We start from the raw sequence: 72,089 nt of genomic DNA on the forward strand, positions 1-72,089 counted from the left end.
CCATGCTTTTCTCACCTAGAGTCCCAATAGTTACCATGTTTTATTTTCTAGGTATAGCCAGCCTCCAATTTCCCCATGCACAGACCCAGAGTGGGGACTGCACCTGCACAGAACAGCCAGCCCTCCAGTGTAACGGAGCTATTTATGTTTGGGTAGTGTGCCTTTTAGAGATAGTTTAAAGTGTACTGAAGGATGTGTTTAGGTTCTGTGGAAATACGATGCTGTTTTCCAGAAGAAACTCAGGTCTCTGTGGGTTCAGGTGTCTGAGGTCCTGGATACTGTCCCCTGTGGATAATGAGGGACTGTTGGTTCATGAATTTAGTCTTCCTGGTACCTTTTATGTCATTTCCTGCCACAGATCTGAGCACATCCTGTGCTTGTAGGATGTGGGGTAAAGTGCACAGCTAAGCCCTGAAAGGTGAGCCCCACGTGGGGGTGGCTTGCAGATGTAAGGCTCTCTACCAACACTGGCTCTCCCTAAGCCTGCCCATTTGTGCAGCCACAGCAGGTTTCAAGCACAGTTCCCATCCTGTCTGCAAGGCCAAGGAGGGCCCTGGAGGGCAGGGCCCAGGCTGCACCTCAGGTGTCTGAGCCTTCTCCTTCTGTGGCCCCAGGCTGGGCTCTCATGTGAGAAGGTCAGGAAGTGGTTGTCTCTTGCCGGGCTGTCTTAAATTATTTCAGCTGCACCGAGGTATTTCAAAGTCAGACCAAATAAACATTTGCATCTAAAAAAGGAGAAAACAGGGTCATTTGAAATGGAGAAGAAAGCCTTTCCCATGTCCCATGTCCGGAGGGTGTGGCCACACTTTCCAGAGAAGTGGGTTTGCTCTTTATACTTGCGCCAGGGCCAGTAACTCAGCTGCTGTTTCTGGAGCAAAGGGTTTGCTTTTAAGTAGAATGCGAGCTGACCCGTGTTTCTTTAAACCATCTGCTCCAGAGTCAACCAGGACTTCTCTGCTGTTGGGATAGCATTTTTCCAGTCTTGGCCACATTCACGAGAAAACAACTGTATCCAATGTGATGCTCTCAAGTCTCGGAGGGAGGGCAGTTTTCCTCGAGCAGAAAGAACAGGACAGCATCGTCCACATGCGCTCTGGTGCTGTGTGAACGAGGGCTTCTCACATAGGCTCCTGTTTGGACGACGGGTTCCCAGCTGTTGGTTCTCTCTTAGAACGTGGTGGAACCCTTAAGGACAAGGCTTCAGGTTTCACAGCCTGGCCCTACTTCCTGCCTGCAAAAAACAATGTGACCAGTCACCTGACACCCCATCTGGCACTCCTTCCCGATGGCTGTGTTCCCTCCAACTTTAAGCCAAAATGAACTCCTCTCTTAAGCAGGTTTTTGGCCAGGTTTTGGTTACAAGGAAAAGAGCTAGCACAGTCCCTACGGCCACCTCTTCTTCTGTCCCGATGCTTCCTAGAGACCTGCGTGTAGACGTTTGGCCCAGTGCCCAAGAAGCAGGAGCTGTGCCTTTCTGAAGTCTCAGGACGGGCATGCAGGGTGGGCACATGCCTCCTTCCTTCTAGATTTTTGTCCCTTTGCCTTAATGTCCCACAATGAAATTGCGCCCAAAGAAAGGAAAGTCTGATGCACCATCTGCGTAATATGCTCTTTGTGCAAGTACCCAGTGCTGAGGCCCTCTGCTGTAACCACTGTGGCCCTCACCATACAAGCTTAAGAGGATTGCACACTGGTAAGGCCCACGTGTGTGTGTGTGTGTGTGTGTGTGTGTGTGTGTGTGAGAGAGAGAGAGAGAGAGAGAGAGAGAGAGAGAGAGAGAGAGAGAGGAGAGAGAGAGGTGCTGCCTAACCCTTTGAGACAAGTCTGACCTCACAACTAAAAGGTATATTTCCTAGCCAAGCAACCCTTCTTTCTCCTTTTTAGTCAGTAGATGAATCAATTAAAAATCACATCGGTAGGCACCCCTGAGAACGAGGAGATTTGGCCTTTCAAGCAATGCTGGAGGATTTCCTAAAGAAGCGGGGTCTGGGCAGGTGAGGTCAGATAATTGGCAAAAAATCAGCAGCAGCTGAGAGCCCAGTGTTCATGTCTTAAAGCTTTGTAAGCTGGGGCCTGCGGAGTTCTGGAGGACAGGGGATGATGGGTCATGGGGCCCAGATAGGAACTTCCAAGTGCCCTAGAGGATGTTCTATTTGCTCTCAGCGTAGGGTCAGTATTCACACTGCCAGAGCCCTCCAGAACCAACACCGGCCCCATCCAAGTTACGGTCAGGTCACAGGAGCTGACGCTCAGAGGCTCTGCGAAGACACCCTTCACCTTCACACATCCTTCCTTGTTCCATAACCCTAAGCACCCAGTGGTGCAGAGGCTCTCCAGCAGCACAGGCTACCTGGGAGGCTTACCAGTTCTCAAGAAGTTCCCCCCATACCTGGGGTGGCTCTGATGGGAGACAGTGGGGGCCTAGTGGGATATCTTCAGGTTATTGGGTGTCTTCGCCCGAGACCCTTCCTCTCCTCTTATTTGCATCCTGTCTGTGGGGTGAGTGGCTCTGGTCTGCCCTGGGCTCCTTGACATCATAATGTGTTTCTCACCATGGCTGTGCTGGGTAGTTCATGACACCTTGACACAAGTCAGAGTCATCTGGGAAGAGGGAACCTTAAGTGAGAAAAATGTCCTCAATCAGACTGCCTGTAGGAAAGTCTGTGCCATTCCTGGGCTAGTGTCCTAGGTGCTATAAGAAAGCAGGCTGAGTAAGCCCTGGGGAGCAAGCCAGTAAGCAGCACTCCACCATGGCCTCTGCATCAGCTCCTACCTTGACTTATCTTCCCGATGGACTGTAAGGTATAAGCTGAAATGACCCTCTCCTGCCTAAGGTCCTGGTGTTTGTCACAGAAGCAGAAATCGAACTAGGACCAAAGGTCCAAAGGCAGCAGGGCTAACCAGGGACTGGTACCTCTGAAGCCACGAGCTGATGTCATCCTGTTCTCTCCTTAAACAACAGCAACAACACAAATCCCACAACACTTTATTAAAAAAAACTTTAAAATAAATAAAAATATTACACACCAAAATTAACATGGCCCGAACTACTACTTCTGCTTCTTCTCTTCCTCCTCCTCCTCTTCCTCCTCCTTTTTGATTTTTTGAGACAGGGTCTCTCTGTGTAGCCTTTGCTGTCCTAGACTCGCTTTGTAGACCAGGCTGGCCTTGAATTCAGTGATCTGCCTCACTGAGCCGGCTCAATGAACTTCTATTCATTTAGAACTGGCATTCAGAATGGAAACTAGGAAGCTTCACAATAAAACGTACACTTTCAGTGTCCAATATGTTCTATGCATGTATCTGCCACATAAACAACAAAAAACATGAAAGAATTAGAACTAGAAAAACAATTAGCTTTAAATGTATTTTTTCTCCTTTGTGTGCATGCATGCACGCGCACGCGCGCGCGCGCGCGCGCGCGCGCGCGTGTGTGTGTGTGTGTGTGTGTGTGTGTGTGTATGTGTAGAGGCCAGAGGTTAACATCAAGCGTCTCCCTCAGTCACTCTCCACTTTAGTTTTTAGGACAGGATCTCTCTCTGAACCTGGTGCTCACTGGTTCAGCCAGGCTGATTGGCCAATCAGCTCCAGGAATTCTCCTCCCAATCCCACCTACCTAGTGCTGGGAAGATAGGCACTCACTGCTACACCTGTGCAATGGGTGCTGGGAGTCCAAATCCAAATTTTATAAGCATTTTACTAACAGAGCCATCTCCCCAAGCCCAACCTTTTCTTTCTATAAGTTGGTATCTTAAGTATTTAATATAGTTATGGAAGCTGACTATGGAAACACAGTTAAGGCTGACTAGCCCATTTTCTTAGAAATGAAGTGTGATTCTGGAGCACTTTATTTAAACCTTTTAACATTTGCTGTGGTAGAAGCTCCAATGAATAACCCCCCCAAACCACAATATGTCTATTTTTAAATAGTAGTAACAATGACATTAATTAGAATATTATTTATGAAAATAGCTGTTTTTAATAAAAAAGAGTGACAATGTTCTATATTTTTGAGAAGCCCTCCAGTGCCTGGCTTAGCAGACAGCTGGATTTCCATATCTTAATTCCCCGGCAAGCTGTTGTGATATTACACATCGTGTAGGCTTTGGAAAACTCCTCTCAACACCCATGAGAGAAAAAAAATCTTCTATTTCCACTGGATCATCCTGACTTTTCAGATGCCCTTGAAGAGTCTCCGGAATCCAATAGGGGCACTTGGGGAGCCACTGCTCAGGTGCTCACCGTTAGGGTGAGGCAGGACACCGCACATGGAAGAAAATCAACACAGCGCAGAAGAAACAGACTCCAGGAGAACACAGGATAACACAAGAGCTAGATGATGACGTCAACATTATGTAATCCTTGAGAGGCCCAATGGGCTCTAAGAGCCATCGGCAGTCAGACACCACACACGCGCTGTGTGGGTCACGGTGTATTAGTCACCTTCTTTGTTACTGTGACAAAACCCGGGACCAAAGTGGCCTAAGGAAGGAAGAAGTGTTTCATTTTTGTTTTTTTTGTTTTGTTTTGTTTTTTCGACAGAGTTTCTCTGTGTAGCCTTGGCTGTCCTGGACTCACTTTGTAGACCAGGCTGGCCTTGAACTCACAGCGATCTGCCTGCCTCTGCTGGGATTAAAGGTGTGAGCCACCACGCCTGGCCTAAAAATAAAAAAATATTAAAAAAAAAATAAATAAATTATTGAGGCACAATTTTATTGAAAAATCAAGAAGCATCTTCTTTAGAAGATAAAGAATTCTCTTTCTCATTTGCTTTTGTGCATTTAACTTATTATTGTGTGTGTATAATCCACCTCTCTCTCTCTCTCTCTCCCTCTCTCTCCCCTCCCTCTCTCTCTCTCTCTCTCTCTCTCTCTCGTGTGTGTGTGTGTGTCTGTGTGTGTGTGTGTCTCTGTGTGTGTCTGTGTGTGTGTGTCTGTGTGTGTGTGTGTGTGTGTGTGTGTCTGTGTGTGTGTGTCTGTGTGTGTGTGTGTGTGTGTGTGTGTGTTGCACCTGCCATGGTATACACGTGAAGGTCAGAGGACAACTGTGGAGTTGGTTCTCTCATCATTCCAACTGTGAGCTCCAGGGATTGAACTCAGGTCATGAGGCTTGCCTCAGCAAGTGTCCGACCTACTGAGCCTTCTTGCTGCCCCTCTCATAGAACCCCATGAAATGCTTGGTCATCAAAACCACAAGCTGAGATGGAGTCTTTGAGGGTGAGCTTAATAAACAAACCTTGAATCTTCAGCCCTCCCATAGGGTCCTAAGCAGTATAGAGCCACCACACATGGACCCTAGGTCCCTGTCACCATCAGACTTGATATCATAGATGGACAAAGCCACACTCAGGCCACATTTTATTCTGCTTCCAATTGGGACGCCCAGAGCATGTAGGGCTGGGGTGGGAGTGTCTCAGCCCCAAAGTCACCTGGCCCATTTCCAAGATCTGTGTGGGTCTCTGCCGTTGGCTCTTCCCCACCCCTGACCTGAGGGGAATGTGAGTCCTGGTTTGTAGGCAGGGTCAAGTATGGCGCAGGAGGGCTGCCGGCCTCCCACTCTTCTTAAAACCTATAGAAGCTTCAGCTGTGCAAGGCTGCCACTTCTTCCTTAGCTGTCTAAGCAAAGTGGCAGAAAACAACACTCTTAGTGAGAAAACAGTTCATATAACATATGCACAGAAACTAGTCTGTATCTTATAGACTCCGGAGCCAGACAGACTCCGGTCCTGGCTGTCTCACTTGTGTGAACCAGGCAAACAATTCACCTTCTCCCTGCCCCAGGCTCCTCTTCTGAAAAATTCGGAGGGCAGTAACGAATCTTTATGAGGTCTATGAGGCTAAAGTGAGGTGTGGCCAGACCCAGACCATGGCGTGGCATTTGGCGAATACTTAATTGCTTTCAGCTCTAGAACACCCTGCTCCAGTTTCTGGGGGAGAGTGTGTTAACATGCATCCCTGTACTTGGTGGAGGTCTTTCTGTGGAAGGGCGACTTGTAAACTAACTTTCTTTGGCAAGCGTTAACACACGTAGAATCCCTGAGCCAGGCAAGAGACTTTCTCAGGTGTGATGTCAGGGCAAGCCCGCTGAGGCCACAGAAGGAGGTCACAGGACCAGTGCTTCCCAGTGCCAGGCTGACGTCATCAGCAGCAGCCACTTTCCTCATTCTTGTACCATGGGCCCGCAACTCCCGAAGCTCAGAGTTAACGAATAAGGGGGTCCTGTACGAAAATGCCCGAGCCTGGGGAATACTGGCCCAGGGCACGAGTGTGCAGAAAGGGGCACACGGAGTCTGGAGCCTCTAGGGCACGAGTTTGGGGCTGGAGTTCTAGAATCCTTAGCCTGGGGCTGATGTGCGCTTCAGGCTTTCAAGGTTTCCTCCGTGGCTGGCAGAGGGCACTGGTGGGGCCTCCCTCTTCGTCCTTCCCATCTCCTTTTTCCTTCTGTCGTCCCTCCTCTCTCTCTCTCTTCCCTTAACCTCCCTTCACTTCCTTCCTCAAGCTTGTTGCTCGAGGTGCGGGCCTGGGGGCGGGGCGGAGCGAGTGGCACCCACTCTGTTGGGCAGCTGCGTTTATTCTGGGCTCCAAGAGGCAGGAGAGAAAGTGGGGTCAGCTCTGGCAAGGATAGGTCTATGTAGGGGACAGGGCTATTGCCCGCTGCCTCCCGTGTGGCAGCAGGTGGCGTCCGCGGGTGTGGCACGCAGGCGCGGGTGGGCGGGGCGGGGCCGCCCACAGCGGGAATGGGGGCTTGAATGGCTGACAGGACCTAATTGTCCTTGACCCAAAGCACAGGCCCGCACCTTTATCTGGGAGACTTCGCTTGTCTGGCTGCCCTGCTCTGGGGTTCTGAGAGCCGCGGACGACACGTGTGTAGCATGCCCGAGTATCGCCCCCATGACCTGTCTCCTGGCTTCCTCTGGGCAGCTCGCATTCCTAGTGCTCTCATCCACCCTGCCCACTGGTGTTAGCCACAAGCCTCCGCACCCTGAGCCCCGGCTTCCTGGGGGGGGGGGGGGCGGGGCGGGGTAGGTTGCCATGAGCCCCATCCCCCATCTCCAGGCACAGATGTCTAGATGACTTTTATCCCTGGCTGTGGCCACGCTTAAGGCTATTCCACCTTGCACCTGTGACCACATTTTGCCCTAGCAGTCCTGAGATGCCTGCCTCTGTGGAGTAGCTTGGAGCAAGAACTTGTCACCAAAGCAGTATGGGTTCTGAACCTTCTGGTAGTCCAGTGACTAAGAGACTAGGGGTCTGGGCCAGTCTTTGAACGACTCAAGTTGTCCTTAGCACCCTGTGATGGCAGACAATGTCCCAAGCACTCTGAACGCTCCCGCGTGGGGGTCTCTGTAGTAAGAGGTAAGGCTCTATGAATATTTCCCTGGCCCCTGGTTCCCTAGCACAGTCTGCAGCCTTTGGTGACTAGCCTGCCACTTTCTTCCTTGCTTATTGACGGAGGCTGGCCTTAGGCCTTTTGCCTGGACTGAGTCTCTCTGAAAAGGGAGGCCTTGAGGGATTCCTCTCCCTCCAGGACTGCCAGGCTTGAGAAGTTATTTCCTGGCCAAGAGAAGTATGTGTTTACTGCACCGCCACAGGAACGCCCTTTGTGTATTCAGCACGGTTAGCCTGCTCACGCAGACAGCCCGTGTCTGCTCCTCCTCCTCCTCCATCCCCTGCCCCCCTTTGTCTGTATCTAGGCTGGTTGTGGGGGGGGGGGAGTGAGGGAAGAGGGAAGGGGGCATTAGTTGTCCCCCAGGACTGCCATTAGCCTGTGAGTTTTCCTCCTGTGCGTTCATGCAGCAAAAGGCCAGGACAGAGAAGTGGGACAGGAAGTGAAGTGGAGAAAGGAAATAGGTGAAAAGTGACAAATTTCAGTGTCTGGGGCTGCGGACACTCTGGGGAAGTAACTCTGGCTCAGCTCTCCTGGGCAGGAGGCTGCAGTCAGACAGAACTGCTGACCAGGGGGACACCTCAAGCCTCTCCCTAGGGTGGGAAGGAAGGGTCCCATCTGCCATTCCTGGGGGCACTCAGGTCAGTTAAGCCTCGGTGCTACAGAGTGCAAGAAACCTTACCCCCCCACTGAGGCCAGAACCCTCAACTTCCCTTGCATGGACCCAGTGACCCCTTTATCATGAAACCTTTCTTGTTAAGAAAATGGCAAATAGACACGCCTTTAATCCTAGCACTCGGGAGGCAGAGGCAGGTGGGTCTCTGTGAGTTCGAAGCCAGCCTGGTCTACAAAGTGAGTCTAGAACAGCTAGGGCTGTTAGACAGAGAAACCCTGTCTTGAAAAACAACACAAAACACAAAACACAAAACAAACAAACAACAACAAAGCAAAACAAAAGAAAATGGCAAATGGTCAGGACAAAGTAATATGACTTTTGAATGTGACCAAAATTCAGAACTTTTGAAGATTCAGTTTCTGGATCCTGCAGGCCCTAAAGGGGGGAGAACTTGGGCCCCCGTCTCTGCCCACCCAGGATTCTTTCACCTATCATGGTGACCTGTAGGACTGGCTTGAGCTGCGGCCAGTGCAGCTGACTCTGCCTTTGGCGACACACGGGCCGCGCCAGGCCCTGCCAGCTGGCTCCAAGGCTCTAGGATTTCAGACCAGTCATCAAACATAAGTGCAGAGCCCTGTGGGCCTCTTGACCAGCACTCCCAAGAAGAGCAAGGCAGGGGCCCTGCCAATTCAGTTATGAGGAAGACGGCAGCTCAGTGTAACTTCACTGCATTTGGCATCTTAGTCTAGTTATTACTCCATAGAATCTTCCTTCCTCTTCCTAAACTCCAGCCACGTTCTAAGGTTCAGAAGTTCTCAGGGATACCAACACTGGGAATAAAGACTGAGAAGAATTTTTTTTTTTTACTTTTTATTTTTTATGAAGCAACTCTCTTTAATGTCTGTTTATGGTCAGGAGCAGTCTGCAGCCTCCCATAGCAACGTCTGATTAAATGGTGCCCAACGTATCCCGGGGCAATAGACAGATAATTGCACTGCTTAATTTCCCCATTTGATGAATAATGAAAGCCTTGCTCATTTTGAATGTGTGGGAAAGAGACAACTTCAATATATTTGGACTTGCGGATGAATTTTTAGTCTTGCTATCCTGGCACGCAGTACTGTAGCCCTGCTTATCTCTGTCGTAGTTGGTTACACACACTTGAAAACAGAACATACTGCTGGTGCCAAACAGCAGCAGAGCAGGGCGTGGCCGAGAGACATCTTTGTCTGTCTTTTCTGAAACACAATGCTTGCACATGGCAGAACATGCTTTTCCTCAAATAATAGGTGAAAATCATTTGTCATCAACAGTTTCGCCATTTCCTGTTGTGTTAGACCAGCTACGCGGTTTTCTCAAGCAAGCAGCAATTATCCTATCTGTTCCTCTTCTGTGTACGTGTTGCTAACAGAGAGGCAGCAACGAGCTCGGCTGGAACTTGGCTGTGCTACTCCGGGAATTTTCCTTTGCTTTTCTTCGTCTTGTTTTATCTGTTAAAAGATTGAAGGCTCACTCTCCTTTCTTTTTCCTCTATGCCTTTATTATTTTGTCTCATGTGTGTTCCTGCATTTGTGTGCCACTTCCTCTTTTAATTCTTCCTTCTTTCTTTCTGGAAACTGCAATTTCAAATATATATATATATATATATATATATATATATATATATATATATATATATATACACATACATACATATATGTATATATGTGTGTGTGTGTGTAACAGGATGGAACCCTCACCTGCTTCACTGTCAGCATAGAACAAATTTTGTTTCATCAACACCTGCATTCACCACCCACCTTCAGAAGCAAATCCCCAGACATCTGGAAGTTTACCCACGCATGGGAACTGTAGAACTATTGGGTCCTGACAGTGGGGTCTCACGGCTTCAACTATTCTGCCGGTTTTGTCTAGGCTCTCAAATGCGGATGCAGTCAGCTCACGGTTTGACTGGCATTGAGGAGCCCTTGGATAGCCTTCCTCACACCGGCCTGGCAAGGTGGCTCAGTCCTCCACACGGCCTCTGCAGCAGGCTAGCTGGGGCTTGCTCCAACAGTGGCGGCATTCCAAGAGTTGCCAGAGGCAAGAGAAGGCAAGCCCCGGTTTGCTGGGACTTTTCAAGCCCCTGCTTGCATTATGTTGGCTAATGTCTCATTAGCCAAAACAAGTCTTGCAGCCAAACTCAGAATTCACGTAGGAGGAGATATGCAAATAAGCTCAAAGCGAGGGGGGGGGCGGGGGGACGGGGGGCGGGGTGGGACGGGGACTAATACCTTGGAGGCCGTTATTGTAGCAATTGTATGGCACGGACATATTTCTGAAAGATAATGACTCCTCTCACTTTTTCACGTAACCGGGGTCCATTATCACAGCCTACAAGATTAGCTACACATCTTTACAATCGACATCCACTCAGTACTTAAAGAGTTTCCTAATTGACACACTACAATCGTTTTTAAATGACCGGGGCGGTGGTTTCGGGTTCACGTGTGAACACCCCGTCCTAGCCGGCGGCACTATTTTGGATGTGGGGCCCACTCTCCAGTTACGCCTAAGAGTGTGTCTTTGAAGGTTACGCACGCTCCATCTTCCTTTCTCCACTTCCGGTACTCCGTGAGGAGAACGGCCAGCCTCTTCCTTCACGGCTGTTCTCTCACCACCATGCTGCCCTGTCCTAAGGCACAAGGCCAGGCAACCACAGGCCCAGAGCACCGAAGAGTGACGCCAGGAAAACCTTTCTTCCCTGAAGCTGTTTGTGTGGGACATTTTGTCATAACGATGAGTAAACTAACATAGCTGCTTTAGGTCAAAGGAGTCTAAATGAATGCCCGTTTCATTTGCATATATCCCATAAGTCTCCCCGACACCATGGAGATGGCGCGGAAAGGCAGACCGCGGACTCAGCTTCTCCTGGTACACACCCATAGGGCCGATCACCTCTGAAACCAGCCACCTCTTACTTTCTCCCCACCCACCGGCAAATAGCCATGCAGTGACAGACACCAACTGGGTGTCCTTTAACCTAATTTAACTATGACACGACCTAGATAAAGGGTCATATGCCACAGATTGAGACCTATCACCACCTGTCTCCCCGTCACCGCTTGTCTCCGATAGGGCTTTTATTGATGCTTTAAAACGCCTTGACCGAAAAGCAAGTTGGGAAGGAAAGGGTTTAATTCGGCTTACACTTCCACATTGTAGTTCATCACTGAAGGAAGCCAGGGCAGGAACTCACACAGGACAGGAACCTGGAGGCAGGAGCTGAGGCAGAGGCCGTGGAGGGGTGCTGCTTACTGGCTTGCTCCCCATGGCTTGCCCAGCCTGCTTTCTTACAGAATCCATGACCGCCAGCCCAGGGATGGCGCCACCCACAATGGGCTGGGCCCTTCCCCTCCCCCATCAATCACTAATCAAGAAAATGTCTTACAGGCTTGCCTCCAGCCTGATCTTATGGAAGCACTTTCTTGTTCTTGTTTTTGTTTTTTTCCAAGAGAGGGTTTCTCTGTCTAACAGAGCCCTGGATGTCCTGGGCTCTCGTTGTAAACCAGGCTGGCCTCAGACTCACAGAGATCCACCTGCCTCGAGGCCTCCCAAGTGCTGGGATTAAAGGTGTGCGCCATCATTGCCCAACGGAAGTGTTTTGTTAACTGAGGTTTCCTCCTCTCAAATGACTTCAGCTGTGTCAAGTAGCCATGAAACTATCCAGTTCACCACTTTAGATGCCCCTTGAAAGGCCCAGGCTCTTTCATCAGCGCAGCTGATCTCTGTGGCGTCATCCCACAAGCTCACACTATCTGAAGATTTAGATGAAGACAGGAATATGATGGCGTGTGCAGAACAGCATGGACCCGCTTCCAGCCCACACCATCCAGGACCTTCCATATGCTCTGAGCTCAGGAAGCTGTGTGAACCCCATCCTGTGTTTTCATGGAAGCCACGAAGTCGTGATCGATTAATGCGAGGACCACTGACGATCAGCCCAACGGGGCGCCTTCTCCCACCTGCCTTGGGCGCTGAGGACAAGAAGTCAGGTGCCGTGCTCAGTTGCTTTTCTCCCTAGCATTTTGAGTAGGGTTTCTCACTGCACGCGGAGCTCCTTGTGGGCTAGGCTAGCTGGCCCGTAGACTCCAACGACCTGAATGTCTACCTCCCCAGGGCTGGGAGCACAGAAGTGTCAATTCACCTGCCTTTTACATAGGTGTTGGGGATCCGAACTCTAGTCCTCATGCTTGTAGTTTTCCAACTGAGGCGTCATTTTCTTTATAGGTAGTTAAAGGACAATTCAAAATTTATCTGGTACAGGAGTCAGCAAGCATGTCTGTTAAGGGCCATACAACCAACCACTTGGTCTCTGTCACTACTCACCTGACACTGGAGGGAAGGCTGCTATAGATAGATAAAATGATGGCTACCACTAAAATTATTTAGGAAAATAAGTGATCGCCTGTGGGCCAGAACTTTCTGGGAGGTATGGCACCAAACAGATTTATTTATTTATTTATTATTACTATTATTTTTCAGACAGAGTTTCTTTGTGTAATAGCCTTGGAAGTCCTGAACTCACTTTGTAAACCAGACTGGCCTCAAACTCACAGAGATCTGCCTGCCTCTCCCTCTCCAGTACTGGGATTACAGAAGTGTGCCACAGTGCCCGGTTCCACCAAACAAATTTTAATGGAGTTTAGAGAGCTCTCAACTTCACAAGTTATTGTTAGCAGCATCACATAACATTCTAAAATGCCAACTTGGAGATCCTTTGCTAGGTTTCTTCCCAGTATGAACTATAATGTTTTGGGGTTTTTCAACTCTTTCTTAAAGATGACTTATCTTAAACACTGTTCAGATAGCACTTATTTATTTATTTTTAAACAACCAGCTTTCCTTGTCTCTACTGGCACCTCTGTGTGCTGCTTCAACTGGAGTCATTAGATACTGTTGGGGTGTGGCCATCTGACAGTAAAATGTACTCAGATGATCACATCTGTGCCTACGCCACATTGTCCCTGATGTTTGAGGTGATGCTATAAGTTTTTTGCCCATGGACACAAATTCTGATGTCTCACAGAGACACCGTGGCCTCTGGTCACTGTAACCAGGACCTCTCCTCTCCTTATCCCCTCTGGCCTGGGGCTTGGTCAGGCAGTGCACAGCTCCTGCTCATGTTACCTTTCGCCTTGGATATGTGTCAGCCTGGGACATCCCCCACCCCTGCTCTGTCCTGGACTGGCAGGCCAGGAGTCTTCTGCCACAGCTACTGGCCCCTGTGGTCCACTTCCTCTTTGCTTAGGTGGGAAATAGTTGCCACAGCTATGTGCTGCCCCTCAAAGGTTATTATGTCCTCTCCCGCCTCTTCCCCTTGGGGGGCAGTTCTGATCTATCCTAAGTTTATTTAGCCTTCTTAGTGGGTAACACAGACAACCAGACACTGCCAGGGCAAGGCCACCTGTCCTTGGCCAGGCTTGGTTCTCTGGAGACATACGGTGAAGTTGGGAAGCACATGTGCCATGTGATCTTGGCCTCAGTTTTTCTGAGCACAGTGGGGTGGCCTGTCTTCTGCTCCCTGGATCTGAGTTTCCTGCATTCTCGCAGGGCTCTTCTGGCCTCTAGCAGAGACCCTTGAGAAGTTCTTTGTCACCACATCCACTGACTCCCGCTGAATCTGCTGACACTCTGTCCCTTGGTGGATGGAGAGGAGAGACAGGCTGCTCTTTCCCCATTAAGCCTAGCAGGTATTTTTTTTTGGAGGAAAAATATGTGTCCTACTTTTTACTTTCCTTGTTATGATAAAAATCCCTGACCAAAAGGAACCTACAAGACAAAAGGGTTTATTTGGTTTACAATCCCAGGTTATTGTCTTTCAATTGAGGGGAAGTCAAGGCAGGAGCTCAGAGCAAGAGTAGAGAGAAAGAAACACACCGCTGCTGCTGCTGCTTGCTAAGTTGTTTGTACTCAGCTAGCTCTCTTCACTTACACTCTTCGAGGTTACCTGCCCAGGGAGTGGCGCCACCCATAATGGACTGGGTAAATCAATTTACAATGAAGACACACTTTCCCCCCTCCCCCTAACTGAGGCATGGCCACAGGCTAACCTGATCTAGGCAATTCCTCAATTAGGGCTCTTTCCAAAGGATCCTAGGCCGTAGTGAGCAGACATTTAAACTGACTGGTAGAGCTGAGTTCCTCTCCCAGCGTGTGTTTTGGAGGAAGGTGGGGTCCATCTTCTTGTGTTCAGACTTGGGACTCAGTTCATGGGCTCAGTCTGAGGTACAAGTGGCGACTGTACACAGGAAGCAGTGTTGGCACCAGTGCTAGTAGCTTGAGCAACTGCCAGCTAGTCTCACATCTGTCAGGCCGAGTGGCCTTTGCCACACTAAGCAAGACCGTAAACCAGGTATAACTTGGACAGATCGGCAGGCGGGAGAACATTCCTGCTCCAGACAAGGCTAGGATCCAAATTTCAGACTGTCAGATCTGAGGCAGCGAGGGAGAGAAGTGTATCTCCTAGCCACTCTTCTAGAAGGTTCCATCTTACATCAGCAAGGGGCATCTGTGAAGTCACACTCGGCCACAGTCGCTGTTATTTCTGGTCTAGTCAGTCATTTGGGAAGTTCCCTGCTGGCTGGTCTTGGCTCCCAGATTGGAAGATAGAAGACGTAAAAAGCTGGCTGCTGGAGGATGCCAGGAGCTCAGAGGGAGTTGGTTCAGACAGCCACCAAACAGCAAACCTATGTAGGTAAGGGAGGCTCAGGGGGTAAGGTAAGGTCCAGAGATGAGAGTGGGAGGAAAACAAAGACTAGGGAAGGCACGAGAGAAGGGTCAGAGTCCAGACGGGGATGGCGGTGGGAGGGAGGTGGCAGTGAGCAGAGATGGCAGTTTCTCTAGCTACTTTGAATCATTGAGCCCTGCATGAGGCAGAATCTCCTCACCTTAGCCCCTGCTCTTCAGGCCCTCCTAGAGACAAACAGCCCGTAGAGAAGCAGCAGGAAGTCAGAGCAGCCAGGCAGGCCTGGGCTGAGTGCTTCCGGGACACAGCAGTGTAGGATGATAGTGAGGGCAGCCAGGCCTCAGAGCAGGTCTCCAGCTGGACTCAGGAAGCTTCTGCTCCTGGTGATAAGACCTAGTGTGTAAGTCCTGAAGTCAGAAGGTGCAAGCAGCACTCCAGTAGCTAGAAGCTGACGCTAGGCAGGCGCACCCGGTGGGGCAGAGTTGCAGGCCTGGGCCAAGGTAGGGCCACTCCTGTGTACACAGGGCTCTCTTCCCTCTGGAGAGCCGGTTCTTAGCTCCATTCCCATCAGGCTCTGGGCAGAAGTTTCTCTGGGACAAATACTAGTCTCTCTAGACAAGAAACTCCCAGCACTGCTTTGCTAATATTTGACAGAAAGTGGCTGAAGTCCCCACCGGCTGGTGACATGGTAACAAGGATGGGCCCACCTGCTGGTGACAGCCTGGGAAGGTGAGAAGCCCTCTGTCAGAAGGGCCTAGGACCCATATCCCCACCTCTTCCAGAGTTATAGGGTGCTCATTCCCAGTCCTCCCGTAACTTCCTTTGTGTTTGGGATTACACAGAGACACATAGACACACACAAGCATGTGTCAGTGCACAGACACAACAGACAGACAGACACACACACACACACACACACACACACAGAGAAAGACAGACAGACAGACAGACGGACACACACACACACACAGAGACAGACAGACAGACAGACAGACAGACAGACAGACAGACACACACACACACACACACACACACACAGAAAGACAGACAGACAGACAGACAGACAGACAGACAGACAGACACACACACACACACACACACACACACACAGAGGAAAAGCTATGCAATCTGTTTAATTTTAGCTCAGAACCCCACAGGAAGCGTGATCTTAGGATTTTCTTCACACACCAAGGGCCAAGGACCAGCGGAGGATGGCTCTGCAGCTGCAGCCCTTCAGAGTCTCTGAGATAACTGTGTGGTTGGTCAGGTGGGGAGGGTTCTGTGCTGTCAGATGAAGCTTCCATGGGGCTAGCTCCGCCATCCTTCCTCTTCCCTCTCCCCGGCCCCCTTCTTCTCCTGCTCCTTCTCCTCCTCTCCATGTTCAGTGTCAGACTCTTGAAGTTATGTCCCAAGAGGCTGCTAAAGGGTAGCTTCTGGTGAGAGGTGTTCAGGCACCCACTCTAAGGAGACTGAAGAAAGCAGGGCTGGGAGAGAGGAGACGCAGGGGTGCAGGAGAGGGTCAGGAGGAGTGAGGCAGAAGAGGCACAGAGGTATGGGCTGGGTGTTGGTGGGAGGGATGGGGACAAGAGGCGGGAGGGGAGGACCAAGAAGGGCGGGGCAGGAAGGGGTGGGGAAGGAAGATTGCAGAGGGCTGTGGAGCTTCAGGGCAAGGCCAAGTACCTCTGCTTTTATTTCACTCTTAACCCCCAAAAAATGTTCATTAGTATGATTTTTAAAGATTTTCTGAATAATAACAGAAAGTTTGCCTAGACACAAAAGAACACCTGTGGCCATTGTCTGTTTTCGCCTAAAGCTGCAGCCTGAGCCCACTTGCTCACAGGTGGAGATCTGGAGGGTCACAGCAACCAAAACGTGTGTGTTGTAGAATAACTAAACAAAGTTGTGTTCTTGAGGGAGGGGCCGGGCACAGGGACATGGAGGGCCCATGAGGGTGGCCTTCGGAAACAGAAGAAGCTGAGGGCCCCACAGGAAGGACACACATCCTTCCACAGTCTTATTTCATGTTCCTGTTGATTCTGGGCCATCAGATGCCAGATACTCAAGGACAAAAGTGAAGCTCAGAGCACCTGGCCAAGAAGGGAAAGCCCGGGACAGGCACTGTGAGGGGCTTGGAGGAGTGAGGGACTTCCATGCTCTTGGGGGCTGGCATCTTGATTCGCTACCTTGTTCCCTGGCAGGAGAGGAAGAGGAGGGGGGAAGAAAAAGAAGGGAGGAAGGAGAGAGGGGGGAGGGAGAAGAGCTGTACCATCCAGCCCTTACCTAGTGCCAGCATCCAGGCCAAGCTTGGCTCAGAGTCCCTGGGACATTCAAGTTACCTGCATTTCGCATGAGAAAACAGGCTTGGAGGTACCCAGACCATGTGCAAAATATCACAGCCTAAACCTGCACTCCACCCCAAGTCTGGTCCAGATTTTAGGGTTCAGTCTCTCCCATCTATTCCCTGACACATGCATGTGTGCTCTCACATGCACACACACACACACACACACACACACACACACACACACACAGAGAGAGAGAGAGAGAGACAGAGACAGAGACAGAGACAGAGACAGAGACAGAGACAGAGACAGAGACAGAGACAGAGACAGAGACAGAGCTTTTCTTTGTATGCTTTGTATAAATGGCTCTATAAGCCCAGACTGTAAACTACACACTAAAGTCTATTACTCAAAGATTTACATGCCTTAAAAAATAGTAAAGATTATATCTTTAATCAATAATTCTCCTCTCTGAATTCCCAAGATATCCTAGGCACTGAAGTGTCAGAATTTCCATGTTGAGGAGAATATCTTCCTGTCATTGTACTAATCAGCCACGTGGTGGCGCCATTGAGGGTCTGTCCAACAAAATCCAGTGATTGTGGATTGCTGGTAGCCAGGCTGGGTGAAAGACACATTTTTCCTTTTCTTTTCTCTTTTTCTTTCTTTCTTCTTCTTTTATTTTTTCTTCTATTTTTGATACGAGGACTGAGCCTAAGCACATAATAGGGAAGCTTCTATAAGTGAGTCATTCCCCCAGCCCCTGCTCCTCAGCACCTTCCACAAGCAGCAACAACCAGCCAGGCCTCTGCACTGCAAATCTAAACATGCAAAAGTCATACAGCAAGTGAAATGTGTCAACCTATAGTTTTTATGTGACTAAAACATGGCAAACTATCGCAGATGGCTGAGTTTAATTACTGTGTGGTCCTGGCTGTGCTATTGATGCCTTTGGCAGCCTGATTAATAAGGTCATAATTCATAGGCTTGCTATTGCACCCATAAAATTTATTTTCCCTTCCTTTATTCAGCAAGTCACTAATTCTAACATTACGATTTTCATAGATTCATGCTCAACCTGCAGCAGAGACGAACTAGACAACCTTTTTTGAATCAAAATCATATATATACCTTAAGCTTAGTTTGGAGCACTTCCTTTGGCTGAGGGCAGTAGTAACTGGACTGCCCTAAGATTCTTGATACAATGCTTAGTTTTGGAAATTAACCACAAGTCAAATGTATCATGATCAAATACTGGAGTAAGTCATGCAAATAAGTAAGTGGGTTTTCACCACTGCAGAAGATGTTACAGAATATTTCAGTGATTTGATTTCATAACAAAAAGCGACGTCAAGCCCATTGTGGCCTTTAGTCACTCTTATTGTTCTAAAGTAATTACACTAAGTCACCGAAGCAATCGTCTTCCGCTGGGCACAGACTTTCTGTCCTCAGGGCCTCTGCTGACTGTTATTCAAAACTGATGAACAGGAAACCTGGAAACAATTCCAAAATCTTAAATAACCTCTGTCACAGCCAATGGTAAAATTGTATTTAATCATCAGTTATTATTAGTCTTATTATGCCTAATTTCTAAATTATACTTTCTCAAACACATGTGTATAGGAAAAAAAAAAAAAAACCAGACCCGTGTGCTGGTCCAGTGTTATTTGTAGGTCCAGGCATTGGCTGGACGCCTTGGGACGGTTCTACTGTGGGTGAAAGTGGATGATTATAGACTAAGTGTGTTGGTTTGTCTTTTGTCAACTTGACACATCTGAGAGGAGGGAACCTCAGCTGAGTAAATGACCCATCAGACTGTCCTGTGAGCAGGCCTGAGGTGTGTTTTCTTGATTGATTATGGATGTGGAAAGGCCCAGCCCACTAGGGACACTGCCAGCCCTGGGCAGGTGGTCCCGGCTTAAACAAACTGACGGAACCAGGAGGAGCAAGCACTCCTGTATGGTTTCTACTTCAGTTCCTGCCTCCTTGTTGCTTCCTTCCTGCCGTGACTTCCTTAGATGTTGGAGTATAATGTGGAAATGTAAGCCACATAAGTCCTTTTCTTCCTCTCAGCGCTTTTGGTCATAGTGTTTTGTCAAAGTAATAGAAACCCCAACGAAGACACCATGAAGAGATTCAGGCTTTCCCTGTGCCAGCTAGGTGTTAGGATGCTAACCCTGTGTGCATTACCTCTTGACTTCTTTTGTTGAGGATGCTCTTTTATGTTTGGCTGAATTTGTTTGTTTGTTTGTTTGTTTGTTTGTTTTTGAGACAGGTTTCTCTGTGTAGTCTTGGCTGTCCTGGACTAACTTTGTAGACCAGACTGGCCTCAAATTCACAGAGATCTGCCTGCCTTCGCCTCCCTGAGTACTGGGATTAAAGGCGTGTGCTGCCGCCGCCGCCACCACCACCACCACCACCACCACCACCACCACCACCAGGCTGCTTGCTTGGGTTTTTAAAATGTTATGTCTTTAGTAATAACGCACTTTCCTTCTTGCAAGAATTTTTCCTTTTAAAATTTAATTTTCTTTTGAGATAGGGTTTCTTTTGAGATATGTAGTTCTGTCTGGCCTAAAACTCACTATATAGACCAGGCTGGCCTCAAACTCACAGAGGTCTACCTGTCTCTGCCTCCAGAGCTTGAGGATTAGAGGTGTGCACCACCATGCCCAGATCATGCAAGAATTTTCACCTGACTTTCACATGTACTGAAGAGATACCAGTGACCCAAGAACAACTGCATCATCCTTAGAAGTATCTACAACAAAACTTCCAACTCCAAACCCAGATATGATGAGCAGAATTCTAAGATGTCTTAAGAGTCCCATCCCAGATGGCCTCTTCCTTCGTGTGTAGACCAGGCTGTACCACAGGTGTCATGTTCATGAGTAGGCACACAGAAGTCAACTCTGAGACCACCAAGATGGAGACTGTTCAGCTAGCCTAGGCACTCCTGATGCACTCAGAGGAGGCAATGAAAGAAGAGGGCAGACACTCATGGCTTGGAAGGCAGCAAACGCCTGTGTTCCTAACTGCCTTCAGGGTCTGGGTGGCAGAAGGGCAGCCTCGAGCAACAGACACGTTGCTAGCTGACCTGCAGTTACCAAAGAAGTGGTGGGTCCTAGTCTTGCACTACGAGATTGAAGAGAGCCAAGTGTTGGGCTCCATGCAAAGGCTTTCAGAACAGGGGATCTACTTGGCTGTGTGTGGACCTCCGACCCACAAATTTCTGAGGTAATAGAGCGGTGAGCCCTTCAGTCAGTGCTGGGTTTGTGTTTGTTTGTTTATGTGTTTGTTTGTTTGTTTTTGGAGTGGTTTGCCCTCTGGAGGGCTCATGTGTGGGATGTTCGGTTTTCCATGTGGTCCATATTGAAGTATTGAGACTTTTAAAGATGGGATTTAATTGGAGGGAGTGTGTCCTGGGGTTTCTACCTTCATGGATAGCTAATGCTACATTATAGGAGTGGATCAGGCCCAATGGGGGCTGATGTTACCATGAGAACATCACTGTAAGCCCGACACCTCCCTGAATCCCGCTTTAAAAAATTTTATTAATTTATTCAGATCACATCTCAATTGTTATCCCCTGACTTTTATCTTCCAATTCCTCCCTCCCTCCCTCTCTCCCACCCTCTTTCACCCTTTTCCCCTCTCCCAGGTCTGTGACAGAAGGGGACCTCCTTCCCCACCATATGGTCACAGCCTATCAAGTCTCATCCTGGTAGCCTGCTTATCCTTCCTCTGAGTGCCACCAGGCCTCCCCACCAAGGGGACATGGTCAAATATGGGGCACCAGAGTTCATGTCAGAGTCAGTCCCCTCTCTCCACGAAACTGTAGAGAATGTGCTGTCCATTGGCTAGATCTGAGTAGGGGTTCAATGTTTACTGCACGCATTGTCCTTGGTTGGTGCAATAGATTGAGCAGGACCCCTGGGCCAAGATCCGCCCTTCATAATGTTTTTCTTGTGGGTTTCTAGGACCCTCAGGGTCCTGTTTCCCCACTCTCCCATATTTCCCTCGAATCTCGCTTTTTAAACATGCCCTCATTGCAATGCCATCCTCCACGTGGTCCTCATCAGAAGCCAACTTTTTTCAGAGCCACGCTCTTGAGTCTCCAGAACCATAGGCTAAATTAGCCTCCTTTATCATGAGAGTCCTTAACCTCAGGTCTTTTAAGGGAGTGGAGAATCTCAGTCTTATCACTACAAGTTTGAAGAAGAGTTCTACGGCTTGGAAATGGAATTTACCAGCAACCGGCATCAGCATGGACAAGGACAACAATCTCCACACAAGGGTTAGCAGAGCCGAGGGACGCAAAACACACCAGAACAGTCATCAGACCACAAGAGTTTGCTCACAAGTGTAGGAAACCACATGCGGCTCAGATCACCGTTATATTTGTATATGCCCTTACTCCAACAGACTCCTTTCTGGGCCATGTCTTCTGGGGGCCCTGTGGTCATCCGTGCCCCAGCACTAGCTGCACTGGTGGACTTTAATCCTACTAAGCGCCCCTCCCTGGTGTGCTTCCTAGGCTCCCTCCTGGAGCTCCTACACTACTCTGGGAGACTATTGTCAGGGATGGTATTTTACACACCCGCCCATGGCACTATTCACTCTTCTGAAGATCCCGCTATTTCCTCTAAGAAGTGGATTCTAGGATTCTAGTCAGTCCCTTGCACCCGAGCCAGCCGGCACGTGTAGATTTGCTGGGCAGCTGGTCCCAGAGGGTGGGATGAAGGAATGAAACCATGTGCCCTTCCTGATTAACCTTTCCAGGGACATTTCTCTGAGAGGAAAGGGGGTTTAAGAGGGGTGTCCTTGGGATCCCCTCCCTACAAAAAAAAAAGACCTTGCATAGGTCTTACTCCTGCACAGGGTCCTATCTCTGAGCAACTCTGGCAATGCCCCTCCTTGGATTCTTGGTCACAGTCTGGGAGCGATTGCTGAAGCATTGGTCTGTACCCCAACTTCTCTGAGTTCCCTCCCACCTGTGTGCTGTTGCTGGCCCCATGGGACCACCCACGCCCAGCGCAACAAACTGTATAAAGCTGCCTATAGCCACTGCCTTCTCCTTGGCTCTGTGAAAATGTCGCCTGAGAATTTCTTCATATTCTCGTCTCCGAGTGACCCAGGCTCACATTTTAAACCAGTTTTGGCTGTGTAAGGTTTATGCAGATGCTGAGGTCCTGGAAGCTCTGGGCCTTAGGGGAATGTTTGTGGCAGATGCTATCTTCAGGACTTCGCACAACAATTTGAAGAGGTTGGGCACCAAGTCCCTCACATGGTACATGGTGAGATTTTAAGACTTGGTCTTGGTGGGTGACTTTGGTGGGTGACCTCTGAGGCTTAGACAACGTCCCATCTGTTTTTCTTGGGACATTTCTCCCCTGATCGCAGACACCTTGGTGTGAGGAAGTCCAGGCATCATAGGGAAGCCATGACTCAGTGTTCTGGCCGACAGCCCAGCTCAAGTCCTCAGCACCAGCAGCGTTTGACGGCTACATACGTCAGGGAAGAGCCTCCGTGGGTCCCAGACGGAGCGGAAGAAGCCCACAGAAACCGCAGGGGATAATAACTGATTAGTATGCCCTTTTAAAAACGAACCTTTTTGTTTTGAGATAGCTGTGGCAGAAGTCAGCAGTGCTGGGGAGATTTCCCAGTACCCTCCACCAGCACTGCCAAGGGCAACATTCTTAAAAACAAAACAAAACAACAATAAAATTCCACAGCACACCCTGGAAGCAGCCACACCCGCAGCACTCCTGCCCCATTGTGACTTCGAGGTGGGTGCCCTTTTCTGGGAAGCCTGTCCTGCCTCTCCTCACACCTTTCCTAACTCTTGACAACCACTATCCTATGTTTTTGGAATTTTCCATTTTAAAGGTGGTACCCGGACGGAGTCAAGTATGTAGCTGTTTGGAGTTGGTTTCTTCTTCTTCTTCTTCTTCTTCTTCTTCTTCTTCTTCTTCTTCTTCTTCTTCTTCTTCTTCTCCTCCTCCTCCTCCTCCTCCTCCTCCTCCTCCTCCTCCTCCTCCTCCTTCTTTTTAAACTCAGAGTGACTCCATGGAGACTCATCCAAATTACATGTGTACCAGCTTGTTCTTTTTGTGGCTTATCCTTAAGCCTTCACTTGTTGACTTTCTGGGCTGTTTCCACGATGAATCTCTTTACAATCCAAGCTGTTCCGAGCCCTCATGTGCGGGCTTTCATGTGAACAACATCCATCTTCGTTTTCCTGGGATGAGTGCCACAGTGCAAAAGCTGGGTCATATGGTAGTCACACACTTCATTTTATAAGATGCCAAACAGTTTCCCAGAGTGTCTGTGCCATGTCATATTTCCTCAGTTATGTACGAGTCATCCCTTTCTAGTCTTCTTTGCCAGCATTTATTATTTTTAATTGTGGCTGAATATGTGTGATATGAAATTTACCATCTTAGTAATTTCTTTTTTCTTTTTCTTTTTTTCTTTTTAAATGGAGTTTATGGTCTTTCAAGACAGGGTTTCTCTGTATAGTCCTGGGTGTCCTGGAGTCACTTTGTACACCAGGCTGGCCTCGAACTCACAGAGATCCACCTATCTCTGCTTCCTGAGTGCTGGGATCAAAGGCATGTGTCACCACACGCAGCTTTTTTTTTTTTTTTTTTGGTGCCATCTTACGGTGGTTCTTTGTTCCGTAGAGCTTAAAGATACCAAGCTTTCCCCTGTACTTGTCACCACTTGTGTATGCTTGGGGAAACTTTTGTGCAAGTCTTTTTCCTGTTCGTCAGTTTCTTTTGGCTGCTGCTATGTTGTGGTAATTCTTTCTGTAATCTTTATAATAATCCTTTATCAACTGCATGACTTGCAAACATCCCCCATTCCATGGGTCTCTCTTCACTGCACTGGCTACATCCTTTGATGCATGAGCTTTCAGTCTCCCTGTGGCTTAGCTTCCTTTGTTTTAATTTATTGCCATTGCTTTTCATACCATGCTCAAAAAGTTATTGTCAACCCCAAGACTGTGTGTGTGTGTGTGTTTGTGTGTGTTTCTGGGAGATTTATATTATAGCCCTTATAGTTAAGCCTCTGACACATTCAAGTTGACTGTCCTGTTTTTATAAGGAAAGGGTCCACCTTCTGTTATTACTTTGCTTTCTTTCTTTCTTTCTTTCTTTCTTTCTTTCTTTCTTTCTTTCTTTCTGTGATTATTGGCTTTCTGACCACTGTTTGCTAAAGGCCTCCCTTTGTCCATTTGAAGAGTCTTGGCACTATTTCTTCTTTACTCTACTTTTTAGAATGGAACGTTGCCTTATTGTAAAATTTTAAAAAGAAAATTATTTGGCTGGGCATGGTGGTGCACACCTTTAATCCCAGCACTTGGGAGGCAGAGGCGGGTGGGTCACTGTGAGTTTGAGGCCAGCCTGGTCTACTAAGCGAGTCCAGGACAGCTAAGGCTACACAGAGAAACCCTGTCACGAAAAATAAATAAATAAATAAATAAAATAAAAATAAAAATAAATAAATACATAAAGAGAGAAAGAAAGAAAGAAAGAAAGAAAGGAAAAGAAAATTATTTAACTCAATTTGAAAGAGTTAACTTCTGGGCTCTCCATTTTACTCAAGTGATACATTTGTTTGCTTTCCCACCAGCACCATGCTGTTTAAATGCTGCAGCTTTGTAATAAGCTTTCTATACAGGAAGCCTGACGCTTTGTTATTTTTCAAGAGTATTTTGGCTATTTGGGGCCTTTTGAGACTCCATATAAATTTTAGGATGAGCTTTTCTATTTCTGAAGAAGCAATAACTGGGATTTCATAGGATTCATTACTCCTATAGACTGTGTTGTATATTTTAACAGGCTCTTGGGAATGGCTTTTTCTAAAATCATGGACAACTCACTGGGGCTACGAGGTAACTGAGAAATCAGGACAAAAGCCTGATGTCTTTGCCTTCACTTTGGCCCTGTTGCCTTTGTCTTAAGTCACCCACTCACCCCTGCATCAAACATGTCAACCACTTTGTCTTCCCCCTTTAAGGCCGAAGGCTCAAAGAGTAATTGTCTAACTCTGTAGGTTCCCAGAGTTCCTGGACCAGCAAGGCCTCAAAGGCAGGACGGAGTGGCCCTCAAGGTGGAAACAGTTGTCCTCTCTGATAGAGAGGCAAGCCCCTGGATCATCTGGGAGGAATCAGACTGGTCCCCTCAGGTGGCTCCTGTGATTGGCAGATTAGCAGTGTGTCAGATCATTTTGTAGGACAGAAGCTGAGATGACAATCGACATGGCCACACCTTGAGCAAGCCTACTCACCTGTGCACCCCCCTTGCTGCTGTTTAAAACTGAAACTCTCAGCCTAAGTGTCCCTCAGTAGAAGAATGGATGAAGAAACTGTGGTACATTTACACTATGGAATACTATCCAGCTATTAAAAACAAGGAATCCCCAAAATCTGTGGACAAATGGATTGAACTAGACATGATCATAATGAGTGAGTTCACCCAGAAGCAAAAAGAGACAAATGGTATATACTCACTTATATTGAGATACTAGCCCAAGGGGCATGTCCCATGAAAGACTTTACTTACCAGGAAAGTGGGTCAGAGGAGAGGACATCCTATTGAGACTTTAGGTGAGAGAAGCATGGGGGAATGAGGAAATAGAAGGATCCAGAGGGTCCTGGAAACCTACAAGAAGAACATCATGACGGGCGGATCTGGGTCCTGGAGTCCTGCTCAAACTATGACACCAGCCAAGGAAAATATAGGCAGTAAACTTTGAACCCCTACCCAGACCTAGCTGATGGACAGGACATTCTCCACTGTTCAGTGGAGATTGAGGTCTGACTTTCATACAAACTCTGGTGCCCCATTTTTTACCACGACCCCTGGATGAGGAGGCCTGGTGGCACTCAGAGGAAGGATAACAGGTCATCAAGAAGAGACTCGATACCCTATGAGCATATACAGGGGGAGGAGGTCCCCCTCAGTCACAGACATAGGGGAGGGGAGTAAGGGGAAAATGGGAGGGAGGGAGGAATGGGAGGATACAAGGGATGGGCTAACAATTGAGATGTAATATGAATAAATTAATAAAATATTTTTTAAAAACCCTGAAACTCTCCTTGGTACGAACCTGGGATTCCTAGACCTCTTATTTGTCTTCCCAACCCACTGAATCTCCCTTTTCTGCTTCTACCATTACACCTCTCTTTAACTGATGTGTGAGGTTGGTGGCTGAGCCTAGACTGATGGGGCAGCCAGAGCCTGGCCGTCTACCTTAGCACACTAGTTATACCATTGACATTTTAAACAAATATTTTCTTTCAATCTCTGTGTGTGTGTGTGTGCGTGTGTGTGTGTGTGTGTGTGTGTGTGTGTGTGTGTATGCATGTGCCTTTGTGGGGTTGTGTACGTGTATGGTGTGTGAACATGTACATGCAGGTGTGACTGCAGCTGTGTATTGTAGGCTTAGATTTTTCAAGTCTATATATACATATTTTTATATAAGGTTTTTAAATGCCTCTACCTCCCTTCCAACTCTCTGACCTGATATAGGGGAGAACGAAGGTTAATAGAGGTGGGGGTGTGGGCCTTTTAAGACATAGTTTCTTAGGGCGATTCCACTCTGTGTTGTTAGGATACCAGCAGCCCGGTCAAGTAGCAAACACCAAACAGCAACATGAATCAGCATCAGCAGTACACAGAAACAGCAAAACTCCATGGAATCGGCATGTCAAAGACCAGGGAAGCAATGTGAACTGTTGCAAAGCATAACAAGGCAAAAAAGCATTTTCTCACTGTCTAATATCACTTCCCAGAGCCCATACAAAAGCCGGGTGTGGTGGCGCACGCCTTTAATCCCAGCCCTCGGGAGGCAGAGGCAGGCGGATCCCTGTGAGTTCCAGGCCAGCCTGGTCTACAAAATGAGTCTGAGACAGCCAAGGCCACATAGAGAAAAACCAAAGCCAAAACCAAAAAAACCTTAACCAACCCAAACCAAAGAAAACAAAACACAGAGCCCACACGTGCGTCTGGCAAAACCCATGTCCCGTCACATGAGACAAGTCCCAGCAAAACATCATGTGCCCTTTCATGGGTCTGTTTTCCACTAACAGAGGTCATGAGGCTGTCTTCAGTGGTAGAAAAACACTCCTACGTCCCATACTCAGGACCAAAACAAAAAATACATTCCCACGACGACACAACTGAGTACTCAAAGAAACTAGAAACGTCTACTTCATATCCCCCTTTCTGCTTTAAAAAATATATACTTTTTCTCTAACAACCAGCACACAATAGAAATAATTGAGAACCAAAAAACTAGAACTTTACATCACATTTGAAATGAGCTGATTATGTACAGTATATCAAACGATAGTCAAACAAAACAGCCTTAAATTTCTTTTTCTTTTTCTTTTTCTTTTCTTTTCTTTTCTTTTCTTTTTTTTTTTTTTTTTTTGAGACAGGGTTTTTCTGTGGAGACTTGGCTGTCCTGAACTTGCTTTGTAGACTAGGCTAACCCCAGAATCACAGTGATCTGTCTGCCTCTGCCTCCCAAGTGCTGGGATTAAAGGCGTGTGCCACCACACCCAGCAACAACCTTAAATTTCTATCAATAAACAAGTCAAACAAAACAACCTTAAATTTCTATTGATACACAAGAGTGCATGTGTGTGTGTAGGTCTGATGTTGATGCAGATGTCAAGTGTCTTTCCTCAGTGCCTCTTCACTTTTATTTTTGAGATAAGGTCTCTCTCTAAAACTGAACCCACCAGTTTGGCAGGCTGACTGGCCACTTGTCTTCCTGACTCCATGGCCCCTTACAGACATGTACCACCACATTTCTTTAAACCAAATTCAGGCTCTCATGCTTGAATGGAAGACCGACTGAGCTATTTGACTAGTCTTTGATCATTCTCTTTAAAAAAAAAAAAAATCAATGTAGCTGGGCAGTGGTGGCGCACGCCTTTAGTCCCAGCACTTGGGAGGCAGAGGCAGACAGATCACTGTGAGTTCGAGGCCAGCCTGGTCTACAAAGTGAGTCTAGGACAGCCAAGACTACACAGAGAGACCCTGTCTTGAAAAACAAAAAACCAAAAACTAAAAACCAAAAACATTCTACCAAGCTGGGCATGGTGGCGTACACCTATAATTCCAGCATTCGAGGCAAAGGAAGGTGGATTGTTGTGAGTTCGAGGCCAGCTTGGTCTACAAAGTGAGTCCAGGACAGCCAGGGCATCACAGAGAGACCATGTCTTGAAAAGCTATAAACAAACAAACAAACAAATAAAATAAATAAAAATACATTCTGCCAATTGATGACTTTTAGTTGTAGAGTTTAATCCATGTATGTCTAAATTTCTTTCTGGAAAAGAAAGTTGTTCCATTATGTTCTAAAAATTAATTTATGAATATAAAACCTTTTTTTTTTTTTGGTCTCGGGTCCTCATGGTTGTTTTCCTTTGTGTTTAACTGATCTTAGTAGTGCTATACTTTTATTCATTTCTCATTTTTAGTTGCATATATTCTATAGACTTTTAAATTTACTGTTACTATGGTGATTACATAAGATAGTCTAAAGTTTAAAAAATGTGTCTATTCTCAGAACTGCATGGAACCTTTTCTATAACGGACTGCATTACAGACCACAAGGCAAGACTTAGGAAATCCAAAAATAAAAATTACTCCCTGCCCATTAGTCCCCAGTGGGGATAAAACTACCTGCTGACAGCTCACCTCAGAAAATACACAGATACTTTGGGACTGAACAACATGCTGTTGAGTTAAAAGTGGGTTGGTGCAGAAGTCAGGTAGGAAAATTAAAAAACCTCCAGAAATCAAAGAATAATGAGACTAAAACCTTCCAGAACCTCTGAGATACAGCCAAGGTAGACTTAATAGGAATATAAATACTCATATTTAAAAAGTTGGAGATCTCCAATACCTCAGTGATGTACCTCAAAGGGCTAGAAAAGCAAGAAGAGACCAACCCAAGTGCATCAGATGGCCAGAGATGATAATGATTGGAGCAGAAATTAGTGAAACAGAGACTAAGAATGAAAAAAAAAAAAGAATTAAACAAAAAGCTGGTTATTTGAAAAGATTGTCAAGATTGGCCAAATCCAACCAGATTAACTGATAGATGGATGCATAATAAAACATAAGATGAAAAAGGAGTTGTTACAATAGATGCCAATAAAATCCAGAAGAGCAGGAAATGCTATGAATATTACATCACAACAAACAGGAAAATATAGAATAAATAAATTTCTAAGGGCATGTCATCTAATGAAGTTAACATCAAAGGATAGAAACACCTTAAATGGACCAATAACAGTAATGAGACTGAAGAAGCCTACCCACAAAATAATGTCCTGGGCCATTTACTCCTGAATGCGGTTAAACTTTGAAAGAAGATCTAATACCAACACTTTTTAAACTTCCACAAGATGTAAAGGGAAGGAACGCTGGCCAGTTTGTTGTACCCGTGTAATCTGACACCATGACTGGATAAAGACACAGCCATAAAAAAACTGTAGGCCACTCTTCCTGATGAGTGTAGATGCAGAAATTCTCAACAAAATACTTTCAAAGTTAAGGCCATATTAAGAAGACAGTATACTATCACCAAACTGACTTCCTACCATGGATGTAAGGTTAGTTGAAAAATGCAAATTAATAAGTGTAATGTACCATATTAATAGACTTGCAGATAGAAATCACATGATCAGATGAAAAGGAGGGCATTTGATAAAGTTAACATGTCTTAAAAAATAGTTTTTATATATGATACATTTTGAGCATATTCACCCTCCTCCCCAACTCCTCTAATATCCACTCTCTCCATCCTCCCACTCCACCTATCATTTCCTCCTCCTCCTTCCTCTATTTTTTCTTTTTCTTTTTTGAGACAAGGTTTCTCTATGTAGCCCTCGCTGTCCTGGAACTTGCTCTGTGGTCCAGGCTGGCCTTGAACTCAGAGATCTGTCTGCCTCTGCCTCCTGAGTGTTGTGATTAAAGGTAGGTGCCACCACTACATGGACTTTTCTTCTCCTCCTCCTCCTCCTCCTCCTCTTTGGTTTTTTGAGACAAGGTTTCTCTGTGTAGCCTTGACTGTCCTGGACTCACTTTGTAGACCAGGCTGGCCTCGAACTCACAGCGATCCTCCTGACTCTGTCTCCCAAGTACTGGGATTAAAGGTGTTTGGCACCACCGCCCAGTGACTTATCTTCTTTTTTTCCCTTCCCCATGTCCAGTTTGAGAGTGGAGCCTGCTCTGGTGTTCACATTAATAGACTCTCCCTCTCGCAACAGCTACCAAATGCCAATAGCTTCCCAGTCCGTGGTGGGATTTTGTTCACCTTTATGCTTGGACTTTTGTCTGGCTTGAGATTGCATAAACCTTGTATATTTAACATAGCTTTATGATAACAAATATCCTGAAGAAATTAGGGCTAAAGGGAACATATCTCCACACAATAAAGATTGTATCCAACAAGCACACAGATGACTGTCACATCACAGTGACCTCACATGGGCCCTTTGTGTCATTACAATGTTTCATTACGGCACTGCATTACTCCATTCACTATAATGTTGAATATGACATCATCATATTACATTATGTTGTTACAATGCTGAATTGTGACATCATAATGTTAAATTGTGTCCTTAGAAGGGTACTGTGTGCCATCACAATACTCCACTGTATGAGAATGCTTCATTGTGCCATCAAATGCTTTATTGTCAGCACAGTGCTACATCATGCCACCATGATGACGATGATGATACCATTGACTTTATAGTACTTTATTGTGTCATAAAATGCTAAATTTGACATCACAGTGCTCCATTGTGCCACCAAATGCTCCATTTTAGCATCACAATCTACAGTGTCATCACAATGCTATATTGTGTCAACAAAGTACTCCATTGTACCATCATATAATGTGCACAGGACATTATTTCCTCATAATGGCTCATTGTGACATCACAATCTTGAATGTTGAGTGCTCAATTGTTTCATTACAGTGCTTATCATTTCATTACAATAGTGCATTATGTCATTACAGTGTTGAACTATGATATCAGAATGTTTAATTATGTAACAATAACTGCTCATTGTAATATCACAATGCTTTATTTTACCACCACAGGATATATTGTTGCACCACAATGCTGAACTGTGACATCACAATGCTGCGTTGTGTTATAACAGTGATCCATTTTGACATCACAGTAGTACTCTGTGGCATCATGATGCTCCATTGTTTCCTCACAGTGATCTTGTATCAGCACAATACTGTATCATAATAATGTACGGTGTCATCACAGCACTCTATTGTGTCCCAAATGCTGAACTATGACATCACAGTGCTTCATTGTGCCAAAATAATGTTGCACTGTGTTAACACAATGCTCTATTGTACCATAACAAAGCACATTTTTTTTCAAATGAGGGGAGTGTGCTTATTGGGGAGAGAGGGTTAGTAAAAGGGTGGGCCAGTTAGAATAGGGCATGGTAGCAGTTTGTCTGGCCCTCAAGAAACTCAACTTGAATCCAAAGCCTCATCTACTTCAAAGCTGAAGTCTTTCATATCCTTGATTATGTCTTGGCCCCAGCCCTTGGTTCCCACTTGCATTAGGGCCAGTTCTGGGGGCAACAAAGCCCTCAGCAGTGGTGCCAGCTGCCTCTTTTGTTCACTGAGACCTTTGCCATGGGTCAGGCTTCTGGAGTTTAGGGGTGCAGGTGTCTTTTGGGGTGGAGAAAGTCCCTCTTTTTTGGGAGGCTCATTCTCAGCATTGCCCGGTGGTGGTGACCTCTGTGGCTTGGCTGATGTCATTCTCTAACACGATGGTGAACTGGATACCCTGGTAGTCTCTCCCCATAAGAGTCCAGCACCCTGGTGAGGAACCTGTGCTCCTGCTGGAGGCTCTGAGCTATTCTTTGCGTCTGATAGAACCTGTTCAAGACTCGCTCATCTACCTGCTCCATCTCCCGGAAGTGCTGACCTAGAGCTTGATACTTTAGTTCCTATTCGATTGATTTACTTCCTCTTGGCAACATCTGCGACCCCAGGCTGCCTCTCCTCTTCATCCTCCTCTGAGTCCTGAACCACCCAGACCACTGGACACTAACTCCACTTCTGTCTCTAGCTCACTTTTCAGGATGTGACCACAAAACAGGATTGCAAAGCCTGCTCTGAGGCTGGTGGTGCTGAGAACTCTTCAAAGCCCATGGCTGCCATGGCTCCTTCTCTCTCTGTTCCGGCTCCATTTCTCTGGCCAGGAAACACTTCAAGCCTCAGATAAGTCAATAAGCAACATTTTAATGTCACAACGCTACCACATGCCATCACAGTTCTCCATCCTGTCATCATGGTGCTAAATTGTGATGTCACAGTGTGGCTCTGTTTCACCACAATGTTGCATTGTACCATCACAAGGCTCCATTTTACCATCACAGTCTACACTGTGACATCATAATGGCCCATTGTTTCATCACAATTCTCCATTGAGCTAACACAGTAATGTGTTGTGTCTTTATGATGCTCCATTTTTGCCATCAAGGTGCTTCCTTTTCATATCACAATAGCACACCATGAGACCACAGTCCTCCAGTATGCTAGCACGGTAGTATAATTTGTCATCACAGTGTGTCACTGTGCCATCACAATGCTCTATTTCATGAGCAGACTATGCTGTGACATCACATTGCTCTACTGTGTCATCACAGTGCTGTATTGTGATATTGCAATGCTTTATCATTTCATAATAGTGTTGCACTATGATGTCACAATTCTCTGTTTCAATATCACAAGCTAGGCTGTGACATCACAACTTTATATTGTGCCATACGATGCTGTATTGTTTCATTATGGTGCTGCTTCTGGCAACACAACGCTGGATTATGACAGCACCGTGCTTCATTGTGAGATTACAGTGTCCCATTCTACTGTGACAATACTGTATTGTGCCATCACAGTAGTAAACCATGATGTCACAATTATTCATATTTTCCACCACAGTAGGACATTGTGTCATCACAGTGTATCATCATGACGTTACTATGCTGAATTGTGACATCACAGCACTTTTTGTATCATAATTTTGAAGTCATTACAAGTTGAAGTATGACATCACATTCTCCATAATTTTTTTCATCAAATGCTCCATATTTTTTTTAACCATAGTAGTACATTGTATCACCATAATGTAGAATCATGACATTGTGGCATCACAGCACTTTTGTATCACAGCAAAGCGACATTGTGTCATCACAATACTCTTGTGCCATAAGACTGATGAGTATCACCATCACAATGCTACACTGGGACACCACAATCTTGAATATTGCCATTATAATTCTCTACTGTGCTACCACAGAAGCCATCAAATTGCCATCAAATGCCATCAAATTGCTTAATTGTAACATCACAAACTTAATTTTGTCCTCACAACGCTACATGGTATCATCACAATGGCATGTATTGAATTATGACTTGATAATGCTCCATTGTGACATCATATTTCTCCAAAATATTAGCACATGCTGCAGTGTGCCATCACAATGCCATTGGAACCACATTAGTACATTGCAACATCATAACGGTCCATTGTGTTTCATCCCAGTGGTTTTTGTTTCATCAGAGTGCTCCATTATGCTATTAGAATGCAGCGTTTTGACACAATGAACTATGACATTATAATGTTCTACTGTTTGATCACAGTGTTGCATTGTGCCATCAAAACAGTTCCTTTCAACATCACAAGCTACACTGGAACATCACAATCTTTTGCTGTGTCATCACCATGCTCCACTGTGCCATCACAAATGTAATTGTAATAACATGACACTCCACTGTGCCACCACTTTGCTGAATTGTCAAATCACTATGCTCCATAGTTTCACCACAGGACATCGTTATTTTATTACTGTTCTGCACTGTATCATCACATTGACCCACTTTGTCATTACTGTGCTCCAGTGTGCCATCACAATAGTATGTTATGCCATTACAAAAGTCTATTGTGTTACCAAATGCTACATTATGACATCATACTGCTGCACTGTACCTTCACAACGGTCTCCTGTTTCATCAGAATGTATCACGGTGTCATCATAATGTAGATTTATGACAACACAATGCTCAATTTTGATATCACATTGCAGAATTGTCCCACCACAATACTCCATTGTGACATCATGATGCTCCACTGTTTTCTTTTTTTCTTTACTATTTTATACCTTTACTAGAATTATTAGGTAATAAATATGGATCCAACAGAAAAAGACTCACTGACCAGCCAATTCTAAGAACTAGGGTTTTTTTTTTTTTTGGCGGGGGAGTGGTAGGTGGGTTCGAGACAGGGTTGCTCTGTGTAGCCTTGGCTGTCCTGGACTCACTCTGTGGCCCAGACTGGCCTCAAACTCACAGAGATCTGTTTATCTCTGCCTCCCAGAGTGCTAGGATTACAGGCGTGCACCACAATGCCTAGCCTTAAGAACTAGTTCTAAGAAGAAAGTAAGGACACACAGATGTATGCTGCAGATACACATTGATACTCAATAAATACTGTTCATAAAACACACACATATAGCTTATTGCTATATTCCCAGCATTCAGCACAGTCTCAGCTACATGGCAGAAAACAAAAAATTAAAAATTCAGCGAATGAACAGCACCATCAACAAATTACTGAGATACAATTATGCACCTGAATAAAAAAATATTAAGCAGCCTTCCTACTACTAATTTAAGGAGTGTTGGTGTAAATGAATGTCTGGTAGAATTCTGCACTGAAGGGACTGGAGAGATGGCTCCGAGGCTGAGAGCACTGGCTGTTCTTCCGAAGTTCCTGAGTTCAATTCCCAGCAACTGCATGGTTGCTCATAACCATCTATATGAGATCTGGTGCCCTCTTCTGGCCTACACACAGGCAGAATACTGTATAAGTAATAAGTCAATAAATCTTTTAAAAAATCTGTGCTGAATATGTCTGGATTTGGGATTTTTTTCCCTTGAGAAACTTTTAAATGCTGATTTTATTTTGTGAGGGGTTATGGGCCTATTAACGTTTATCTGATTTTAATTTAACGTTGGTAGGTGGTATATATCAAGAAATTTGCCCATTTCTTCTAGGTTTTCCAATTTGGTGGTATACAAGTTGTTTTTTTTTTTGTTTTTTGTTTTTTAATGTATGTCCTTATGACTCTCAGGATTTCCTCAATGTCTGTTGTCATGTCCCCTTTTCATCTCCAAGTTTATCAATTTTCATCTTCTCTTTCTGTCTTTTAGTTAATGTGGGTAAGGGTTTATCAATCTTATTGATTTTCTCAAAGAATCAACTTCATTTCATTGGAGTCAATGTATTGTGTTTGTTTGTTAGCTTTAATTAGTTCAGCACTGAGTTTGACTATTTCTTGATGTCTACTCTTTGGGGGTATAATTTCTTTTATTTTTTATTTTTTGGAGTTTTTGTGTGCTGTTAATTGGTAATATGAGATTTCACTTTTTGAAATGTGGGCATTTAGTGCTATAAATTTGCCTTAGAACTGCCTTCATTGTGTCTTGTAATTTTGATTATGTTGTGCTTTTTTTCATCCAACTCTGAAAAAATTTTAATTTCTGTCTTAAACCATTTTTCATTCAGTAGAGTTGTTCAGTTTCCATGAGTTTGTAAGCTTTCTGTTGTTTCTGTTGTTGGTACACAGCTTTAATCCATCATAGTCAGGTAGGATATAGGGTGTTTTTGTATCTAGTGAGATTTTCTTTGAGTTCAAATATGTGGTCAGTTTTGGAGAAAGTTCCCAGAGATGCTAAGAAGAAGGTTTATTCTTTCGTGTTTGGTCAAAATGGTCTATAAATATGTTAGGTCCATTTGGTTTATAACTTCAGTTATCTATAGCACTTTTCTGTTTAGTTTTTTATAGCAGGACTTTTAGACATACCAGCTGTATAAACAATGACACAGAGGCTTTTTAACGTTTTAAAGCTTAGGGCTTTGAGCTGGGCTGATTCCCAGCTACCTCTCTAGCTTAACATGATTAATCCTGCCACTATGTCCCATCGTGTGCCTAGCTCTACCTTTCTGCTCCTGCTAATGTCCATTTACCTCCTTGTCTCATCGGCGAATCTCCTGCCTTTGCTTTCTTCTCCCAGAGTCCCTCTCTCTCCCGGAAGTTCCTCCCTCTACTTCCTGCTCAGCTCTGGGTGGACAGCTTTTTATTTCAACCAATAGGCAAGTGAGGAGTATTTACGAACTATAAGAGCAGTGATGGATCATAGAAATAACAAAACGAAGACCCCGTTAGTACCTAGCTCTCTGCCAGGTTAGTAATCAATTGAATATAGAGACACACCTTCACACATTATCTGGATGAGGTGTCTATTGGTGAGTGTTGGGTATTGAAGTCTCCCACTATCACTGTGTGAGGGTCAATGTGTGACTTTAGCTGTAGTAATGTTTCTTTTTATGAAGTTGGTTGCCATTGTGTTTACTGCATAGATGTTGAGAATTGCAACATTCTCTTGGTGAATTTTTTTCCTTTTGATGTGTGTGTAGTATCCTTCCCTGTCTCTTCTGGTTAGTTTTGGTTTGGAGTCTGTTTTGTCAGATGTTAAAATGGCAGCATATGCTTTCTTCTTGAGTCCATTTGCATGGAATATCTTTTGTTTTTCCCATTCTTTTTTTTTTTTAACCCTGAAGTGATTTCTATCTTTGACATTAAAGTGTGTTTCTTGGATGTAGCAGAAAGATGGATTTTTTTTGTTTATTTGTTTTTAAAGACAGGGTTTCTCTGTATAACAGCCGTGGCTGTGCTGGAACTTGCTCTGTAGTCCAGGCTGGCTTCGAGCTCACAGAGATCCACCTGCTTCTGCCTCCCAAGTGCTGGGATTAAAGGTGTGCATCACCCCCGCCCGGCTTAGATCTTATTTTTCAATCAAATCTGTTTATCTGTGCCTTTCTATTGTGGAATTGAGAATTATCAATGAGCAGTGTTTACTGATATCTGTTATTTTATTTATGTGTGGGTTTCCCCTCTTCTTTTGATTTGCTTGTCTGAGATGACTTATTCCTTGTGTCTGGTAGCTTCTTAAGATTGAAGTTTTCTTTCTAGTGCCTTCTGTAGAGCTGGGTTTGTAGATAGATATTTAAATTTGACTTTATCATAGAATATCTTGTTTTCTACATCTATGATGATTGAAAGTTTTGCTGGGTATAGTAGTCTGGGCTGGTATCTATGGTCTTTTAGAGTTTGCATGCAACACATCTGTCTAAGCCCTTTTGGATGTTAGAGTCTCCATTGGAAAGTCAGCTGTTACTATAATCCATCTTCCTTTATATGTTATGTGGTCTTTTTCCTAGCAGTTTTTTAAAATACTTTTTTCTTTGTTCAGTATGTTTATTATTTGATTACTATGTGCTGAGGAGAATTTTTTCCAGTCTATTTGGTGTTCTGTGTGCTTCTTATACCTTGACAAGCACCTCCTTCTTTAGGTTAGAAATTTTTTCTTCTATTGTTTTGTTGAAAATATTTTCTGGGGCTGGAGAAATAGCTCAGAGGTTAAGAGAGCACTGGTTGGTCTTCCAAAGGTCCTCAGTTCAATTCCCAACAACCACATGGTGGCTAACAACCATCTAAACAGGGACCTGGTGTCCTCTTCTGGCATGCAGGTGTACATGAAGATAGAACATGTATATACATATAAATAAATCTAAAAGGGGGGGGGTGCAGTGGCACACACCTGTAATCCCAGCGCTCTGGGAGGCACAGGCAGGCAGATCTTTGTGAGTGTGACCTAGCTTAGTCTACAAATTGAGTCTAGGACAGACAAGGCTACAGAGAAACCCTGTCTTGGAAAAAAAAACCCACACACATTAAAAAAGAAAGAAAATATTTTCTATGCCCTTGATCTGTGTTTCTCTTTCTATATTCCTATTATTCATAGATTTTGTCTTTTCACAGTGTTCCAGATTTTCCTGGATGTTTTATGCCTGGTTTTCCTTTTCCTTTTTTTTTTTATTTTTATTAAAGTTTGACATTTCTTTGACAGGTATCTATTTCTTCTATCTTGTCCTCAGCACCTGAGAGTCTCTTTTCATCTCTTGAACTTTGATGGTGAAATTGACACTGAGGGTTTTGTTTGACTTCATAAATTTTTTATTTCCGATTTTACCAATTTCTACTTTCACGTTATGGACTGTTTTCATGGCTTCCTTCCACTGTTTGTATTTCCACAGACTTCCTTTAAGGATTTATTCATAGCCTCTTCCAGATCCTTGAACATCTTCATTGCAGCTGTTTTGAAGTCCTCCTCTTGTGCTTCAGCTATACTGCATTTCCTGTGAGTCTGCTGTCGCGGGTTTCCGGTGTGGGGACATATTGTCTTGGGTGTTAATGACTGTGTTTTGCACTGGTGCTTAGACATCTGTGCTTGGGATAATTGTAATTCTAGGTGTAGGTATCTGGTCTTGCCTTTGTTCGGTGGGTGTTCCATTCGTTGGTTTGTGATGCCTTCTCTGGATCTCTGGGAAGTGCGGAGGCTGTGGGATGCTTGTTAGGGAGTGTGTCTGAGTTCCTGACAAGCATGGCCATTGAGGGTCTCAGGCAGATTGTGTTTCTAGGTATTGGGGGTTGACACAAAGGAATGGGAGTGGGCTAGAAACGGGGAGGCTGAGAGGGTCCATGGGGAGTAGGAAAGCTGGGCTTGCTGAGAGGTTTGTCAGAGTCCTCAGGGAACGAAAACAGAGGAAGCAGAGGCCCCTGCAAGCGGCCTGCTACAGGAAGGACTAGGGGCGAGGCTCCATTCTTTTTTGTAAAAACTTCTCCACTGTGCCACAGAGCTGATTTATGATGCCTCAAGTCAGTCTGCTGCCATCATACTGATTTTTGGCAGCACGGTGCTCCAGTGAGCCGTCACAGGGCTCTGTCATTGTGATGCTATATTGTAAACCACAACGGACCATCTGCCATCACAGGGCTTCACTGCGGCTTCTCAGCATTCAAAAATGCTGCAAACTGCCATCACAATGCTGCATTGTAGTATCACAATTGTGAATTGTGAGGATGCTGCCATGAATTATGACATCACAGTGTTAAACTTTAATGCTTTATTCCTCCATTTAGCCATTGTTATATTGTATCATATTATCACAAGGCTGTATTTTCTCACAATGCAGAATTCTGCCACCACGATGCTGCACTGTTTTATCACAATGCCTTATTGTGTCACTGTAACAATACTTTGTGACAACGTAATGTTCTACTATGACATCACAACTGTATTGGGCCACCACAATGCATTTGGGGGGGTCTCGAGACGGTCTCTCTGTGATGCACTGTTTTATCACAATGTTTTGTTGAACTACCACAATACTATATTTTGACGTCATAGTGCTCCATTGTTCCATCACAGTGCTGAATTGTTACTTCACAGTTCTCCATTGTGCTATCACAGACTTCACCATGTTCCATTGTGACATCACAATGCTGCCTTGTGCTATCACAATGCTACGTTTTCCCAAAACAATTCTCAGTTGTTCTACCACAGTGCTCCATTGTGCCATCATAATAATATTCTGTGTCATCACAGTGTTGAGCTGTTACATCAGAATGCTGCTTCTCTGTGTCATAATGGTGGTTCATTATGTTAGCACAATTTGCAATTTTACCATCATAAGCTGCATTGTGGTATCACAATGTTCTATTGTGACATCAAAATACTGTCTGGTAAAACAACAATGGGAGGCTGAGGCAAATGGATCTCTGTGAGTTCGAGGCCAGCCTGGTCTACAAAGCAAGTGCAGGACAGCCAAGGCTACACAGAGAAACCCTGTTTCAAAAAACCAAAATATAAACCAAACCAAACCAAGCCAAAAAAAGACAATGTTCCATTTTGCCATCATAAAAGTGCCTTGTGGCATTACAATGCTTCTTTGTTTCCTTACAATGCTCTATTATGGCATTCTAGTGCCACATTATAATATCACAATCATGAATTTTGTCCTCACAATGTTCTTTATGCCTTCACAGTAGTATGCTTTGTCTTCATAGTGCTCCATTGTGCCATTATAAATCAATATTGTGGATGCCATATAATTTATACCATCACAATCTACATGGTGATATCCTGCTGATGAATTGTGACTTCTATTGTGTCATCACGATGTTTTACTGTGACGTTGAAATGCTTTACTCTAATATAATAGTGTTGCATTGTGCCATCACAGGGCTCCATTTTACCACCACAATCTATGTTGTAGCAATACAATGCTAAAGCTTTGCCATAAAAATCCTCCACTTTGCCATCGCAGTAGTACATTGTGCCATCCTAGTGCTAAATCACAGCATCAGAAGATTCCATTGTTTCTTCAAGGTGGTCCAATTTTGCCATGATAATGCTACACTGTGATAGAAAAATACACCATTGTGCCATTAAGCTGCTGAACTGTCACACCACAATGCTTAGTTTCATTACATTGAACCTTAGTTTCACCTCAGTGCTCTATTGTGGCATCACAATGCCACACATGATATCACAGTCCTGAATTTTGTCCCAAACAATGCTCCATTGTGTTGTCACAATAGTACATCATGATATTGTAATGAGAATTGTGACATCTCAATGTTGTATTGTGTCACCACAATGCTGCATTACACCATTACAGTTTAATACAACACTCCATTTTGCTATCACAGTAGGACACTGTGACATCACAGTGTTCCATTGTTTCAACACAGTGCTCCATTGTGTCATCACAATGCAATATTGTGGCATCACAAAGCTGAATGGTGACAACACAACGCTTCATTGTGTCATAATGATATTTCATTGTGTCACCATGATGGTCCATTTTACACTACAAATGACATTGTGACATCATAGTTTTCTACTGTGTACTCGTATGCTAATTTATAATATCACAGTACTCCATTCAGCCATTGCAATGTTCATCTGTCATCATAATGGTATACTATAACCTTCGCAGTGCTGCATTTTATATGTGAATGTTCCACTGTGCCAACACTACACTGTACTGTGCCACCACAATGCTTCATTGTGCCATCACAATTGTGAATTGTGATCTCACAGTGGTTCATAGCGACATCATACCTTTGAATTGTGATGACACTTTGCTCCACTGCATTATTATAATTCTTCACTGTGCCACCACAATTATGCATTTTGCCATCTAGTGCTCCTTTGGCCCATCACAATGTTCCACTGTAACACTACTATTCTGGCCTGAAATTCACAATCCTTTTCCACAGCTTCCCATGTTTTGGGATTATAGGTATGTACTACCACATCCAGATCAGATTTTTAAAATTTGTTTACATGTTACCTTTATAATAAAGCTTTTTAAACATATTAATTAATTAATTAATTAATTAATTAAATTATTTACACAGTATTCTGCCTGCATGCCAGAAGAGGGCACCATATCCCATTATCAATGGTTGTGAGCCACCATGTTGTTGCTGGGAATTGAACTCAGGACGTTTGGAAGAACAGACGATGCTCTTAACCTCTGAGCCATCTCTCCAAGCCTATAACAAAGCTTTTGTTTTCCAATGACTTTGTGTTACTGCTCTGCATCCTTTTGCTTCAACAAATAGTCCTTTTAGCATTTTTGTTGTTGTTGTTTTTGTTTTTTTGTTCTTGTTTTGTTTTTGTTTTTGTTTTTGTTTTTTTGAGACAGGGTTTCTCTAGATAGCTCTGGCTATCTTGGACTTCCTTTGTAGACCAGGCTGGCCTCAAACTCACAGAGGTCTGCCTGCTTCTGCCTCCCTGAGTGCTGGGACTATAGACGTGCACCACCACACTCAGCCTTTTAGCATTTCTTATATAGCAAGTTCAGTGATGATATATTCCTTAATCATTTGTTTTCTGGGGATGTCTTAATTTTTTTCCTGATTTCTAATCAATGGTTTTATTAGATACGTTTTTTGTTTGTTTGGTTTTTTTTGTTTTGTTTTTGAGACAGGTGTAGCTTTGGCTGTCCTGGACTCACTTTCTAGATCAGGCTGGCCTGGAACTCACAGAGATCCACCTGCCTCTACCTCCCGAGTGCTGGGATTAAAGGCATTTGCCACCATGCCCGGCTAGATACAGAATTTTTATTTGACGGTAGATAATTGCTTGAAGTAGATAATTCTTTTTCTTCCTGGCCTGCAAACTTTCTTCTGAAGCTAGCAATAGATTAGTACGTTGCCCTTGTGCATAAGGTGTCACCCTTCCTCCGCTGTCCTCGCGATTGATTCTCCTTCTGTCTGACTTTCAACAGCTAAATGACAACATTTCCTGAGTTATTCAGCTTACAGCTTGGGAATTTCTTGCATCTACAAATCCATATCTCTCTACAAATTTAGGGAAGCTTCCATCCCTACCGTTTGTTCCATCATCATTTGGTGTTTCCCCAGACACCAAATACCTCGTTTTCTCTCGCTGGCCTGGAGCTTGTCAGTAGACTAGAGTGGCTACTTAGTGGACCCCAGGCATCCTCCTGTCTCTGCCTCAGGGAGGCTGGGCTTGCAATCACTCATGACCACTCCTGGCTCTTTAAACGTGGGTCCCGGAGATGGGACTCCCGCCTCCATGCTGACTGAGCTGTCTCCCAAGAGCACGCTGGGTCTTTTGTTTTATTCCCACAAGTTTCGGAGATTCTCTTTATCTTCCCAGGCTATTTTTATTTCCTTTGTTGCTCAGACTGAATAAGTTTCATCAATCCACTTGCCGTCTTTATTTTACCAGCTAAATTCATTGAGTGAATTTTTTGTCCCTCTTGCTGTCACTTTTCAGTTTTATAATTAACATTTGGTTACTTTTATAACTTCTATTTCTTTGTAAAGCATTTAAAAAATTTTCCCCATTTGTTTCAAGGAAGCTTGCAATTAATTATTGAATCATTTTTGATCATGCTGCTTAAAATATTTCTATTAAATAATCCCAAGATCTGATTCTTTTCAGTGCTAGAGTCAAGTTCTCTCTCCCTCTCCCCCTCCCCCCAGGTACTTGAAATGACAGATTTTTTTTTCTATCATGGAATGTTGATTCTCCTGTGAGAAGAGCCCAGGCCATACCCAGCCTTTTTCTATTAGTAGGCAGTGACTGTGTTTAGGTTCATCATTGCAGGTGTGACCTACTTTGTGGGCTGTGGCTGGTGACATTTTTCAGAGCCTTTGTTGTGCTGTCTCAGTTTGCCTGTTTTTTGTTTTTCTCATGCGACATAGTCTCCAGTGGGACCCTTTGGGTGCTACTTGAGGAAACAGAAGGACCTCTTCAGCCCCCGCTGTTGTTTCTAGAAGGGAGAAGCTCTCCAGCCCTTCCTGGGCTCCGAACTTGTGCAGCAAGTACACTTGCTTCATGGGTGTACTCCTCCTTGACTGTGCTGTCCACTCTCTGGTGTCACAGACTCGGAGGGACAAAGAAGTTTCCTGAGATGAGCTCTTGACATGGTGGGATCCTCTTTGCTGGTGCAAGCCATCTCTCCCCCTTCAAGATGTCCTCCATGCCATGAAGTGAAAGGGGGTGTGTCTTCTCAGACCTGCTGGGGAAGGAAAGCCCTTTCCCAGGGTGCCGATCACCAGCAGGGCCCCTGATCTGCACTGCTACATTTCTGCTGCACTTGGCCTGGCGTTGGTGTTTGTTTCCTTTGAGTTGCTGTACGAGTCCTTGTTATAATTTGAATGTGGAACATTGCCTCTCAAGTCAGCGCCACTCAGTGCTCACACCATCCCTGAGGAGACACCCCAGTTTGCCAGCGTCCTGCAATCTTAAACGAAACTTAGGTTTCACTGTCACAGCTTTGCCTGTCACCTACTCAAGGGCTGAGTAAATGATGGGATCTGACCATGCTACGTATCTCCTGTCCTCACAGGCTTCCCTCCCTCTAGAATATTGGTACAGGCCCCCGTGAACCTGTAGCTCTTGCATCCCGCAAGGCTGATCCCAGCTTCTGCAGCTAGCTCCAGAAGTAGCCACCTCCCCTTTGACCTCGGTAGCACTGGTCTGTAAGTGACTGCATGGTAAGCCTAGAAAAATGCTTCCCTGCTTGACCCCTTTCCAGCAGGACATCCCGGACACTTCCTATTCACGCAACTCCCCCCCCCATCTTTTCCACCGAAATATTTTCAAATGAGTTTACATTTCCGTACCATGTGGCCTTGACACACCTTTTCTAGTGTTCCAATACAAAGCATGTGGCTTCTGTTTAATGCATTAATCTCTTTTATTATGATTTATTTATTTATTATGTATACAGTGCTCTGCCTGCTTGTACACCTGCAGGCCAAAGAGGGCATCAGATCACATTATAGATGGTTGTGAGCTACCATGTGGTTGCTGAGAATAGAACTCAAGACCTCTGGGAGAGCAGTCAGTGCCCTTAACTGCTGAGCCATCTCTCCAGCCTGCGTTAATCTCTTTAACAATTGCAGATGGTCAAGCCAGGTATGAGAGTGAACAGTTTAATCACAGCACTCAGGAGGCAGAGACACAGATCTCTGTGAGTTCCAGGACAGCCAGGGCTACACAGAGAAACCCTTTTTTCTCAAAAGAAAAAAACAAATCTGCAGAGGGTTTGCCCATACTTACCTTGTCCTCAATTGTAAATGCACTTTTGATCCTTTCTTCAACACCTTGCGTGTCCTCTGTATCTTTCCGTTCTGTCCCCCAGCCACCCCTGCCAGATTCCCAAGGTAAATCTGACTAAAAGCAATAAAAAATGACAACACCACACCACAGTCTTGGAATTTCTTATGCCAAATAAACTAATCCATTGCTTTTAACTCAGCTTCACTCAGATTTTCGGGGTCAAACGGCCAGAAGTTTTCTTCTACAAGAGCGCATATAACACAAATAGCGGCTTGTCCATTCAGTGACAGAGTTCTTGCCCCATTCAAAGCCCCAGGAGAAATCTTTGTCACCTGCACTTCCAGCAGTTCTCTGGTCTTCCTAATCCCACCTGCATTTTCCCATTAAGCTCTGTTTATAACATTTCAGACCAGTTCTCAACCTTCCTAGGCTGTGACCCTTTAATACAGCTCCTCATGATGTGGTGACCTCCTGCCCCCCCAACCAAAATTATTTCATTATTTCTTCATAAATGTAATTTTGCTACTGTTATGAATTGTAAATACCTGTGTTTTCTGATGGCCTTAGGCGATCCCTGTAAAAGAACTGTTGGCCCCTCAAAGGGGTCGGGACCCACAGGTTGAGAACCACTGTGCCAGAGCCTGCTCGCTCACATCTCCAAATTCTTTACACTCCTACATAAACTGGCTCTAAAAGCTTATATCTGAGGGTCAGGTTCATCACAGCCCTGGCCCTACTTCATGGCGAACCAGTTTTCAGTATTGCTCTCTTTATCACTGTTACAAAATAGCTCATAGAAATAGCTTAAGGAAGGAAACACTTATTTTGGTGCGTGGTATCAGAGGTGTTTCAGTTTGTCATAGTGGGGAAGATTAGGAGGATAATTCACCCACTGCGGCTGGAATGCTCACCTGCAAACGGCAGCAAGGGGAGCGGTTCAGAGACCCACCCTAGAGCGTGACGTCTGCCAGGCCGGCCCCCACCTCCGAAAAGCCCCACAGCCTTCATAACGGTGCCATACATTTGGGACTATATGCATTCACATTATGGGGGGGGGCGGAGATCAGAGGGGGTATTTTAGATTTAAAAAAAATGGAAGCTGTTGCTATGATAATACTGGGAAGGAAAACGTGAGGGGGCTAGGCCTGTTTTGGCCCGCAGGTTCAGAGGACTTCAGTCCGTGAAGCGGTGATGGAGTAGCCCAGCTCCCAGTGGTTGGCCTCTGTGGTGGAGGCTGCTCCCTTCTCACCAGACTAAGAGGCAGACATCCAGGAAGGACCCAGGAGAGCTTGATACAACCTTCAAAGGCCCACCCTTAGGAGTCTACTTCCATCAGATGCGTCGTCCCTCTTGATTTTTCCACAGACTCCCCAAATGGCACCAGCTATTTGGGACCAGATGCTCAAACTACGATTCTGTGGGGGGACATTTAGAACTCCAACCATGGCAGGGGTGGAACTCAGGGTTCGGCTGGAGGGAGGAGGAGCCTGCCTCTCCTACCTTATGCTGATTTCAAAAAGCACACGGCCTAGGACCATAACCAGTTTCCTTTCACCTTATACCTTTCTGGGTTCTTTTGCTATTTCCAGAATGTCTGATTGGACTTTTTAAGGAGAAGCAGGAAAGGACAAACCAAAAGCATCTAATGTAAACAGGAAGTCAGGTCTAGTTATATTAATAAGAGCCAGTAGAACATCTCTTTCTTTCTTTCTTTCTTTCTTTCTTTCTTTCTTTCTTTCTTTTTATTTTTATTTCTTTATTTTTGGTTTTTTGAGACAGGGTTTCTCTGTGTAGCCTTGGCTGTCCTGGACTCACTTTGTAGACCAGGCCAGCCTCGAACTCACAACAATCCATCTGCCTCTGCCTCCCGAGTGCTGGGATTAAAGACATGAGCCACCACACCCAGCTTCTTTTTAAATCTTTCATCTTTTAAATTTTTAACAAAGATTTATTTATTTATTACGTATACAGTGCTCTGCCTGCCTGCGTGCCTGTATGCCAGAAGAGGGTACCAGATCTCATAATACATGGTTGTGAGCCACCACATGGTTGCTGGGAATTGAACTCAGGTCCCCTGGAAGAACAACCAGTGCTCTTAACCTCTGAGCCATCTCTCCAGGCCCCAACAACTCTTTCTGATGAATACAGAAAACAAGACAATTCCATCATTATGCCTATGTCCTTCCCAGAGATGTGGGAGTGTTTGGGCACCCAGGAGCCCTGAGAGGACCCACCCTTGTTTTTCTGGTGGGTTGGCCCTATCTGTGGCTTCCCTGTTCTGCAGTGACTTGTTCTTCCCTGGTCCCACTTGGGAGACAACAGACTCAGTGGGATGTGGCTCCTCCTCCTCCTTTTTTTTTTTTCCAAATGTGCTGTTTAAGTCTCTCGGTGGGAATCCACAGAGTGCATTTTGTTCCTCTCAAGTAATTCCCATTTTCATTAAGTCCCAAATGAAGCTGGATCAACATCACTGAGTGTGAAGGCTCAGGCTCATTGGCAGTCAATGGCGCATGCTGCTAGCACGCTGTATCCTATTAGAGTGGCCTCTTCTGGGAACTTTCCCTTTAATGGGCCAAGAAACTCCCAAGTGGGGATTCTTGGTTAGAATCGCCTCTGATGGAGTGTGAAGAAAACTGCAAATTAGTAAAGTCACAAGTAAGCCCCTCCTCTGTCTCTCTTTCCGTAACTAGAAGGCTGGTTCCTGTTTCCAGATGAAACAGAGGTCTGTGACATCCTTGGGGCCACACGTTCCCATGGCAAAGTTTTACTTCTCTTTGGGCACAGTCTCCCAGGATGCAAAACGTAGCCAAAGGGCAAGGCTCCCTTGAAGGAGAGCTTCATGGGTGAAGGCAGGAGACAGGCAGAACAGGGTATTATCAGCAGAGTTCCTGCAGCTGACCTTGACAGTAGCCCCGGAGCACAGTCCTGCATCTGTCTCCAGTTCAGGTTGAGCGTGTTGGTGCACGCCTTTAATCCCAGTACTCAGAAGGGAGAAGCAGCTGGGTCTCCAGGAGTTTGAGGCCAACCTAATCTGCATAGTGAGTGTCAAACCAGCCATGGCTACATAAGGAAACCTTGTCTAAAAAAAAAAAAAAAGCAAAGCATGATCTTGGGGTGTTGATAAGAAATGGGGTGCTGGGCTAGAGGAATGGCTCAGAGGTTAAGAGCACTGTCTGTTCTTCCAAAGGTCCTGAGTTCAATTCCCAGAAACAACGCAGTGGCTCACAACCACCTATAATGAGATCTGGTGCCCTCTTTGGAGTGCAGGCACACACGCGGGCAGGACACTATGCGTAGTAAATAAATCTTAAAAAAAAGAAAGAAAGAAAGAAAGAAATGGGGTGCTAACAAGACCTTCAGGAGATCATGTGCAAGCCAAGCTGGGTGGCCCAACTCTTCTAGAGGAGAGGAGGTCCCAGCATACCGTGAAGGAGTCATGAAGATCAAAGACTGAAAACCGTGGAGGTGGCTGTCCTGCTCTTCAGGAGCCCACACTAATTCTGAGGGTTGGTCCCCACTGCCATCAGCCTTGATCGAGCAGCGCAGTATGGACATCAGAGTATGAGAAGTAGAGACAAATAGTTGGATCAGATGTTGGGTATAGACCATTAAGTGTAGATGGTGGAGAGGAGGTGCTGGTGTAAGCAGTAGGCGCAGATGTGGGGTGCAGGCCTTTGGTAGAGAAAGTATGGGACAGCGAGACGGCAGAATACAAGTGTTTATTGTAAACGGCAGGGTGCAGCTAGTGGGACACAGGTGTTTGGTATAGGCAATGGTCCAGCTGGTGAGGTGCATGCAATGGTTTCACAGTATTCCTTGGTACTTGGTGTCATTGTAGGGCTATGAATTTGATGAGCACTTAGAACAGGGCCTTGAGACTTTCCAGCAAGCTTGAGCTGTCCAACGCTCTAAGCGAAGTGAGCTTGCTATAGGTGTCTCTTTTCTGAGGTGCTTGTCCTCAGGCTAGGTGTCAACAGCCAGCACTTTGAAGCAGTCACCTGAATGGCGTCCTGCCTTCAGGATGAGCTCCTCCGCTACTTCTCTTCTTGATGGAGACAGCACAATTGCTAGATCCTGTCACAGTCGAAGGTGGGCGGTGTGCAGATCTTGTGCACAAAAGTGCGGTTTCGTCTTAACCATGCAAGCCTATCCCAGGAGCCAACACAGGGAGATGACGGAGCAGCCAGCCCTTAGTCACTGCAAGTGCCACAACAGGGTGACCCAGCACTTCCCTTTTCTACATGGCCATCCAGAGGGCTCTGTCCACTTCACCACACTCACTGTGTGTGAGCAAATGACCATTACTCAGCTCTGCAGCTGTGGTGGGGATGAGCCTGAAGCCTGGCTACTGCTTGCAGGAAGCAAAACTGTGGAGGGAGGGCTAGGAAATAGCTCACCCACTAAAATGTCTGCTTCTCAGACATGGGGACCTGAGTCACATAAAACCAGGAGCCACATAACAACGTCAGATGTACTATTTGTCATCTACTGCAAAAAGCAGCTTCTCTCATGAGGGTTGACAGCTGCACTAATCGGGATTCAGTGGGTTTTTAAAAGACTACATGAGGTTGGGAGGGAAAAGCGATGAAGGGGTGTGAGAGAAATTGGGGAGAAGAGAGAACAGTAGATTTCATCAAAATGCATACATGTATGAAGTTCTCAAATAATAAATTAAGAAACTTTTTAAAGAATATTTTTGAAGTCAGATGTAGTACTCTGTTCTCATAATCCCAGCACTGGTTTCTCTGGGGGCTCTTTGGTCATCCATCCATCTCAGAACTCTAGGCCAATGACAGACCCTGTCTCAAAAGAGATGGGTTGTATTTTTGAGGATAACACCTGAGTTTATCCTGTAGCCTAGACACACACACAGACACACACGCACACACACACACATGTGCAAACACACAAACACATGCACAGACACACAATTGCACAGGTACACACAGACACACAAAACACACACAAACACACATATACAGACACACAAAAACATACACAGACACACAAACACATGCACAGATACACACATACAGACAAACACACAGGCACACATACATACATACACACACATGCCCCCAAACCAAAACATAACAAAACGAAATTGAGGGGTATATGAGTGCATGGCCAGGGGGCTCTGCAGCCCTGACCCCTAGGAGTCCACAGAGCAAGTGGAGCTCAGACCGAGTCTCTCACATGTGTGTGTCCTCTGCCTAAGCCGTCCACATAATGATGTATCTGTAAGTTGGTGTAGATGGAGACTGTCTCCCATAGCCTTAATAATAATAATAATAATAATAATAATAATAATAATAATAATAATAATAATAGAAATAAAAGAAGAGAAAGGAACATAACTACTCTTAGGTTGGGTGGAGGAGAAAGTTTATTGTGGATAGAAGGGAGAGCACACTAAGAGGCAGGGACGTCTGGGAGAGTCCAGAGTGAACATGACCAAACTGAGCCAGGCCATGTGAGGAGAGGGGGGAGGGGAGAGCCAGGCCAAGAGGCCAAGAGGGTAAAGGGTAGACAAAAAGACCAGATAGCTAAAATGGTTGGCGTATGCAGGGAAGGGCAGCTGGGGGAAGGGTAACCCAGCCCCTGGGCTGGAGAAGTTTTGGGTAGGGGATGGATGGGGCGGGCCCCCCAGAAGTGCCTTGTAACAAGTAGAGACACAGGGAGAACCTGGCAGCAAGTATCAGATTTGATATGTTAATGGACACCTCAGCCATTTGTCTGGGGTTTGAGACCTAACACATATATTTGAATACTTGGTCCCCAGCTGGTGGAATTGTTTGGGAAGGATGAGGAGGTGTGGCTTTGGAGGAGGGTCGTCATGGGAACAGGCTCTGAGATTTCAAAAGCCTCCTACCCCCAGTGCGCTCTCTCTGCTTCCTGCTCATAGTTTGAGTTCTCAGCTGTTTCTGCTGCCCTGTCTTCGCTCCACCATCATGGACCACCATGGCCTCTAGCACTTTATACTAGTTAGTCAGGGCTCCCTAAGGGAACAGAGCTAATAGAATGAATAGATATTAAAGAGGAAGTTGTTATAGTAGCTTACAGGCTGTGGCTTGGCTATTAGTAAATTATTACCATTACTACAACAACATCTGTCTCTCAAAGGAAAGGGCAAAAGTTCAGTAACTGTTCAATCCACAAGGCTGGAGGTCTCAGTTGGTCTTCAGTCTACCCTGGAATCCCAAAAGAAGTAGGTTCTAATACCAGCAAAGAAGTATCTCAGCAGCAGGGTAGATGACCTTGCCATCCAGAGTGAAGGCAAACAGGCAGAAAGCTAGTTTCCATCCTCCACATCCTTTTATGTGGGCTGCTACCAGAAAGTGTGGGCCAGATTTAGAGTGAGCCTTCCCACCTTAAATGACCCAGTCAAGAAAATCCCTCATGTTGTGCCCAGCTGCTAGGGGCTCAGTTGATTCAGACACAGTCAGGTTGACACCCGTGATCAGCCATCATCACACCCTCTGAACCTGTAAGCCCAATGAAGCTTTTTTTTTTCTTCTTCATGAGTTGCCTTGGTCATGGTGTTTGATCACAGTGATAGAAGGAGTGTAACTAATACAGCTGGTGTTTGCTTTCTGCAGAAGGGGCTTTCAGATGGTACAAGGCTTCATGCCTGGTGAATCCTGCCTCTTTTCTTCTGTGTGTGCACCAAAAGCCTCCAACGTGTGTGATCAGTGGCAGTAAGGACCAGATGACACTGAAGAAGGTTTCCTTCTTTTCCATCTCGAGCGAGAATCAGGTGATATGCTGACAGGATACACACGGTGAGAGTGATCCACGAGAAAGGGGAGAGAGAGAGAGGACACCCCGGAATATTCAGTGACAGGAAACCAGGCCAAAGTCCCATGGTGTGTGTGTGGGTGGAGGGTGGGTGGGATTGATCTCAGAAATACGGTGTTGGGCTGGAGGGCTGGAGGGCTGGTTCAGTCATTACTAGCACTGTTGCTCTTGCAGAGGACCTGGCTTCAATTTCCAGCACCCACATGGAAGCTAATGCCACCATTAACTCCAGTTCCAGAGTTTCCAACGTCCTCTCCTGTCCTCCGTAGGCACCTCATGCACATTGTGCATGTGGGCATGCACACACACACACACACACACACACACACACACACACACACACAAACACACACACACACAGGCAAAACACCACCTCACACACACAAAATAAATATAAATAAACGGAGGAGGAGGATGCCGACAACAACAAGAACAACACTTTACTAGGAAGAGGCCAGACATCAGCAGCCAAAGCCAGGCCTCAAGGGGCTTTATCATGGCAGCAACCAAGCCACAGGCGAACCCCTCCCTCTGCTGCAGACTCTGCCCCCTCACCAGGCCAGCTTAGGCATCTAGGAAAGCAAAGCTTGGGATTAAAACAAAAACATTCCCACCATAACTAGGTTTATTATTATTATTATTATTATTATTATTATTATTATTATTATTATTATTATTATTATATTTATTTTATTTTTTGGTTTTTTGAGACAGGGTTTCTCTGTGTTAGCCTTGGCTGTCCTGGACTCCAACTCACTGCGATCCACCTGTCTCTGCCTCTTGAGTGCTGGGATTAAAGGCGTGCGCCACCACTCCTGGCATAACTGGGTCTACAGAAGACAGCCATCTGCAAGCCAAGGATAGAGGCCTCAGGAGAAACCAGCTCTGCAGACTCTCTTAGATCTTGGGCTTCCAGCACTGAGGACTGCAAGTAAGTTCTGTTGTTTTAGCCCCAGTCTGTGGGATTAGCTGTGTTGGTTGGTGTCCCACATCCATGGCCCAAACATTAGGGAGGGCCATTTAGAGGCAAAAAGGTAAGAATCTACCTTGCCTCCTGGTTCCAGTCTGTGGTCACTTGTCTCCGAGCTCCTGGACATGTTGTCAGGCAAGTGCATCAAGGTGGCAGGAACATGTGACAGAGATGCTTTCCCACCTCATTTCAGAGAGAAGGCTTAGGATGAGGCAGGGAAGGGGCCAGGGCCCAAATGCCCCCCAACACTTCCTAACAGTGACCCATTTCCTCCAGGCCTGTCCTACCTCTGAAGTTGTCCAGAACATCGCAAAAGAATGCCACAAGCTGGGGACCGACCTCCCAACACAAGGGCCTTTTGTTGGCTGTAGAGGGCAGGGACACACTATACTAATTGTGTTAGAGCAGTGGTTCTCAACCCTCACAATGCTGTGTGTGACCTTTTAATACAGTTCCTCGTGTTGTGGTGACCCTCTATGCAGAAAATTATTTTTGTTGCTGCTACTATTTTGTTGTTGTTTTTTTGGGTTTTGGGTTTTCAAGATAGGGTTTCTCTGTGTAACCTTTGCTGTCCCGGAACTCACTTCATAGACCAGGCTGGCCTCGAACTCAGAGATCTGCCTGCCTCTACCTCCCAGGTGCTAGGATATAAGCTGTGCGCCACCATCTCCTGGCTTCGTTGCTACTCCATAACTGTAATTTTGATGGTTATGAATTGCAATGTAAACATTTCTCAGAGATAGAGTTTTGACAAAGGGGGTCACGACCCACAGGTTGAGAATACCTGTGGTAGAACATTTCCCCACCTGACTAATACAAGAGGCAACAATGCAATGTCACATGATTCCAGAGGAGTGCTGATCGATTGGAGAATGAGCTCACGCCTTCCTCCTCTCCAGAAACCCACATCTGTAGATAGACACGGGCCTTCCTCCATGCTAAGTGACCCGGCGATTTCCTGGCCATGTGTGTTAGTCACCTCCATGCATTCTGGGAATGGTAACCAAGCCTTTGAGTATCACAATCCAATCCTACACACCCTTGCTCCCCCCGACTCCTCCCTCTTCAGCTCCTGGTGAAAGGGACTTGCTAATGTTTGTAATCACAGGACATGGGACTACAGACATTAACCTACCACGATTACCTGGTGGCAATGTGGGTCAGTTTTCTGTCACTATGACGAGGTGCTTGAGATGAATCACCTTAATAAAGGAAAAAATGGATTTTGGCTTAGCAGAGGGTTCAGTCCATGGACTGAGGTGAGGTGCCAGTGTCATAGCAGGAACGTGTGGTCAAGGACATCTGCTCACACTATGGTGTCCAGAAAGCACAGAGATAGAAAGGAAATGGGGAGGGTAGTAATGTCACCTCCCAAAGGCACACTTGATTCCTTCTACTATGCCACACTTGAAGAGCCCATGGACTGGTGAGCAGGTCTTCAACCCATGGTCCTTTGTGGACATTTCAAGACACAATCTATATAAGACACTGCTGTGTATCCCCGAAACCCCAGTACCTCACATTCAAACCTAACCTGCCCCAGCTTGGGCTCGGGATCCCTCTGGGAAAGCTGTAACACTCTTGGAATAAATCCTAGCAATTTCACTAGGCGTGGTGACTCACACCTTTAATTCCCAGCACTGGGGAGGGAGAGGCAGGTGGATCTCTATGAGTTCGAGGCCAGCCTGGTCTACAAAGTGAGTCCAGGACATCCAAGGCTACACAGAGAAACCCTGTCTCTGAGGCCAGCCTGGTCTACAAAGTGAGTCCACGACATCCAAGGCTACACAGAGAAACCCTCTCTCTCTCAAAAAAAAAAAAATCCCAGAAATTTCATGATGGCCCCCTGCTGTGTTCAGAAATATGAGTGGAGCCTGGTCACCACACACCATCCCATGGAAAGTATGTTAGTAGGAGCCCTCTCACAGCCAGCCCTTGGACCTGTAGTGCAGTGGCTGGATAAGAGAGGTGGTCCCACGGAGGTGGTGCGATGTGCATGGGATTTACTGCCTGCTGAGGCCTGACAGGAGTGGTTTCCAGAGAGGGTAAGAAGCAGTGACCTAGAGCAACAGTCATCAGATGTGACAAAGTACAACTAGGGCCTGGATGCAACCAGATCCCGCCACCTCTGCTGTAGGAGGGCAGATTCCTGGGTGGTCTGTAATTCTCAAAACGACTGTGCCCCCGTGTACAGAGAATGCAACATCTCAAGTAAAGAGGAGCTGAGCAGAAGACCCTGGACAACGTTCGTGTCTCTTCTAGAACAGGATGTCCAGAAGTGGTTGAGCTCAGCATTCCCAGTGAACCCCAGGGTTTAGAACCCAAGGCAAGGTGTTTTGGGGTTCTCCAACCAGTTTTCCTAGGCCTTTCAATGTTGGCTCACCAAGACTCTTAGCAATGGAACCCATCTTTTGCAAATATCAGACACCAATAATTAGTGAAATGGTTACGACTCCCTGTGCCTATGGAATGTGTTATCAGCAAAAGCAGCCAGCCTGCTAGCCTCAGACCCTCATAGTAGCAACTATTCTGTACTCTTTGTCCTAATTAGCTTTGTCTGCCTGAAACCACCTAAAGGGAGAAAAATCTTGGTTAACTAATTACCTAGATCAGATCGGCCCATCCCACTGTGGTTAGTACCACTGCTTAGACAGGTGGTCTTGGGCTGTACAAGAAAACCAGCTTAGCAAGAGCCTACAAGCAAAACCAGAAAGCAATATCCCTCCCCCACCCCAACTGTGAGTTCTTCTGTAAGTTCCTGCCCCAACTCTTTCCCAGTTATGGATTCCTTAAGGTAAAATAAACGCTTTTCCAAGTTGATTTTGGTCATGGTATTTGTCCGGCAATGGCAGATCAAGCTAGGACAATCTTAAATTATGGAATATTCTGCAGTTTATAAGTGACTTTGGCACGCAGTGAGAGCATTTACCCAAACAGAGTGTGACATGGGGCCCTGACAGTTACGGAGAATAAAACTGCACAGTGCTCATAGCTCCCCATGGAAGGACCTTATGCAGGTCACTAAGCATGAGGCGGAGAAAGGGGAGAGACAATTCCCAGAGAAACAACACATATATATGCATATATATACACACACACACATAGAGACAGAGAGAGAGAGAGAGAGAGAGAGAGAGAGAGAGAGAGAGAGAGAGAGAGAGAGAGACAGAGACAGAGAGAGAGGAGAGAGAGAGAAGAGAGAGAGGAGAGGATTTCAGAAAGTCAGGGACACAGGTGAGCTGCCAAAAACTGCTGCCCTCACCTAGTGAAGAGCGTGCAGGCTCTCAGAGCTTGGCCACCTGTGTCTTGTCCTGTGAAGTGGGGTCAGGTGGACAGCCAGATGTGCCTTAGGGATAAGAGGCCCCGCCCCCACCCTGGCATTGCTGGATAACTAACACAGGTGTGCCCCGGCTTTCATGTTAGGAGCTCAGCTTTGCTTGCCTTTAATCCTGATTTAGTACCCTCTAAAGTGCAGGAAGCTTAAGCCTTGGCAATGTGGTCGGAGCAATAATGTTTGGGCTTAGCGTGAACTTAATTCTTCCCACTATTTGGGGTCCAGAGCTCTACAGCGGTGCATTTAATGACATGAGCTCTAGTGCTCTATTTTTGCAGGAGGTCCCGGCCTACCTGATTCTAGAATTAACCAGCTCCTACCTAGGAAACGCCTTTCTGTCAAACTCTCCCAGCCAGGGGGGGCTGCTGTGTGATTTTGCTCATTGACCCCAAACCAGCAGAGCGTTTCTGTATTCTGACAAGGTAACAGAGCCACTTTTTACTTAGGAGGCCATGGAAAGTCATAGTAGCTATGGAGGGTTGGTCCCGGAACCCATGAATGCTGACGTTCCTCATGCAAAATGATATAACATTATTTACATATAACAATCTTCCTAAGTACTATAAATCGTCTTTAAATATCTTACAAATACCTAATGTGATACAGGCTGTGTAAATAGTCACCATACTATATATAATATATAGGAAATAACAAGAAAAAAACCCCTCCATGTTTGGTACAGATGACGATGATGATGATTGTTTATTATTATTATTATTATTTTATTATTTTTAGATAGGGTTTCTCTGTGTAGCCTGTAGAGCAGGCTGGCCTCGAATGCACAGAGATCCATCCACCTCTGCCTTCTGAGTGCTGGGATTAAAGGCATGCACCACCACCGCGCAGCTAACTTTTTTTTTTAACGTCTTCAATTTGTTAGTAGTTAAATCTTCCTGAACACAGCCTGTGAGTACCTGGGTCCTAGCTGTGCAGTTTTTAGGAACAGACTGCAAGTCACTAAGAAGAGGTAGAAGGAAGAAAGAGAGACAGGAACCAGAAACTACAGAGAGAGAGAGATGGAGGATTTTAGGAATTCAGGAATGCAGATGAGTTGGCAAACACGCTGTCCTCAGTGGAGACCGGAGGCCCCGAGACTGAAATGCCATCTCATGCTACAGTGACAATGGCTGCTTCAGTGTCTTCCCAACACAGCCAAGGCCAGGCAGCTAGGTTCCCGGAGCCCCTGTACTGCGTTTGTGGAGTCACCCGCTGCAGAGCGAAAATATCTGAGAAAAAAAAAAATCTGCACGGAATATATGGACTGCTCTCTCTCATCGCCACAGCTCCCTAAGGACAGAGGCTAGCAACTGTGGCGCAGCACTTACCCTGTCCACCATTTCAACTTGCTGAGGGAGGATTTAAAGCATAGGGGAGGATGTACATGGGCGAGGTGCAGAAACCACACCATTTCCCATAGAGCAGTGGCTCACATCGGTCCTGATGCTGCGACCCTTTAATACAGCTCCTCTTGTTGCAGTGACCCCCCCCCCCCCCCCCGCCCCTCCACAAAAGTATCTCATTGCTACCAGTGCCATAGAGGACTTGAGCACCCACAGATTCCGGTATCTGAGGGAGAGGCCAGAGCGAGTCCCATAGATCCTGAGGCAATGGCTCTACTGGGCAGCGGTCTCCAGCAGAGCTGTGATTCTAGTCTTCCTGGGAAATACGCACTTCCCTCTGGCAGGGTGAAGATCCTCCGTGGCCGGGCTGAGCTTCTAAGGTGAACGTGTCACTCCTTAGAACTCATTTTCCACATCAGTTCCTTGTCCCCAACCCTGCGTTAGGCAGCTCAAGCCCCAGGCTTCTGGAGCTTAGGTGAAAAGTCTATCAGGATATGCTGGTGTCTTTCATCAGATTATGGGAACACAGGCAGGGAGGAGTCTTCGTAGTGATCTGGCAGGAGAGGCCGCAGAGCTCTGGGGAGGCTCGGACGGGGGTCGAGTGAGAGGAGAGAGGGCAAGAAAATCTCTAGGCTTGTCTGAAGCTGGAGAACAGCACGGTCATCAAAGAACTCAGTGGGTGGGCGTGTGGGGCTCTGCGGTGGGGCCTTCTGCACCTACCACAGGTTCAGTTCTATGACTCAGTGGGCTAGTCCGCCATGTACACAAGTTCAGCTTTTAAGAGATACATTTACCCAAAAGTGATCTGTAGAGGTGGAAATAATACTTTTGAATTTTGGTCTTTCTCGGGGCTGGAGATGCTCAGAGCAAGCTTGCTTACAATTCTGGGCAGGCGCAGTGACCGCAGTCAGTCACATGACTTGAGAGGAACCAACCAGAGCTCCGGAGTGCCCTGTTGCTAGCCTTGATGTCTGGTAGCTTGGAGTGTTATTTCCTACTTTGGATATTTTCAGTCTATGATGAGCCCATTGGGATGTAACCCATCAGATCCCAAGGAGCACCTGGACTCCACAGCTGTAGGCTAAAAGTCTCAAGTAAATGGGGTCACTTCAGTAGGCGTTAAGTCTTTACAGCATCACCATTAGGACAGATTAAGAATAGTTTTGCAAGCCGGGCAGTGGTGGCGCACGCCTTTAATCTCAATACTCGGGAGGCAGAGGCAGGTGGGTTTCTGTGTGTTTGAGGTCAGCCTGGTCTGCAAAGTGAGTCAAGGCAGCCAGGGCTTGTTACACAGAGAAACTTAAAAAAAAAAAAAAAAAAAAAAGGATAGCTTTGCAGTTCCCCTTTCATTGTGTTCAACACATCTGGATGTCAGGCCCTGGAATCACCTCAAAGAATTTTACCTATAGCTTTTTCGGTAAAAAGCATATACACAGGTTACAGTATTTCTCCTTGGGCTAATGCTGTCAGGGGGTGGACACTGGAGAACCCCAATTCACCTGAGAGGCAAATGACTGCAATCATGGATGCTTGCTAGGCTCCAAGCGTGGCCTGCCCAGCACCCCAGGAATGTCATGCATCTGGTGGGTGTCTACAGTCTTGTCCTGTCTGTCTGTCTGTCTAGTCTAGCTCTCAGAGGGGTCTAACTAACCAGCTTCAGACTGTCCTTGGGTCCTGCAACCTCACACACTGACCACGGACCCTGCCCAGCTCCTCATCCACACCTGGCTCTACAAAGCCTGGCCGCCCTGTTCTCACAGTGCCCGGGGAGAAGCTCCTCTGCCTGTGATTCTGCTAGACACAGTTTGCCCTTCTTTTTTGGCCGTTCTCCACTGCCCACGTGACCCATCCTGCTAGGTCTGTGAGAAGCCTTATTAAGGAAGCCGACTAAGACGGTGGGTTAGGGCTAGACTTCTGCACCAAGAAAGACTTTACGTTCTTGCAGTCCAAAAGAGCAGAAGAAAACAAAAGGTCAGTGACCAGCGGACTTTAGTGAAGATTCTTGCCCCTCCCCTGCCAAGCCCCAGCCATGCAGCCCTGAAGGTTGTTCTTCACAGAGCCTTCTGCAGGAACAGCTGTGGACAGAGAATCTGAGCAGGCCAGGCAGAGCCCTCCCCTGGGCAGCAGCCTCTTCAACCATGCTTGAGTGCCAGTCTCAGAGGCCAAGACCTGTGCCAGCCTTTCTGTCTTCCTCCATCCTGGTTCCTTTAGTTAGAACCCCTAGCTTCAGGCAGTGTGAAAATAACAAAGACATCATGCACCTTGCTATCTGGTTATAGAGATCTTCCTTTTTTTTATTTTTTATTTTTTTATTTTTTTTGAGAGAGAGAGAGAGAGAGAGAGAGAGAGAGAGAGAGAGAGAGATGGGCTGAGTGGGAGCTCAGCCTCCTGTCTGCTGGGTGAAGGCAGCCAGGCATCTTGGAGCACCAGTTTTCTTTGTTTTTCAGGCACCCTTCAGCAGCAGCCCCAAAAAGAAGCTGAACAAAAGCTAGGCCTGTCAGAGCTGCCTCAGGAGGCAGAGCTCCAGCGAGCACATCTGCAAATGTCTGCAGGCAAACTCCCTGGTGGGCAGGAAGGGTGCTGAGAAAGGGGGATTAAGATCCCCACCTCCTCCTCACAAAACAGCACGCTGATGAAAGAAAAACCATTTAAAATATGTAATTATATATAGATACAGACATGTAAAATGTGGCTATCCCAAGATAGCTAACATGAGCAATGGGATGGGGTGGGGGGGGGAAGTTGTCATTCTTATCTGCATCTCACAGTGCATGGACACACGTGTGTGCAAATACATGCATGGTGATGGGGCCACAATCATACAACCATTATGAAAATGTAAACGCCTTTTAAAAATACATTTATTTTTCTTTTGAACTTCTCCCTTGGACTCCTTACCTCTGTCAAGCAGTAATCTTTTAAAATCTATTATGGACTTCTGGTTAAATGCAGGAGATTGAAAATATGCATTAACCTCTGCTCCCTCTCAAAAAAAAAAACCTCACTAAAATGATGGCAAATGGATAACAGAGGCATTATCCCCAAAGAACAAAGAGATCAGCGGAATCCTAGGCAGCTCTGAGAGATGCACACAGCGTTAAGGAAACTGGAAAGCAGACGGATGGGGCAGTGGTCAGAGCTTGGCGGACCAGACAGAACTGCAATCCATCTGCTGTCTTCAGATGGAAGCTAACCACACCCAAGCAGAGGTGCACCAGAGGACTCTGGGAAAGTCTGATATACAGGCACAATCAAATCCACTCAGTAGGTATGGACACAAGAGTGGTTACAAGTCATCCTAAGAAGTAATGAACTACCCCATCCCCTCCTTCTGCCTACCCTAAGAGACTTCCCATGCTGTCCTGGTGGACAAGGGTTGGGAGCTGTGAGGTGCTGAGCCCAGGCTGTTCTCATTCTCTTGTGCTGAGTTCTGGGTGGTTCCTGTTCCCTGGGCCCCTGCCGTCCCTACATCTTTCAACCTGAGATGCCTCAGCCTCAGCCTCAAACAGTTGGTGACTTGCCTGCTGTGTAAACACGAGGACCAGAGCTCAGCTCCGTATCCCCCACATAAAAGCCACACAATCTGCAAGCCTGTCTCTGGAGGTGGAGCAGAGACAGTCGGATCCACAGAGTTCACTACCCAGCCTGTCTAGCCAGTTAGTGAGCTCCGGGTACAGTGAGAAACTCTTGTCCCAAAGAGCAAGATGGAGAACAACAGCGGAAGTCACCCACTCTGCCCCGCCTTACCCGTTACAGTGCTTGGAGCCTTCACTATAACTATTAGAGACGAGAAAGGCATAGAAGGGATAAAAATAGGAAAGGAAGAAAATGTATCCCCATTTGTTGATGCCATGATTTCATATTTCTCAGACTCTATCAAGTCTACTAGGGAACTCTTAGATCTGACAAAAACTTACAGTAAAGTTGCAGGATACAAAAACCCTTTGTTTATATTAACAATGAAGTTGTAGAAAAGAAATTGGGAAAAACATCCCAGTTGCGCTTGTTTTCTTGAGGTTCGCCTCTTTGTGTTGCTCATGTATTCTAGACACCAGGCTTCTATCAGACACTCCCCATCCTGTGGGTGGCCTCTTTAGCTGGGGAGCGCTTTTCAATGGCATGAAGTCTCACTTGTTGCTTTTTGGCCCTATTCCCCCGCACAACCAGCGTCCTGTCTGGAGAGTTCTAACCGGAGTATAAATCTTGATGTGTGCGCCCTACACCTCCCCCGAGCCCTGAAGTTCAGAGTGTCGGGCCTAACCTTGAGATCTTTGGTCCATTTAGCACTGGCTTGTGTGCAGGGCAAGGAGGGTCAGGTTTTGCTCTTCTACACGTAGCCTTTCAGGCTCTCCACACTCTGTCAGTGCCGTGTGTATTTTTAGCATCTCTGTCAAAATTCAGGCCCACTTCGTGCCTGTAGTTGTTATGAGTTTCACTTATAGTTTAGCAGCAAATTGGCCAAAGGTGCCCTCTCCTGGCCAGGTTTTTATGGCAGGAGTGTGCCAGCACCATCCATCAAATAAGCCAGGATGGTTTCCACGCTTTCCTGTGCTCCCAAACTTAGGGGAATGGTGGAATTAAGCCCGGTGAACCCAATAGACCCAGGGGAGGCCTCCAGGAGCTCCAGAGAAAGAGGGAAGAGGGAGGGAAGGGAGAGGAGGAGGAGGAGGATGGAGAGGGTAGCTTTACACCACGATCAGGGTCTACGCATTGCTGAGACAGTTAGTGAGGCCCAAGGAACTCAGAGGAAGGTCAGGGAGCAAAGTCAGAGCAACACCACAGGAAGAGGGTGGCAGGCCCAGCCCTCTCGCCTGGGGGCAGGCGAGCAGAGCGATGGGTTAGTCTAAGGGCCAAGGGCTTTGAAAAAGAAGTGTCTGTTCACATCTGCAAGTTTTAGTAAGTACGGCATAGCTTGACCTCTGAGCCACGTGGAAGACCACAGCTTGGACGTGGCTAGAATAGTGTAAAGGTGGGGGATTCAGGGTACATGACTATCTCCAGTACTCCTTGGCCTTTGACTTTACTCACCACTGCAGGCAGGAGCCTAGAGCAGGCCAGCTGTGGGAAATAGCCTAGGGAACAGCAAGAATCAGCCTGGCTCTGACCTGCACATGTGGGGAGCCAGCACAGAAGACAGTGCCAGGTTCAAGGCCCAGAGCAGTGGTCAGGGCTGCGGGTGACCTTGGAAATTATAATGGCTGAGGGCCAGAGAGAAGTCTCTTAGACTTGAAGCTAGAAGCGAACAGGTTTACAGAGAGCCTCAAAAAGAAACGACACAGATTGGATACAAGAAAGTGGACCATTCAGAGTGTTGAGGGTCTGCCAGGGATCAGGAACAACACTAGGACCACACGCTGATGAGGCATCAGCACGGTGTAATTCTTTTGTAAGGCCACAAAAAAGTCGGGACTGAAAATACCGTTAGTTTTGGCAATTCCCAGCGGCCAGACCTGCTCCCCACATGGCCTTTTTGTTTTGTTTGTCTTGTTCTTTCTTTTTGAGACTGACAGGGTCCATCTGTTATCTGAGGGAGCCTTCACTTCTTAAGCTCAAAACAACCCTCCTGCCTCAGCATCCTTTGTGCTGGGCTCTGCAGGCCAGCACCACTGTCTCCAGCTAGTCTGTGCCTTATTGGAGGGACCTCCATCTTTCTAGCTGCTCTGGCCTAGTGCCTTGTAGTTTTCTGTCATTTATCTTCTCCTTAGACCAGGCACCAAGGCTTTCACACAGCCCCTGAAGCCTGGCCACCATCCAATAAAACTGCAGCCACCACTCTGTCCCAGAGTGCGGCTGTCATTCCATTGACTTGATTCCCTACCATGATGATAATGGACTAAACCTCTGAAACTGTAAGCCAGGCCCAACTAAATGTTTTCCTTTATAGAGTTGCCTTGGTCAAGATGTCTCTTCATAGCAGTGGAACCCTAACTATGGCATTTTCCTCAACTTGCTTTTGGCCATGGTGTTTTATCCCTGCAATAAAAATATTAACTAAGACAGAGTCCAACAAGGGGCCCTGGGCACTAGTGCTGGAGGTTCTCAAAGTTCATCTTTCTGGAAGCCCAAATCCTCACCACGCGCCCCCCACTGCCCCTCTGCCGCCACCACTTCTGCAAAGTAGATTTTACTTCCAATTGCCATTTGCTAAATCTGCCTCCTAAAAACCATGCGCGGGGTGGGAGTGGGGAGTGGGGGGATTAAGGCTGATTACAGATGTTACAGAAACCATCTAGTCCCCAAGCACTGGACGGGAGTCCAGCAGGAGGCTGAGAAGCAGCCCAGCCCCTCCTGAGCTAACCCAGCCACCAAACTCACCCCAAACTCTGAACCCTAGTGTGGTGTCCAGCCCAGTAAAGAGGGCTGTGTGTTTCCTGCCTCACCCCACTGGGGACTCCCGTGCAGCAGGCTGGGTCTCACGGGGAATGCGGAAGCACCCATGGGGTCCCTGAGGAAAATGAGCAGCTCTTTCAAGCGTGGCTCACTCAAGAGCTCCACATCAGGGTCCCAGAAGGTGAGTGAGCTTTGCTTGAGGCCCAAGGGCGGGTGGAGAGCAGAGTCCAGGGACATAGGTCTCTGTTCTGTTTGAGTGCTGTTCCAGTGGGCTCTTGCCTTTTTAGGTCTGTGCATATGTGTGTGTGTCTGTGTGTCTGTGTGTGTTGTGTTATACATACTTTCTACTACGTCAAGCCCCCTTCTAAGGAGGTGATCCCACATTTCCTATCTCTATGTCTCATGCCTACTGTCTCCACTCTCTCACTTTCAGGGTGTCTCACATGGGCAGTGTCCTCACAGCTGTGAGCCATGGCATACTTTGTCTACACCGCGGTGCACTGTGTAAGGGCTCCTATGTGGTTCACTTGCCCCCTTGATTTGTTCTGTTGACAGATTTATAGACTTACTGATGAGACTTGGGGATACACAATGCCTGCAATGTGGGCCTCACCCTTAGGGTGTTGAAGTACCCCCAGGAGAATGGGGCCAGTGATACATCTGGAAGAGATGAGGGTGGCCCTGAGTGAGCTCTGAGCTGGGTCTGGGTTTCAGTGGCCTCAGAGCAGGATGAGTGGAAGTCTCCTTCTGTAAAAGCCACTTACTGTGTCAGTTAGGCATACTTGTCTTCTGGATGTGCTCTGTCCAAGGTGACCAAAAACTAGCCTAGGAGTGGGTGGCCCTAGGCATCTTAGGTTGCAAGAAGGGGTCCTTTGGCCCAAGGTGACAATGGCCCATGCAATTGGGTACTGGGAACCTGGAGAGAGATTAAGAAAATCAGATACAAATAAGTGTAAAGTTGGGATCCAGTGACCATGCCCTCAGATGGAGACACAGCAGCTCGTTGATCCTCAGTTTGTTATATACAGAATAAAGGAGGAGGCTGGGCAGCTAATCTGTGTTTATTGTATACAGTCTGGACCGAGGGGGCTGGCCAGCTTATCTGTGTTTATGATATACGGTATGGACAAGGGGGCTGGTCAGCTAATCTTGGTAGGTGGTCTCAGCAGAGGAGCGGCCTCAGGGCGTGTGACCATGCAGTCATCTGGGACTCTGTACTGTTTGCATTGCTGTTTTTAGCTAAAGGTCACACATTTGTCAACATCTATACTTGGGCTAGGGAAAGGCCTGGCCATTCCCATGAATCTAAGGCATTGGTGGTGTTAGCATGACATGTTCATGTCATGAATGCTTGTCCAGCAGGCATACACTCTCTTCCCATACTAGGTGGCCAGGATAGATCACCCTTCACCCAGCTGTCCTCAGTTAGAGCCCAAGCCAGGAGGCAGAGGCTTTGAACTCTTGTTGAGCCCATGGGCACTAAGGTGGTGGTGGTGGTGATGACGGTGGTGATGGTGGTGGTGGTGGTGATGATGGTGGTGGTGGTGGTGGTGATGGTGGTGGTGGTGGTGGTGGTGGTGGTGGTGGTGATGGTGGTGGTGGTGGTGGTGGTGGTGGTGATGGTGGTGATGGTGGTGGTGGTGGTGATGGTGGTGGTGGTGGTGGTGGTGATGGTGGTGGTGATGGTGGTGCTGGTGGTGGTGGTGGTGATGGTGGTGGTGGTGGTGGTGATGGTAGTGGTGATGGTGGTGGTGGTGGTGGTGGTGATGGTGGTGATGGTGGTGATGGTGGTGGTGATGGTGGTGGTGCTGGTGGTGGTGGTGGTGGTGGTGGTGATGGTGGTGGTGATGGTGGTGGTGATGGTGGTGCTGGTGGTGCTGGTGGTGGTGGTGTTCCTCCTCTGTTTCTTCTAAGACACTGCCCCTACTGAGAGTGAGGGAGACAGGAAGGAAAGGGTATGAGCAGGAGGGGGCACCCCTCAGGAGCTCTTTCTGAACATGTGACACACCAGCTGGTACCCTGGTCACTTTTGAGTCAGAAGCCCGGGTGGTAGTGTGAAGGACGTGAGCGCCCTGGGGAAGGTAGTCACTCAATCCAGGATGCTGTTTCTTTCCGGAGCTGGTCATGTGTGGTCACTCTCAGGGTGCCTCTTCCCCTCTGCTGAGCATCCATCCGATAGTTTACCAGAGTCTGACGTCCCAGGAACCTGAAAACACATTCAAAGAAAATAGGAAACGATTTTTTTAAAAAAGGCTTTTCCTAGTTTCAAGAGTATAGACGATCCATCCCCAGGGGCTCCTTGTGGGCAGTAGGAGGTACATCTCTTGGCTCATGTGAGCGTCATGTGAGAACCAGCATTCTTTCTCTAGCGCCTGCACACCCACCCACGGTGTCTTGTAAATTAGCATTCACAAATCTACCACCGCACTTGGCAGGAACACCACACTCACATGCTGCCCACTAGCTGTGCTGCTTCGCCTACATGGAGCTGCTTGGCTCCGCCCCAGAGCACAGCTGCTCACACCGCTCACTGAGAAGCTCTGGAAGGAAGCAAGGCTGGCTGCCCTGCTGTTCTGGAATCCCAAGTCTCTGTTGCCCTGTGCCTGGAGCTTCCCTTAGTGAAGGAGCAGGGTCTGAGTGTTGGGGAGCTCAGCAGAGGGGAAGAGGCACCCTGAGAGTGGTCAACATTGAAATCTAGCCCCCCTCTCTCCCTCCCTTTCCCTCCTTCCCGGCCCCCACCCCTATCATCCAGGACTACACTGCTCAATTTTACTTCCATGTTTAAGAGGATGCCCCACCCCCCTTCCAAGGTGAGGTCATCCCCTAGAAATTGATGGTGATCTCTTGTATGGGCTGGCAGTGTGGTCCAGTGGCAGAGAATTGCATGTGAGAGGCCCTGGGTCCCGACCCCTGTACTGCTCCCCCCCCCCCCATCCTAACTCTCCAAGTCCTCCCTGCCAGAACTCGTCCCTGGCACCCCTCCCCCAAATCCAAACCTCCAGGCCCTCTCTGCCAGAACCCGACCTAGTTAAAGGCTCAGTGTTGCCCGGGGCCTGTTTATGACAATCCTGAGGCCAAGAGTGAGATCACTGAAGGGAAAATGAAGGAAGGGTTTCACAGACTGTTTCTGTTTCACTGTGTCTTACTTTGTTGTAGTCCAGACTGGTCTTGAAGTCACAGCAATCCTCCTGCCTCAGTCTCCCCAGTGCTTGGATTATAGGGGTGAGCCACCATGCCCACCAGTATGTAGGACTTTTTTTTTTTTTAAGTGAATCTGTGAGGGGATACTGAGAAACAAGTTTCATGGTGCAAAGTGTGCCATTTCCTCTGTTTTAGTGAACACTTGAGCCTCCTTCGCCCTTAGGAACTTGGTGCCCTTTCAAGGGTCATCCTGCCTGGCCCTCTGTTGTAAAAGGCAGTTTGGGCCTTCAGCCTGGCTAGTCAACTCTTCCTGCTAGGCAGCTCCTCCCTTGATCTTACCCCGCCCCCTACCTCCCTAAGATAGTAACCAGCCAGAGGACTTGGATCAGTGAATGAAAGCCAAGCTATCTCTAGGCCAAGGAGGCCCAGCCTCCTGAAGCCCACCTTCTCCAGGTGGCCCCGTGGGAAGGGAAAACCCTGCCTACATTTTACTCTGCTAAGTGGTACAGACAGATAAAGTTTGGAGTTGAAGATCAAGATCTTGAGCAAATTAAATGGTACCACAGCACGGCAGCCAGCTGTACCTTAGATTCGCACTAGAAAATTCCAGCACAGGTCCTCAAGGACATACACAAATGTGCTCACAGCAGGATCGCACACTGCTGCAAACAGGAGCGCCCCGGAGCTCATGGCCAGGGTATGCTGAGGTTTCTGTGCCTCTGAATAATGAGCTACTGTACAGCAATTAAAATGAGTGATCCAGGTCACTTGTGTCAGCACAGATAAATCCTGGAACATATGTTATCAAACCAATAAGCCTCTCATAGACACTCCAAAATAAACAAGGAAATTCTAAAAATGACATGTCTCTTCAGGATAGAGGTGGTTAGCTCTGTCTACAATTTTTCTTGCTTCATGTGTGAGCTGTATTCATTTTTCCTTTTCTTGGCCTCCTTTTTTTTTTCCTTCTTCTTTTTTTTTTTTTTGTTTTTTTAACAAGGCTCACCTGTAACAGCTCTCTTGTCAGTCTTTTTTTTTTTTAATTCACGATTTTGAAATCAAAGCATTCACAATTGAAAAGTGTTTTCATCCTTCTCAAGTAAGCTCAGGTGTGGCAAGGGAAGCCCCCGGGGTGCTCTGCCTGCCTCCCACATAGCTGATTTATCAGCTGCCCCCTCACTTCCGCAGCCCGGAAGCTGCCCGCACTTGGCCTGCCCCTCTGTATCTCACCGCCCTCGGTGGCAGCTGCAGCCGAAGACACACCTCAGCTTACTCAAGGGAACAAGAGCCCGTCACCTTAGCAACCAAGCCGGTGGGGGAACTAGACCTGGCTCTGTCGAGGTTGCCTCATTTCTCAGAGAGCGTGGCTGAAATCTGGGGGATCCCAGAAGATTTTCAGATGAGTCTGTATAGTTCAGTGCAGGAAGTCACAGGCAGTGGAAGTTCAGTATGCTGGGTGGGGACAGGGACCGGATAGGGCACCAGCAATGGGAAGAGCAGGTGGGGCAGGCCAGGGATGAGGGCTGTCCACGCCTAGGTCCTAACACATACTGACTTTCCCACTAGAGCCTAGAGTCCTCCAAAGCGTCATGCTGGGTTCAGGGGCTGTGTGACACTGAACAAGCCACCCCCCTACAGGCTGCAGGAGGAGGACGCAAGAGAACGGCATTGAATGGGAGCCCCTGGTGACAACCCCATGCTTCTGGGGGAAGATCCTGCCTGAGGAGGCCAGGAAACACTTGAAAGATTTGTTTTGTTGGCCTGAGACATGAGGGGGTGGCAGATGGGAGGATCTAAGGCTTACGTAAAAACTTCAGGTGATTTGGAACTGGTCACAACCAACTAAGGTAACCCATTGGCCAGCACCTCACAGAATCCCCATCACAGCCTAAGCCACCAGTGGGATCAGCACACTGAGAGTCCTACAGTGCGCACCAGGACAACAAAGGCTCCGATATGTCTTGAGGGATGAAACCTCTTCAGTACAGAGTTCCCTAAAGAAACTCTTTCCTTGTGAGGGGCACATGACCACCTATGGCGCCCAGGCCAGACAGCATCATATTAGGATGCAGAGAACAGACGAGGTTGCTCCTGAGGATGAATGGAAGTGAGAGCTGAGAGCTCCACTCCTGCATAGCGTAGGACACGGCTGCTCTTCCCACTACCTAGCACCGCTTAGAGCAGTGGTTCTCAAGCTGTGGGTCTCGACCCCCGTCCCAGGCGTGGGAGAGGTCAAACAACGTTTCGCAGCAGTCGGATATCCTGCATGTCAGATATTTACATTATGACTCATAACACTAGTAAAATCACCGTTATGAAATAGCAATGAAATAGTTTTATAGTTGGGCGTCACCACAACATGAGGAACTGTGTTAAAGGATTGTATAGTGTTAGGAAGGTTGAGGACCGCTGGCTTGGGGGATGGCTCAGCCTAGAGGATCCACCAAGCGGAGGACATCAAAGTGTTCCTGAAAGATAGAAGAAAAAGATGCTGCCACCCAACGTCACTAGGAAGCTATCAATGTTCCCTAAAAAGAAGAGGTTCACATTTCAGAACCCTCAAACGTGACAGGATATGACACGGAGGCAGATTGTAGAAGACGCCCAGGGCGCACCTCAGATGCAGTATGTCTCTGAGTCTCTGCTCAGGGGCCCTGGAAGATTCAAGATGGCAGCTGCTGCCCCCATGGCAGCAGCCTTCAACAGAGCAGCTTGCCTGATGTGTTGAGACAGAGAACTGGCCTTTAAGCTGTGCTGCCATTTCCTCAGGGGCTGAGGCAGAGGCGGGCCTCTAGAGATCAGGACGATTTTTGTAGTTTCTCTTACTCCGCCTTAAAGCCAGGGGGCATTCCTGGCTTCCGCATGCATGGTCATAGATGTACCAGTGCATACTGGGCTCTGGGGCTCTGGGCTCTGGGCTCTGCAACTGTACCCTGTACTACTGGCAACCCTGTCCGCCAGAGTGAGCCACACCTGGCAGGGGCCTTCACTCAGGCCTCGGGCTCCACCCTGTCTCCCCTCCTCCTTTGCCTCTGGGATTCAGAAAGGGGCAGAACAGTTCCAGGGCTGGCTTCCTGCCAGGCCTTCCCAGCCGCTGTGGGGTCTTGCACCTGCTCACATCCCCCACGGGTCCCTCCTACACAGAGCTTAGATGTAGCTCTGGGTGAATCTAGGTTGCCATGGCATCCCACATATAGAGCTTTCACATCAAGAGTCTGACCACCCTTGCCTGCAGGAGACCCACATAGGTTCTGTGTGATTACAGGCAAGCTATTCAACCTCAACAATAAAATAAGGTTGATTTTTCCCTGGTCGGGCATTGAAGATGTCTTTAGTTTCCACCTGTGTTAAGCCACTAGACTACCCTTGTAACAAGTACAGATTTAATGTTTACAACAATAACTGAAAAGCAAAACAAAACACAAAAACCAGCTGTAGTGAGGGGGTTGTTTGTGCCTTGTCCTTTGTTAATTTTCTCTGCAAACCCATTGTGGTGTTTTGACAAAGGCTGGCCTTTAATAAATGCATGCCTCCTTTCTCTCACAAGCATATGCCAGCAATGCTGTGCTGTGTGCCGAGCAGCGTCCCTGGAGCTGGGAGTCTAAACTGTCAACCCAGAAAAGAGCAGCACGCCTTCCAGGGGTGAGGTTCCTAGTGGAGTCAGCTGGGCTGAGAGAGGGCTGTGGAAAAGGCCCAGAGAGGACCTTGGACATCAGGGTGGGGGGTACCCTGAGCAAATGCCTGAAGGCTGAAGAAAGGAAAGGAGCCGTGCAGACACCCCCAGGAAGAGCATCAGGCTAGAGGAAAACAGCCAGCACACAGGCTAGGGAGTTTGAAGTGACTTGGGGCAGAGGTGGACGGAGATAGGCCGAAGGGATGTGTGAAGGGAGGATGTGTGCCAGGATCTGCTGGCTCTCTGGGCCATGATGCAGGCTTCCTTTGCAGTTGGCTTGGACCTTTGGTGGAGCATTGACCCTCCGAGTAAAGGAAATATGCAGAGAAAGACCAACTTGGCATTTAACTTTGAGCAAGTTGAGGTGGCGTCATGGCCATCTTCAGAAGCCGCTAGACTTGAGCTGTGAGGTGGTCGGTGGGGGTGGGGTAGGGAGAGCTATGCTTCACAGCTGTAGGAAGTGCCCCCCCCCTCCCCAAGAGCACGGAGACTGCAAATAGCCCAGGATTTGAAGCAACATGCAGTGTGTATTTAAGGCCAAAGACAAAAGTTCCTGTTTGTAGAAGCTGCTAGGAGAAGCAGTCAGGAGGGGGTCACAGGCAACCCCTACTTCCTGCTGCCTTGGGGACACCAGGGAGCTCTGGCTGCCCTTCGTACACAGCCACCCATCCAACTGAAGCAGAGCCCCTCCCTCTCCAGGGAAGGGCTGGCCACGCCCCTTCCCACAAGTCTGAAAGCATACGCACAGGGATTTATTGGCAGTGCATCTTGGTCTTCGCTAATACGGAACTAAACATGTCTCAAATTTTCAACTTCATTACTGTCCCACTTCGGCTAGTTTAGATTCTGGCTTACATTTTTGGGGTTTAGTTTTTATTCCGTCTCTATCTCTCTCTGTCTCTCTCCGTGTGTGTGTGTGTGTGTGTGTGTGTGTGTGTGTGTGTGTGTGAGAGAGAGAGAGAGAGAGAGAGAGACAGAGAGACAGAGAGACAGAGAGAGAGACAGAGAGACAGAGACAGAGAGAGACAGAGACAGAGACAGAGACAGAGAGACAAAGATAAGCATATTACAGCTTCCCATGTATGAATGTGGGTAGTGTGTGTGCAAGTCAGAGAATAGCCCCAGGTGTCACTCCATGCCTCCCACACAGTATGTGACAGACAGACCCTCAAACTTCCAGGAATTCACCTGTGTCCATTTTCCATCTCTCTGGAGGAATTCTGGGACTACAAACACATGCTACCACAGCCAGCTTTTAAAATGTGGGCTCTGGGATTTGAACTCAGGTTTCTCCTGTTTGCATGCCAACAGGTCTACCCACTGAGCCATCTCCTCAGCCTTATTTTTCAATTCTTAAGCTGACAAATAAAAATTGCTTCTCACTCTTGTGTACAACGTGACACTTTGAGGTATATGAAGGGGTCTGTCTACGTCTTTGAGTTTTCTTCCTTCTCTCAAGAGCCCCATATTAGTTTTGGTGATGTCTTACCTACAGAGTTGTCTGTTCAAGGGAGTGTGTGCTACTGTGCATGGGAGATTGCACATACGTGCCGGGGGTCTTGGCAGTGTTTCTAAAATAAAATTTCAGGGGGCAGAGCCACTTTCTTGCATTCTCCGTTCTGAGACTCCCCGCAACAAAAGGCAGATTAACACAGTAACTGGAACAGATGTTTAATGGCATGACCACCTGCTGTATACACAGGAGAAAACCCAGAGCGAAACGCCCAGCTGCGCGTCTCTGAGGCCTTTCTTCAACTTTGGGCTTACATTCAACTCTTGAAATAAAGACAGAAAGGAGGATATGGGCAAAGACTTGTGCAAACAGGATAGGGCTTGCCCTGCAGATGTGGTGTGTGTGTGTGTGTGTGTGTGTGTGCATGTGTGTGTGTGTGTGTGTGTGTGTGTGT

General features: G+C 46.8%; 1 long non-coding RNA gene and 1 pseudogene across 5 annotated transcripts; one reads left to right on the plus strand and one right to left on the minus strand.

The window, feature by feature from the left end:
* Positions 1 to 14,635: 14,635 nt before the first annotated feature.
* LOC311582765 lies at positions 14,636 to 52,829 on the plus strand. Of its 4 annotated transcripts, none has more exons than XR_014774219.1 (5): positions 14,636 to 14,738; positions 38,241 to 38,344; positions 51,196 to 51,378; positions 52,194 to 52,325; positions 52,641 to 52,829. It is a non-coding gene; the product is annotated as an uncharacterized lncRNA (long non-coding RNA). The 4 variants fall into 4 exon arrangements; XR_014774220.1 differs by having other exon boundaries at positions 51,196 to 51,353; XR_014774221.1 differs by lacking the exon at positions 38,241 to 38,344.
* On the minus strand, positions 31,481 to 32,374 carry LOC311591863 (TCF3 fusion partner homolog; annotated as a pseudogene). The gene has a single exon. The product of its transcript is annotated as a TCF3 fusion partner homolog (transcript).
* Positions 52,830 to 72,089: the final 19,260 nt, after the last annotated feature.

The sequence above is a fragment of the Acomys minous genome, assembly GCF_964271855.1.
Source record: "Acomys minous genome assembly, chromosome: 2".
NCBI lineage: Eukaryota > Metazoa > Chordata > Mammalia > Rodentia > Muridae > Acomys > Acomys minous.